This window comes from Coregonus clupeaformis, unplaced genomic scaffold, assembly GCF_020615455.1.
Source record: "Coregonus clupeaformis isolate EN_2021a unplaced genomic scaffold, ASM2061545v1 scaf0238, whole genome shotgun sequence".
Taxonomy (NCBI): Eukaryota; Metazoa; Chordata; class Actinopteri; order Salmoniformes; family Salmonidae; genus Coregonus; species Coregonus clupeaformis.
In genome coordinates this window covers 57317-129405 of record NW_025533693.1, presented here as the reverse complement: position 1 = coordinate 129405, position 72089 = coordinate 57317, and the positions used below count along the sequence as shown (strand labels likewise).

General features: G+C 43.1%; 1 protein-coding gene across 3 annotated transcripts; it reads left to right on the top strand.

The window, feature by feature from the left end:
- Positions 1–17694: 17694 nt before the first annotated feature.
- On the top strand, positions 17695–70475 carry LOC121557679 (anoctamin-1). Of its 3 annotated transcripts, none has more exons than XM_041871183.2 (26): positions 17695–17774; positions 21082–21254; positions 24219–24563; positions 27798–27896; positions 28358–28509; positions 33606–33660; positions 34067–34118; positions 34322–34377; positions 34468–34509; positions 38969–39033; positions 40770–40904; positions 50121–50281; positions 52177–52259; positions 52394–52402; positions 54040–54111; positions 55217–55291; positions 61810–62011; positions 62275–62386; positions 62578–62635; positions 63026–63126; positions 63323–63465; positions 65235–65387; positions 65939–65991; positions 66157–66341; positions 69477–69582; positions 69743–70475. In XM_041871183.2, the coding sequence occupies exons 2-26, from the start codon at positions 21147–21149 to the stop codon at positions 69953–69955; spliced, it is 2835 nt and encodes a 944-aa protein (XP_041727117.1). In that variant the 5' UTR covers positions 17695–17774; positions 21082–21146; the 3' UTR covers positions 69956–70475. The 3 variants fall into 3 exon arrangements, with proteins under 3 accessions (XP_041727117.1, XP_041727115.1, XP_041727116.1); XM_041871181.2 differs by lacking the exon at positions 17695–17774 and adding an exon at positions 18732–19179; XM_041871182.2 differs by lacking the exons at positions 17695–17774; positions 52394–52402 and adding an exon at positions 18733–19179.
- Positions 70476–72089: the final 1614 nt, after the last annotated feature.

Genomic DNA, 72089 nt, shown 5'->3' with positions numbered 1-72089 from the left:
ATTCCCAACCCACCAATACCTAATAGTATTTTTGCATTCATATTATTAAAATACATTACTTTCCTCTGTCGTCCATACAATTCACCGTTGAAATTCTAACTTCCCTATTAAATTGCTTTCCTTTGTTATCAATTCAAATCACGGCCTCAGCTCTATCGCAATTGCCAGTCCGCTATTCAATTTCTGTAACTGTCCTTTCTGATTACGCTCTAATTAATAAAACAAATACTTGCTATCGTTGACAAGCATACATTTAATTCACATCCATATTCAATTCACTATTCCAAATTCCAATTATATTCTCAGTAGTTTTCAAATTATCAAGTCATTCGGGCGGCAGGTAGTCTAGTGGTCAAGAGCGCCGTGCCAGCAATGGAAAGGTCGCCAGTTCCATTCAATTTTAAATCAGCAAGCTGCTAAATCGTCCAGTCTTCTAACACAAAATGAACACTGACTGTTCTATCAATCTAAGCAACCCTTAAACCTAATTGGACTTGTGATGTCACGAGAGGCTGTGTCCTGGAGGGACGTTACATCCCCCTGAGGTGGCTGCAAACCCAGACAGCTATGGCTCCATCTGCTGGTATGGTCGGGAACTCCACCCCTCTATGGCCAATCTTCCCACGCAGCTGAAACAAATGAGGAGCTGATGAGCTGAAGGTTTGGGAAGGGAAGAGACACAGTCTCCAACCTGGGCTCTCTGGAGGACAAGAGTGCTGCACGTCCACTTCCATGAGGAATATAAGGATTTGGAGATACTTACCTTTGGGAAATACTCACCTTTGGATATATGCACCTGTGGAAATACGTGAGAGACATTTGGAAGGACTCTTTGCTGGGTTGGCCACTAGCTGCAACGTGGACTACAGTAAGGCTGGGGGAAAAGTTATCTGAGCGAGTGAGAATTATGATTTTGGATGTGGAAGAGACATCCCTGAACTGTTAACCCTTAAAGAGCCACAAGAGAACAGAATTTTGTTATATTTTCGTTAATTTCCCAAGACCTATAATAAAATCCTTGTTTTGTTTGAACCTTGTCTCCTTGCACTACTTGAGCAATCCCGCTGTAAGCTGTGTAGCCTCTCGTGACGTCACAGATGGTGGAGAATACGGGCACGCTCAAGCGTTAATAGTGCATGTCAGAGGAGGATACCGAAGGTTTGATCACCCAGTTTTCCAAGTTGGCCGTAGGCTCCCCGCCGACTGAAATGGAGGACATATTGAAAGCCCTTGTTGCTGGCCAGCAAGCCCAGATGCAAGCAAACGTGGCTCTCTTGGAGGAGCAAAAGAAAGCCAACCTTCTGAAGGCAGAGGAATTGCAGTTGCAGAGACAGAGGGTGGTCCAAAATACCCGCCCAATAAAGGCAAGTGACTTTATATCTAAGATGGGAGCTACCGATGACATTGAGGCATACCTGCATGCATTTGAGGCCACGGCCACTAGGGAAGCCTGGCCCAAGCAACAGTGGGTTGGTCTGTTAGCCCCCTGTCTAACCGGGGAATCGCTGAATGCTGTCCGGGACCTGGGCCCTGACCAGGTTACTGACTATGATGCCCTGAAGTCTGAGATCCTCAGCAGATATGGACTCACAAAGTTTGGTATGGCCCAGCGCTTTCACAGCTGGACCTTCCAACCAGACCAACCTCCTCGGGCGCAGATGCATGAACTTGTCCGAATCGCAAGGAAATGGCTGGATCCGCAGAGGAATACAGCAGCGGCGGTGGTGGAGGCCGTTGTGGTGGATCGTTACCTCACGCGCCCTGCCTTATGAGGCAAAACGGTTCATCAGTCAACAGGCCTTGACCACGGCTGATCTGACCGTGGAAGCTGTGGAAAAGTACCAGGCCACAGCGGAGATGCTGAATGCTTCCCGAAAAAGACCCCAGGAGGGCGGCCCCACCACAAATGGGAAGAACCCGTCCAAAGGACCCCAAGGTCTCGAACCCAGCCACGTCAGGACTTATCCCGGCTCCAGGGGGAGCCAGAAACCAGGCGGGTCCAAGAAGAGTACACCAGGAGGGGGAAACTCGACAGTGTTACCGGTGTGGGGGAGATGGGACATATCTCCTGGCAGTGTGGGAAACCAGCCGATGAACCTATGCCCACTGCGGAGTCCTCCAGCTCAGCACCCACACACCGTTTTGCCTCGCTCTTGGGAGTCGTAGATGGCGGCCCAGATCGACCCCCCACCTGCCCGGTAACTGTGAATCACCATGATGTGGAGGCCTTACTGGATTCTGGTAGCCGGGCCACCCTGGTGCGTAAGGATTTGGTGGGCCCAACGTGTCTGACCCCGGGGAAAGTCCTCCCAGTTTCCTGTGTCCATGGGGACACCAGAGAATACCCCATTACTGAACTTACAATGACCAGCACACGGGGAACCATACACACGACGGCGGGGGTGGTTGATTCCCTCCCCGTCCCTGTCCTAATTGGACGAGACTGCCCAGCCTTTTACCCACTCTGGAGAGAGTCTCAGGAGAGGATAACCCGAGTACCTCGGAAACGGAGAGGCAAGACTCATCCTGGGAAGGCTCCGGTGCAATCCTCCGAGTTACTCACTCCCGCCCCGGGCTCTGATAGGGATGGCAGGTGCCCAGACCGACACAGAGACGGAGCTACAGAATCTGGACAAAGAACTGTCTGGTCTGAAGGGGACCGCTGAGAGGTATCGTTTGTTAAAGCAACAGTTAGACATGAAGACAGAAGAGTTAGATATCCTCCAGGCTAAACTCCAACAGAGCTCCTTCCATAAGCAACAGGAGGAGCTGGAGAGGCTGCGCAGGACCATCGAGGAGTGTGAGGAGACCCTGCGCAGTAGTAAGGAGGTCCAGAAGAAGGCAGAGGAGAAGTACAAGGTGTTGGAGAACAAGATGAAGAATGCGGAGGCAGAGAGAGAGAAGGAACTGAAAGCTGCTCAACAGAAGCTAAACTCTGCTAAAACCAAGGCTGATGCGTTCAGTAAGAAACTCAAGGAGAGACAACAGGAGGCTGAGTCCCTGGTCCTAGAGGTGGAGGAGTTGAAGAGAGAGCAGGCTGGCAAGCACCACGGCAATGCGGACGCCCTCTCCCGGCGTGATGCCTTCTTCGCTGCCTTTACCCGACGAGGACGTCGGTCCCGAGGAGGGGGATGTGTGATGTCACGAGAGGCTGTGTCCTGGAGGGACGTTACATCCCCCTGAGGTGGCTGCAAACCCAGACAGCTATGGCTCCATCTGCTGGTATGGTCGGGAACTCCACCCCTCTATGGCCAATCTTCCCACGCAGCTGAAACAAATGAGGAGCTGATGAGCTGAAGGTTTGGGAAGGGAAGAGACACAGTCTCCAACCTGGGCTCTCTGGAGGACAAGAGTGCTGCACGTCCACTTCCATGAGGAATATAAGGATTTGGAGATACTTACCTTTGGGAAATACTCACCTTTGGATATATGCACCTGTGGAAATACGTGAGAGACATTTGGAAGGACTCTTTGCTGGGTTGGCCACTAGCTGCAACGTGGACTACAGTAAGGCTGGGGAAAAGTTATCTGAGCGAGTGAGAATTATGATTTTGGATGTGGAAGAGACATCCCTGAACTGTTAACCCTTAAAGAGCCACAAGAGAACAGAATTTTGTTATATTTTCGTTAATTTCCCAAGACCTATAATAAAATCCTTGTTTTGTTTGAACCTTGTCTCCTTGCACTACTTGAGCAATCCCGCTGTAAGCTGTGTAGCCTCTCGTGACGTCACAGACTATAATCAGAACATTTAGATTTTAGTCAGTAATGCAGAATCTATGCTTTATTGGAATGACAAGTAAATCCTCCGTTATTCCAATTCTAAATGGTCTGTATTTCTAGTATCTTGCACATACCACATTTATCACAAAATAGCTTTGAAGGACACAGATCTCACACGCTCAACGTATAACTTAGCAGTCAATGAGTCAAACCCATATTCATTGACTTGGCAACAGATCTAACGACTTAACTAAATTAATTATATTTTCCCCCTAATATACTAAAATTCCTTGACTATATCACCTCTGCTTCTGAAATGATAGATAGCTATTATAATGCTGAACCTTTTCTACCACACGCTCTATGTACTGTCTCCCATCCCCCACGTACGTCTACGTGTTTGGGCGCGCAAGCCAGCACTTATATATTATTACACTTTTATCCACTCTCTATTAATCAATTACCCACACATAACATACATCATATGTCAATATTATTCATATCATCCACCGCATTCGTATTTCTAATGATTCTTTATTGCCACATGTTAATCTCCCCTAATCTAGTCCCAGCGGAACATCAATTTAACAACCTAGACCCCCGTCCCTCAGTCATAGCATCCTCTCAGAATCCTATAGACTGGTCACTGATCTTACACTATTCTATGCCAGGCCGCGTTGTACACCCCCCAAGATATTATTATATAAAAAAGCTTATTATCCACACACTCTATAACATTATCATACACACCTCTTTATCTCTTCATCATATCACATTCACACAACGTTGTTCTCAAACACGCTTCATCACTATTTGCATAACCTACCGGAATATTCCTTTACTATGGTCAATTTTACCATAATCCTATATCCCTTCTAAATTTCCCAACTTTAATTACCCCCTAAAAGCTTGACCGAAATTCTATGTGTCGACGTCATATGATCACCCCCGTACACGTGACCTGTTCCTTCAACAGGATTTCTCTCTCTCTCCTTTACGTTAGTAAATGAATATCCACTTACTATTAATGATTCTCTCCCTAATGCAAGATTGGGCTTTCCCTTTCTCCACCAGCCTTAGAAGCTTCAAACAACCTAAAATATAGTCCCTTTCCTTACACTTTCTCCACAAAGACAAGGCTATTATTTACAGGATTTCTTTTTGTTGTCCAATCACCCACACAGATAAGCCGCCACTCATGCTTAAATGAGTCAGACACAATGACAAGCAGGACGAACAATAGTGTCAGACGATTGAACGACGCTTACCAAATGACAACTTAATCACAATTGAATGAACCACAGCCGCTCAAACAAACCATTCCCCCGCACAAGATGAGCAGACCTACTCTATCTTATTATTTCTCTATACTTTGAAGCCCTGGTGGCTGTTCACAACCATTCACCTACTCAGGATGCCCGGCACTACTTCCAATTTATGGTGTCACCTTCTCAGGATGACTTACTTAATTTTAGCTGTCTAATTTGTGCATCACCTCAATCAGGATAATGCACACCTACCGGAGCAGTCCTCTAACGATGAACTCCATGTTAGAGCGGTACCGTAGGCCCTCTCAGTCTTATGTACAGTACAGTCTTATGTACAACTCTTGGCTAGCCACCTGCTCTTCCAGCCCTCTGGAGTGCTAACTTAGCTCTCCACAGCGGTACCACAGGATTTAACTTATTTACACTTTTCAACAATCACATTGCATGCATGTTTATTCCTGTCACGATCGTTCAAGTAAGTGACGGACCAAGGCGCAGCGTGGTAAGCGTACATTTTATTTAATTAACGTACTTAACTAACACAAACAAAAACAACAAACCAAACGATACGTGAAGTCCTAGGTTAACACCAAAACAAACCATACGGAACAAGATCCCACAATAAACAGTGCCAAACAGGCTGCCTAAGTATGGTCCCCAATCAGAGACAACAAGCTACAGCTGCCTCTGATTGGGAACCACCCTGGCCAACATAGAAATACACGAACTACAGGGCTGTGCACTCGTACTGACACTACAGCACGTGGCACTGGCGCAGGATATCCGGGACCGAGGAGGGGTACTGGAGGCCACGAGCATTGAGCCGGCACACTCCGTCCTGGCTGCATGCCCACCTTAGCACGACACGTGCGTGGTGCTAGCACAGGACATACAGGACTGTGCCGGAACACTCGCGGCACAGTACGTAGCTCCGCATAACTCGGAACCTGCCCAGTCTCACGCTGCCTAGCCTGAGTACGGGAAATTGGCTACCTCTAGGCTCCGCCAACCACCCTTCCAGCCCCCCAAACCTGGTGGCCTCCTCTCCTAAATCGCCGATGCGCCCTGTAGCTGCCTCCAGCAGCCCCGTCGTCCATGCCGTGTGCCCCCCCCCCACATTTTTTATTGGGGTTGCCTCTCGCGTGTCCGTCGTCGGCACGGTTGGTGCCGTTTCTCCTCTCTTGCCAGGGCCTGTACCTTTGCCCAGGGCCCTCTGCCCGCGAATATGTCCTCCCAAGACCACCATTCGCCCACCTGGGACATCGCCAACTCCTCCTGCTTGGCACGCTGCTTGGTCCTTTTATAGTGGGATCTTCTGTCACGATCGTTCAAGTAAGTGACGGACCAAGGCGCAGCGTGGTAAGCGTACATTTTATTTAATTAACGTACTTAACTAACACAAACAAAAACAACAAACCAAACGATACGTGAAGTCCTAGGTTAACACCAAAACAAACCATACGGAACAAGATCCCACAATAAACAGTGCCAAACAGGCTTCCTAAGTATGGTCCCCAATCAGACACAACAAGCTACAGCTGCCTCTGATTGGGAACCACCCTGGCCAACATAGAAATACACGAACTAGAACAAAACATAGAAAATAACACATAGAAAATCCACACCCTGGCTCAACATATAAGAGTCCCCAGAGCCAGGGCGTGACAATTCCTCATTCCAACAAAAACTCTGCTTCTTCTGCTAAATCTGGTCCTTTAATTTCTGGAGAGAACCCTTCCGTACCCCACCCTCAGATTCAGCTTGATCGAAACACACAGTTTAAGTAAGAACAAAGCTTACCTTTCAAACAGTGGCCACTGAGTCTGTCTGAGTCGCTCAAACTTCCTCAGACGGTAAAGCAATCAAAGATCTCTATAACCAGTCCCATCTGGGTCGCCAAATATGTTGTGGAAAATAACCACTATACTTTATTACAAATAAGGTCTTACAGAGTATTTGTTGCATCAAGAAATGACTTTATTAAAATTTCAACAAAGCCGATACCAGTCTGCAGAGTGGTACACCGTTCTTCCTCCCTCACGTCACATTATATACCATCATCCCCAACTCTTCTAGCTCTAAATCCCTCTTCAGTTTCCCGCTCTTTATCACTCCACACCCACTTCCTTTGTCCCTGAGGACGGCTGAACTATTACTCCAACCAATCACTCGCTCCCCTGTCTTGCACACACACTCATGTTTAGTTTAAACATGACAAGGCCCTAAATTCTTGAATCATACACAAACCTCACCCCCTCATGCTGTAATCAATCGAGAAGATACCAAGGAGACAAAGGTCTAGCCCAAACTCTATTCAACCCTGGTGCCACTGTGTTCACTGTGTTTGAAGAGAGAGACAAAAGGCCACAAACTAGTTTCAGTCTCTCATCAGATAAGACAGCCATGGATTTAAGTAAGAGCAAGCAATCTGACCCTAGGGCAGATTCCCTCTCTACTCACCCACACAGTGAAATTAAATGACCCAATACAATTCCTGGCCCAGTAACAAATAATTTTGTTCTACCTCATAGTCCATTAAACTCCACAGTTCATTAATAATAATTCACCACATGAACAGTTAAACAGGACAGTAGTGGTTCAAGTCATGCTGAGGAGAGATAGAGATCTTGCCTTTACCATAAGTAAGAACACGAATCATAAAGTAGAGGATGGGAGCGTGGCACCTTATAAGGAGTGGGGTTCTCTGACAGATGTTGTGTAATTGGAGCTTCCTGTGACTCTGCCTAGAAGGGTGTGGCCCCATAGCGAGAGACCAAAATGAGTATTTGAAAGAGGACCCACTTCCACCATACCAAACTGTTAGCTGAAGGCGAAACACACATTGATTGTTACACAGTTGATTAATACATAAAGTGAAGGAAGAAGAATGCCTGAGTAGTTGTACACTCTGCATGGATACCTTCATCTGGATTGTGGTTTGAGAAGACCACAGCCTCTATCAAAGGACTGACATCATGAAAAGGCTCCAGACTACTCATCAAATGAACAATACAAGGATACCAATGCTTGGATACATTTGAAGGGGAAATTATTTTTGTTTCACCCAGAATGACACCCCTATTATTCTATATTCCACTTGTGTAATAAACTGATGTAATTACTGTGTTTAATGCTAGTGGTTATCAATTGAGATAGGCCTGTAGGCTATGCACCAGGGCACTGCAGGAAACATTTTTACATATGTAAAGTCACTGTTGATGCAGAAGCATTTGGTAGGAAAACATGTTCAGATGGCCTTTCATTGTTCATAGATTTTTGCATAAAAGAAGTCCATCAGCTGAATATGATTATTTATTTGTAACCTAATTACATCCATCCCCTCAACAGGTACAGTTGAAGTCGGAAGTTTACATACACCTTAGCCAAATACATTTAAACTCAGTTTTTCACAATTCCTGACATTTAATCCTAGTAAAAATTCCCTGTTTTAGGTCAGTTAGGATCACCACTTTATTTTAAGAATGTGAAATGTCAGAATAATAGTAGAGAGAATGATTTATTTCAGCTTTTATTTATTTCACCACATTCCCAGTGGGTCAGAAGTTTACATACACTCAATTAGTATTTGGTGGCATTGCCTGTCACGGTTTACTACGCCAGAACCCAGAAGCAGACCAGGACAAGGTACTTTGAGACAAAGGTGAGTGTTTATTTAAGTGACTCCCGAGTGAGGCTGAATAATCCAGGGACAGAGCGGGTGGCGTGGATGGGTTGTTGAGGGTGCAGTGGTAGGTCCAGAAATGGCTCGGCAGCCGCCGACCATCAGGCAGAGGTTGGGTGAAGGTTCCGGGTGAGAGACTGCAGACAGAACAAAACGGAGGTGAGTACACAGCAAATCAACAAGGTGCAAAACAACAAAACTAACGCTAGAACTCAAAGGCTGATACGCTGACAAACATACTGTTCATGGCTAACGATCCGGCAGGAACTGGATGTTCGGCCAGAGCCTAAGAAGGGTGATGATCAGGACCAGGTGTGCAGATTGCTGATGGGATGCAGGTGCGGAAAACAAGAGAGCTCCCCGGAGCGTTCCCGAACCCTCGGGAAACTGGAGATCACGAACAGGAAAAACTAGTCACCAGACAGGACCCGACTCAGACTGCCGGGATCGTTACAGTACCCCCTCCGGCGAACGCCACCGGGCGGACTCCCGGAGCGCCAGGATGGAGGCGGTAGAAGTCACTGATGAGGTCAGCATCTAGAACCTGTCGCCGCGGAATCCAACTCCTCTCTTCAGGGCCATACCCCTCCCAGTCCACGAGATACTGGAAACCCCGGCCCCGCCGTCTGGAATCCATGATGCGACGCACCGTGTAGGCAGGACCACCTCCGATCATCCGAGGAGGAGGAGGAGGAGGCGGAGGAGGCAACAGAGGACTGAGGAAGACAGGCTTGAGGCAGGAGACATGAAAGGTGGGATGGACTCTGAGCGTCCTCGGTAGTTTGAGTCGAACTGCCACTGGATTGATCACCTTCTCCACCACAAACGGACCAATGAACTTCGGTAACAACTTCCTAGACTCAGTCCGTAACGGAAGATCCCGTGTGGCCAACCAAACCCTATCTCCGATGGTATAGGTGGGAGCGGGGATCCGGCGACGATTCGCCTGGAGCTGATACCGGTCCGAAACTCTAAGGAGTGCCTTTCTGGCCCGATGCCAGGTCCGGTGGCAACGACGAATATGGGCCTGAACCGAAGGCACTGAGAGCTCCTTCTCCTGAGAAGGGAACAGGGGAGGTTGGTAGCCATACAGGCACTGGAAGGGAGACATCCCAGTGGCAGATGTAGGGAGAGTATTGTGGGCATACTCAACCCACGGCAACTGAGAAACCCAGGAGGTGGGGTTGGAAGAGACCAGACAGCGTAGCGTGGATTCCATCTTCTGGTTGGCTCTCTCCGCCTGACCATTGGATTGGGGGTGAAAACCAGATGTGAGACTGACTGTAGCTCCAATGGCCAAACAGAAGGACTTCCAGACAGCAGAGGTAAACTGAGGGCCACGGTCGGAAACGATATCACTGGGCAAACCGTGGACCCTGAAAACCTCCCCTAACCAGGATCTCGGACGTCTCCGAGGCAGAGGGAAGCTTGGCAATTGGCACAAAGTGGGCGAACTTGCTGAATCTGTCCACGATAGTCAGAACGACCGTGTTCCCCTCAGAAGCGGGCAACCCAGTGACGAAGTCCAGGGCCAGATGCGACCATGGTCGCCGGGGAATAGGAAGGGGGTGAAGTAGTCCAGAGCTGGGCCGATTGGTACTCTTATTCTGCGCACACACTGGACAGGCAGCAACAAAACCCCGAGTATCCTCGGCCATGGCAGGCCACCAAAAACGTCTGCGAAGAAACGCCATTGTCCGAGCCACGCCAGGGTGACAAGCCATCTTGCTGGCGTGGGACCATTGGAGGACAGCAGGACGAACCGACTCAGGCACAAACAACCGACCGGGTGGACCGTTACCGGGACCGGGCTGAGTCCGAAGGGCCGCCAGCACCTCCTCCTCAATCTTCCACATAACTGCTCCCACGACGCAGTTCCGGGGAGAATTGTCTCGGTCTTGGACCCACTCTCCTCCGTCTTGGAGAACATCCGGGACAAGGCGTCCGCCTTGCCGTTCTTAGATCCAGGTCGGAACGTCAGGGAAAACTTGAATCGTCCGAAAAACAACGCCACCTGGCCTGACGGGAGTTGAGACGTTTAGCCGATTGCACGTAAGCAAGATTCTTGTGGTCAGTCCAGACAATAAACGGTTGCTCCGCCCCCTCCAACCAGTGGCGCCACTCCTCCAAGGCAAGTTTCACCGCGAGAAGCTCCCGGTTACCCACATCGTAATTCCTCTCCGCAGGCGAAAGGCGACGAGAGTAGTAGGCGCAGGGATGGAGTTTACTGTCCGTGGAGCATCGCTGCGACAGGATGGCGCCAACTCCCACATCAGACGCGTCCCACTTCAACGGCGAACTGACGGGCCGTGTCCGGTTGAGAGAGAATCGGTGCGTTGGTGAATCGCCTCTTCAAATCCAGAAACGCTCGATCCGCCTCCGGATTCCACTTGAAGGTCCTGATACTGGAAGTCAAGGCAGTTAACGGAGCGGCCACACGGCTGTAATCCCGGATGAATCTGCGGTAGAAATTCGCAAACCCCAAAAATCTCTGGAGCTGCAATCTCGTACCGGGCTGGGCCCATTCCAGAACCGCTCTAACCTTCTCCTGGTCCATCCTAATCTCTCCCCTGGAGATGATGTACCCGAGAAAGGATGTCGTGTGGGCGTGAAACTCGCACTTCTCGGCCTTCACGAACAGGCGATTCTCCAACAATCGCTGCAGAACCTGCCGGACATGCTGGACGTGGTCGGAAGGTTCCTTCGAGAAGATCAGAATGTCATCCAGGTAAACAAACACAAAGAGACCGATCATATCTCTCAGGACGTCGTTCACCATACTCTGGAATACCGCTGGAGCATTGGTCAGTCCAAACGGCATCACCTGATACTCGAAGTGACCCATCGGTGTATTGAACCCCGTCAACCACTCGTCCCCCTCTCTGATCCGGACCAGGTGATACGCATTGCGTAGGTCTAGCTTGGTGAACACCGTAGCACCCTGTAAGGAGTCGAAGGCAGAACTCATCAAGGGCAGGGGATACTTGTTCTTGACCGTGATGTCATTCAACCCCCGATAATCAATACATGGTCGAAGAGAGCCATCCTTCTTACCCACAAAGAAGAATCCTGCCCCCAGGGGTGATGACGAGGGACGAACGAGACCAGCAGCTAGGGACTCCTTGATGTAGGTCTCCAACGCCTCACGTTCAGGTCGGGAGATACTGTATAACCTTCCCTTGGGGTAGACAGCTCCAGGGACCAGGTTGATGGCACAATCATATGGTCGGTGGGGAGGGAGTGACAGAGCCTTCTGCTTACTGAAAACTTCCCCCAAATCGTGATATGTCTCGGGGAACCAGGGACAAATCTGGGGGGTTTAGCCTCAATCACCTGACTGGGAACCGAATGGGGGCAGGCAGTCTTGAGACAGTTAGCATGACAATCAAGGCTCCAACTCGTTACCTTGCCCGTCACCCAATCGAACGTGGGATTGTGTTCCTTCAGCCAGGGGTATCCAAGGACCAGAGGAACATGGGAAGACGGCAGAATGAAGAATGAAATCATCTCAGAGTGATTCCCCGACAACCGCATCTTAACCGGTTCAGTCCTCATCGTGATACGTGCCAGACTACTGCCGTTCAGAGTGGTCGCTTCCATGGCTTCCGGCAATTGCTCCTTGGAAAGCCCCAGCTGTTCCACCAACTCGGCATCAAGAAAGCTTCCATCGGCACCTGAATCGATAAAAGCGTTAAGCGCTAAGCTCTGATTCCTGTTCACAAGGGTAGCCGGGAAACGGGGTCTGACAGAGGTACTGAGAGGTTGAAACTGGCTCGCTAAAAGTCCTCCCAACTTTAGCGAGCCGGGCAGTTTGACGACCGCCGGGAACAAGTGGAGATGTAATGTCCCGAGCTACCACAGTAGAGGCAGCAGTTGGTCTGACGTCTATGTTGACGCTCCTCCTTGGTTAACCCGTGCCGCCCCACTTGCATGGGTTCAGAATCGGGAGAGAGGACCTCTCCACTAATCCATTGTGGTGGAGAATGATCGACGTGTTCTGGTCCACCACCCGACCCGACTGGGAACTGAGAAGCTGATCGATTGGACGGACCCCATTGCTTCTCCCTCCTTCGCTCTCGGACTCGATTATCCACCCGAATAGACAAGGCTACCAAGCTGTCCAGGTCACTAGGCTCCGGATAGGAGATCAACTCATCCTTGAGCTGCTCCGACAGACCCTGGTAAAAGGCCGCTTGCAGAGACTCCTCGTTCCACCCACTCTCCACAGCCAACGTCTTGAACTCGATCACGAAGTCGGCCACGCTGCGAGTTCCTTGGTGAAGCGAAAACAGGCGCCTAGCTGCGTCCCTCCCTCGGACGGAATGGTCGAAGAGCTTCCTCATCTCGGCCGTGAACCCCTGGTATGAAGCCATGCAGGGGTCTTGTCGTTCCCAAACGGCTGAAGCCCACTCCAGCGCTCGACCACGCAGCAACGCAATCACAAAGGCTATCCTAGCCTTGTCTGTGGCATAAGAGTAGGGCTGTAGATCGAACACTAATCCACACTGCATAAGGAAGGAACGGCATCTTCCCAGCTCCCCTCATATCTATCCGGCGTCGGAACCTCGGGCTCACGGAAGGACACAGCTCCAGAAGCGGCAGGCGAGATGGGTGAAACCGGTAGTGGATCCTCCACCGGAACTTTGCGTTGGTTCTGGACCTCCGTCAGACCGGTAGAAAGGTTCCGAACTGACAACGCGATCTCCTGTAGTACCGTGCTATGATGGCCCAACATCTTCTCCTGATGGGTAATGGCATGGCGAACAGAGTCCAGGTCCGCTGGGTTCATTACTGGCCGGATCGTTCTGTCACGGTTTACTACGCCAGAACCCAGAAGCAGACCAGGACAAGGTACTTTGAGACAAAGGTGAGTGTTTATTTAAGTGACTCCCGAGTGAGGCTGAATAATCCAGGGACAGAGCGGGTGGCGTGGATGGGTTGTTGAGGGTGCAGTGGTAGGTCCAGAAATGGCTCGGCAGCCGCCCGACCATCAGGCAGAGGTTGGGTGAAGGTTCCGGGTGAGAGACTGCAGACAGAACAAAACGGAGGTGAGTACACAGCAAATCAACAAGGTGCAAAACAACAAAACTAACGCTAGAACTCAAAGGCTGATACGCTGACAAACATACTGTTCATGGCTAACGATCCGGCAGGAACTGGATGTTCGGCCAGAGCCTAAGAAGGGTGATGATCAGGACCAGGTGTGCAGATTGCTGATGGGATGCAGGTGCGGAAAACAAGAGAGCTCCCCGGAGCGTTCCCGAACCCTCGGGAAACTGGAGATCACGAACAGGAAAAACTAGTCACCAGACAGGACCCGACTCAGACTGCCGGGATCGTTACATTGCCTTTAAATTGTTTAACTTGGGTCAAACGTTTCGGGTAGCCTTCCACAAGCTTCCCACAATAAATTGGGTGAATTTTGGCCCATTCCTCCTGACAGAGCTGGTGTAACTGAGTCAGGTTTGTAGACCTCCTTGCTTGCACACGCTTTTTCAGTTCTGCCCACATATTTTCTATAGGATTGAGGTCAGGGCTTTGTGATGGCCACTCCAATACTTTGACTTTGTTGTCCTTAAGCCATTTTGCCACAACTTTGGAAGTATGCTTGGGGTCATTGTCCATTTGGAAGACCCATTTGTAACCAAGCTTTAACTTCCTGACTGATGTCTTGAGATGTTGCTTCAATATATCCACATAATTTTCCTTCCTCATGATGCCATCTATTTTGCGAAGTGCACCAGTCCCTCCTGCAGCAAAGCACCCCCACAGCATGATGCTGCCACCCCCGTGCTTCACGGTTGGGATGGTGTTCTTCGGCTTGCAAGCAACCCCCTTTTTCCTCCTAACATAATGATGGTCATTATGGCAAAACAGTTATATTTTTTGTTTAATCAGAGCAGAGGACATTTCTCCAAAAAGTACGATCTTTGTCCCCATGTGCAGTTGCAAACCGTAGTCTGGCTTTTTTATGGCGGTTTTGGAGCAGTGGCTTCTTCCTTGCTGAGCGGCCTTTCAGGTTCTGTCAATAAAGGACTTCTTTTACTGTGGATATAGATACTTTTGTACCTGTTTCCTCCAGTATCTTCATTTACATTTACATTTACATCATTTAGCAGACGCTCTTATCCAGAGCTACTTACAAATTGGTGCATTCAACTTATGATAGCAAGTGGGACAACCACTTTTTTTCTTCTTTTTTTATGGGGGAGGGGGGGTAGAAGGATTACTTTATCCTATTACAGGTATTCTTTAAAGAGGTAGGGTTTCAAGTGTCTCCGGAAGGTGGTCAGTGACTCCGCTGTCCTGGCGTCGTGGGGGAGCTTGTTCCACCATTGGGGTGCCAGAGCAGCAAATAGCTTTGACTGGGTTGAGCGGGAACTGTGCTTCTGTAGTGGTAGGGGAGCTAGCAGGCCAGAGGTGGATGAACGTAGTGTCCTCGTTTGGGTGTAGGGTCTGATCAGAGCCTGAAGGTAAGGAGGTGCCGTTCCCCTCACAGCTCCGTAGGCTAGGACCATGGTCTTGTAGTAGATGCAAGCCTCAACTGGAAGCCAGTGGAGTGTGCGGAGGAGCGGGGTGACATGAGAGAACTTGGGAAGGTCGAACATCAGACGGGCTGCGGCGTTCTGGATAAGTTGTAGGGGTTTAATGGCACAGGCAGGGAGCCCAGCCAACAGCGAGTTGCAGTAATCCAGACGGGAGATGACAAGTGCCTGGATTAGGACCTGTGCCGCTTTCTGTGTAAGGTAGGGTCGTATTCTGCAAATGTTGTAGAGCATGAACCTGCAGGATCGGGTCACCGCTTTGATGTTAGCGGAGAACGACAGGGTGTTGTCCAGGGTCACGCCAAGGCTCTTTGCACTCTGGGAGGAGGACACAATGGAGTTGTCAACCGTGAGGGCGAGATCATGGAGCGGGCAGTCCTTCCCCGGGAGGAAGAGCAGCTCCGTCTTGCCGAGGTTCAGCTTGAGGTAGTGATCCGACATCCACACTGATATGTCTGCCAGACATGCAGTGATGCGATTCGCCACCTGGTTATCAGAAGGGGGAAAGTAGAAAATTAATTGTGTGTCGTCTGCGTAGCAATGATAGGAGAGACCATGTGAGGATATGACAGAGCCAAGTGACTTGGTGTATAGATAGAATAGGAGAGGGCCTAGAACTGAGCCCTGGGGGACACCAGTGGTGAGAGCACGTGGTGCGGAGACAGATTCTCGCCACGCCACCTGGTAGGAGCGACCTGTCAGGTAGGACGCAATCCAAGAGTGAGCAGCGCCGGAGATGCCCAACTCGGAGAGGGTGGAGAGGAGGATCTGATGGTTCACAGTATCAAAGGCAGTGGATAGGTCTAGAAGGTGAGCAGAGGAGAGAGAGTTAGCTTTAGCAGTGCGGAGAGCCTCCGTGACACAGAGAAGAGCAGTCTCAGTTGAATGACCAGTCTTGAAACCTGACTGGTTTGGATCAAGATCTTCACAAGGTCCTTTGCTGTTGTTCTGGGATTGATTTGCACTTTTCACACCAAAGTACGTTCATCTCTAGGAGACAGAACGCATCTCCTTCCTGAGCGGTATGATGGCTGCGTGGTCCCATGGTGTTTATACTTGTGTACTATTGTTTGTACAGATGAACGTGGTACCTTCAGGCGTTTGGAAATTGCTCCCAAGGATGAACCAGACTTGTGGAGGTCTACCATTTTTTTTCTGAGGTCTTGGCTGATTTCTTTTGATTTTCCCATGATGTCAAGCAAAGAGGCACTGCGTTTGAAGGTAGGACTTGAAATACATCCACAGGTACACCTCCAATTGACTCAAATGATGTCAATTAGCCTATCAGAAGCTTCTAAAGCCATGACATAATTTTCTGGAATTTTCCAAGCTGTTTAAAGGCACAGTCAACTTAGTGTATGTAAACTTCTGACCCACTGGAATTGTGATACAGTGAATTATAAGTGAAATAATCTGTCTGTAAACAATTGTTTGAAAAATTACTTGTGTCATGCACAAAGTAGATGTCTTAACTGACTTGCCAAAATTATAGTTTGTTAACAAGAAATTTGTGGAGTGGTTGAAAAACGAGTTTTTATGACTCCAACCTAAGTGTATATAAACTTCCGACTTCAACTGTATTTCTATTCCATTTCCCATCAGTTTTCAACATTTTAAACAAGACTGTATGCACAGACACAGGCTACCTTTTAAAGATGTTACAGAACAGGTGGTTAAATCCAGATGTGAATGATGCACAATATAATACTTTTTATGCATGTACTTTCACTTTCCTACTGTAGTTAGAAGTCTCAGGTTCTCTGGCTCTGATCTGATCTGAGAACAGATGGGAGTACCACATGTTGGATCTTATTCCCTGCTTCATACCAGTCCCTACACGTCCAGGCTGTAATGTGTGTGCAGAGATGAGGTCATTCGACAACATTCCTAATGTGTTGTATTGCGTTTCCTATTGTCATCCTAGGCTGACCTGATATTTATATATAACTATTCTGATTCACAGACTTGCAAGACTATTTGCTATCTTCAATGGTAATTCAATGCCAAACTCTGTAGGTTATTGTTTGTTGTGGCACTAAGAAGACGACAACAATTTAACATTTCCTGATTCATTCTCTAGGAGGGAGTTGTAGCATGGATGTGCGGAGCAGGTAGACAGGCAGAGAGGAAGAGGCGAAGGGAGAGGATTTACTCTGCCCAAAATCTGTCCGCGTGAGATGAGTCCTTTTTCGTATGGTGGTCTATAAGAGAGTGTCGAATTACGTAAGGCATATTTCATCAAATAGAAGTTTCATAATGTTTAGGCTGTTACAAGTGTACTGACATAAGTGGATGCAAGCTGCATTCCGGCACTGAGAAAAACGACTTAGTTGTGCCTGTTGTTCACACGCGTATCTGCCCTCTCATTGGCTAGAATGGTCCCACCTGATCTCGTTTGCCAATAAACATTGAGGACATGTATTTCCAGTCTTGTTATAACATATCATCTTTGACACAGGTGAGTCGCCGACAAAGGTGAGACTAGAACCATGTGGGAAAGTGCAGTTCTGTTGACTTGTGTGTCTGGACATTATTGCTTTATTGTGCTGAACTAAGGTAGGCCTAATTGCTGTCTAAATAAACATTGTTTCGTTTGACCAAGTTGGTTCAAAACCCAGGTGCGTCTCGTTGTCGCGGTGGGAGTTTCCCTATAAAATGCCAGTGTTTTCCAGTGGCATCCTGGACAGCCTAATCGTAAAGTGTAAAATTTCCAGAATGTTTCGAAAAACAGATTATCCACATGTAAATATAGTCTTACCATCATACACGGCTACAGGTTACCAGGTGTGTTTTTGATGACGACGAACTATTGCTAGATATAAAAACACGTTTTAAAATATTTTGTTATGGAGAATTACATTTGTACCATGATCATGCTCCTGACAAATTTTGTACAGAACGAAGCATTGTACAGAACGAAGTCGTTTCCTCGCCAGCTGCGTAAAATTTAAATTCTGCATGTATGCAGAATGTCCCGCATAAAAGTTAGATATAGTGGGCGATTGGGCATCTAAATTTGACATACTGTACACGTTCTAGGCTACATCTTACCTTTTTCTTGAACGCTTAATCTGTGACTGTCACTCTGGGTTCGTATTGAAGAGAGACTAGCCTAGATTCATTGGACATGCAAGCATTTCGTGGCGCACGGACTGTCGCCTCCAGGTATTGACGTGGTCGCCAGGCTCGAGGTAAATTAAATGCCCTCACTCGAACTCCTCTAGAATGGGTTCTTTCATAGAAAAAAATTAATCCAATGATTAATTCATTTGCTCATTTTGGGGGTTCACAAAGTCAGCAATCAAGGTTTTGATAAGAGTATGAAAAACTGAGTGCATGACAGTGCAGGTCAAATAAGGTGCAGGTCAAATCATTACATTATTAGAAATCATAGAACCATTATGCACTGTAAGATGTTGCCGCGTTGCTCAGTCAAATGAGTGTATCGTAATTCATGCATTTCAAGCATGAAACATCCCTTGCGTTTGACGGATAGCCTCACACCTACCCATGTTGGAGGATACATCAGATCGTGGGCGGCACCAGCTGTCTTTTCTGGTGTTTTCACCACCACATTGACCATCCTAGTGATGCACTGCACTGAAATATATTAAAGCTATTTGGCATGATGTGTTGTGGGAGGGCACATAATGCACATTATGTCATTCGTAACGCGTATGGATTAGATTTCTTGTTTAGAGAGAGCGAGAGAGCGAGCCTCTGTAGTAGGCTAGCCTTCGGTGGGGAGGCAGGGGGACGTTCTGTGGGAAACCCAACGTTTGCATGCCACATCAGTGCATTGAGCCCACGGGCGCAGTGAAGGCTTCGACTAGATGATTTTCAGAGCGTGGAGGACAGAGAGAAGAAATCTGTTGAGATAAATAGTCTGTTCAAATGGAGAGACATGGTGGTGGTGATGATGATCCAATGCAAACCATAAACAATCATGATAAAGTCTCTGGTAAGTTAATGCTGTTTGATTAAAGGCTGATTTGAAATTATTTTCTAAATGTACAAGCTCCAATAAAAAGAAGCGCACCACAGGTGCTATGGTTGTATAAGGTATAGAGCTACATTTGATGGATGAATATGCGGCAGGTTAGCGGTTAAGAGCGTTGGCCAGTAACTGAAAGGTCGCTGGTTAGAATCCCCGAGCCAAGCAGGTGAAAAATCTGTCCATGTGCCCTTGAGCAAGACACTTAATCCTAATTGATCCTTTAAGTCGCTCTTGATAACTGTCTGCTAAATGACTAAAGTAAATGTAAAATGTAGGAAGGCAGGCTTGTAGCCTAGTCTTTAATTATAATAAAGCCCACTCGATTTATTTTTAACACATTATTTTTTGCATGTTTATATTTGACACATTTTTGGGGGTTGGAAACGATTTATTACACATTTGTCATCATGACCATTCACTGTAAGGTTATAGCCGACTGTAATGTAGCATTGAGAGGTTTGTTTACCTGGCTGTCAGTGCTGATCAGTATTCCGAGACGAGTGTTCCACCGTGGAACCAGTTGGACTACTCTAGGCTACAGTAGCTGATAGAAGCACAGACTGAGATATTTATGTAAGCACGACTCCATTTAAGCATGCCTTATACTGTCATCCAAACCATTCTAACTTGAATTCATAAAAACAAACATGTTAAGAAATGTTTTTGACAGCTTTTGTTTTATACAGTATCTATCTATGACTACTATTGAATTATTCTAATGTTGAATGGTATGAGGAATGGAATTAGCATAGGAAGGTATTCTTTCTGATAAGCATGTAATTTCATTTTGCTTTAGCTACTCAATCACTACATATCATATTCCTTCAGCTCTCAATAAGTTCACATAGGTTTGTTTCATGTTGATATAACAAATCAAGCTTCTAAATCAGAAAAAAAATCACTTTACTATTTGCCAATTTTGATTCATATAGCATCTTTATGGAGAGATACAAAATAGTTTTTGTATCATTACTGAATTGTAAATTCTAACACACAATTCTGCAGTGCAAGACAACATCAGGTCACTAGTTTTGACTGAATGGAGCTGTCAGTGTAATTATATCATGTAATTCTTAAGCCTATTATGGTCCATATCAGGCTCCTGCTAATTTCAGCACACACTCCTTTTTTCTCCTAAAGAGCACCAAAGGGCCCTTATCTGTGAAATGTTATTACAAGGACTTGGCTTACAGTATATATGAGTCTTTGACTGTCAGAAGCTGTCCCTAGCATTGCCTAGGGTAAGGGAATCCTTGTGAGTCATTGCCCAAGAATAGGCAGATACTTGGTGGGGTTCCTTTGTATTCCTTCAAACGTTTTCTCAATGTAAAAGGCATCTCAATGTTTCCTAATCAAAGACCAGATCTGTACATTGTCTAGGTACGCTAAGATATTAAAATATTGATAGAAATATTGTCATACAGGCATGTGGGGTGACAAATGAACACAAATCAAAGCGGTAAACCGAGGCAACGTTAGCCTTTAGGCCATGAGAGATTCATGGACATGCTTACACAACCAGTGCTTTTACATTAGCTCTTTGAAAAAAACTAAAACATTTTTGCTCAACATTCACACAACATGCACGTAGATGTTGAGTGCAATGAAGATATGATCAGATTCTCAGTGATTATAGTCAACTATATGGGTACTTCCTCATCCACATGGTTGGTTTACCCTAGAAATTAATACCCAAAGCATGTTGGTTCTTTTTTGTGGCTGTCAAGAACGTCATCATACAATACACAATGGTGGGATGCTCATCTGGACAGTGCATTCTTAGCACCATTTGACCTGAAAGCACATATCAGAGTATCAAATACTTATATTGTTCCAACCTAATCATATCTCTTTCCTCCCCCACAGGTAAAACCTTTATAGTACACGACCTCTCTGGTAGTCTTCTCCCTGAGTTGGAAGAGCAAGGCGCCATGAGGAGGAATGACTATTATATCCCTGTATCCGTTGAGGAGAAGGCAGCTGACTTTGGGAACACTAAGGATGGTGGTGATGGCAAATACAACCAGTATGACTCCATCGTAAGTTGTCTTCTCTACATTGGGAATTTGTATTTGTATTTATTAGGGATCCCCATTAGCTGCTGCCTTGGCACTGCAGCCTTGACTCTTTCTGGGGTCCAAACACATTAAGGCACTTACATCACACATAAAACAAAATATAAAACAGTACATCATATAACATTATTACACCACTACATATCTGCAATACAAAATGTATAATACCACCATACAACAATATTACAATGTACGTGTGTATAGAGTGCGTGTGATAGCGTGTGTGCATATGCGTGTGTCTGTACCTGTGTGTATGTATCTCTTCACAGTCCCCGCTGTTCCATAAGGTGTATTTATATCTGTTTTCTAAATCTGATTCTACTGCTTGCATCAGTTACCTGATGTGGAATAGAGTTCCATGTACTCATGGCTCTATATAGTACTGTGTGCTTCCCATAGTCTGTTCTTGTGAAGAGACCTCTGGTGGCATGTCTTGTCGGGTATAATACAAAATAATTTGACATTTGTTCCTCAAGATCAAAGCATTTAATAAAGTAGTTCAAAGTGTGTAAACAACTGATGGGCATATCTAATCCTGGGTGGAATCTTTGTTTTAATCCTCATTCATCATATTTACCACACTAAAATGAACTTATGTGTATAATTAGTGTATGTTAATAACCTAAAACCATTCAAAATAATCTCTTCAGCACTGTTCAACTGGCTTTTGAAGAAAGAAATGGAGCAAATAAAGAATTCTCATAGGAAGTAGCCCCCATCTACTGCCCTGTATTAGCAGTTGTGTAGAAAGTCAGAGTTGGTGTTCCTCTCTTGATGAGGACTACTCTCCTATCACTGTGAAGATTGTATGAGGTCAAACTTGTGGACCTTTCATTTGGTCAGCGGGTCATTTGGACAGTAATTGCAGTCTTGGTCTATCTAATCACAGACACTGGGAATGATTAAGCGAGCTGAGATTAGCACCTAAAGCAGGCAAGAAAGGTCAAGTACATTGTTCGAAACGCAGTCAATTAAATCAGTGCGGAATGCGGATGTATTGTTATGTATCAAGTGACTGCTAAAACATACACTGACTGATTTTTTTTTGGGGTGAGGACCTATTTCCAGAATTAGCTTATGTATTCATTATGATATAAAAATTATGCAGTATTGTTGTTCAGCTATCCTATAGTGAACTTACGGGTGTTATGTTCAAACCTCTCCCACAGGACTCTGCTGATAGTGAATCGGCATGATAGTTAGATGGTTTAGCACCAATAGCAATACAGCTGTAAAGGTTGATATGTAAATGTGTAAGAAGATATGCATGCGTCTCTAGATTGGGGGGCCTGTGGCTGAGTAATAACACTTGATATGCATGCTAGTTTTGCTCACAGCACAGAAGTTAGGAGGTGGGTGGTTGAATTAAGGGTACTGGTTCTCTCCGTTCCTGTATCTGTAACATGCCGTAACCACATCCTTATTTTCCCTGTGAGGAGTGACCTTTGCTGTGACTTCCTGTTCTGAGGGGGCTGAGGCTTGTCGTCCAGTGGGATGCTTGTACTGAGATGTTTCTCCAACGAATAGGGCTTTTTTGTCTCTCGATTATCAAATAGGTTTGTTTTCCATGAGGAAACTACTGTTTGTTCTCAAGGCATGTTCCATATGTGATTGAAAAAGCAATGAATTTCAAGCAAATAATTGCAGAGCAAATATTGTGTTTGGGTGTGCCATACCAGTAGAGAGAACATACAGGTGAGGCCATTCAAACTAGAGTCCTTAAACAATATCTACACAAATGTACTTTGTGTTAATGCATACAATCCATTTTGAGTTATTTTAAGGTAAAAATACCTATATCCCTATTATATATCAATGTGTGTCACCATACCTAACAGTTATTTTGCAGTAACACATCTATATAGCACAAGGGGAAAATATGTGTGCTTAATATATAAATGTGTAAACATGACGGTATAGCATTGTATTCATGAACCCTTCCCCGCAGAGAAGGATTATTTCAGAGTCAAAGTTGTGGTGTTTGTTTATAACATACTATATGGCACACATTTAGCTTTTCACATATCAGCTGTAATAAGATGCAGTACATTTTATTTGACAAGGTCATGAGTTCAATGTGGACAAGTGCAGTCCATTTTTGAAAGATGAAAAACAATACATGCGTCATTTACACAATCCTCATCTGTAAAACAAACATTTTTGATTCTGTAAATGGGGACAATTTGAACTACAACATTTATCATTTATTATCCCCTTTGGCCAGGGTCGGGGGCCTCACTGGGCCGGTGGCTCGAGGTGGGAGGGGTGCTTTGACAGGGGTGCCTGTTTGTTTTGTTTGTTTGCATTTTTAGATATAATTTTTAGATGTGTGTTTTGATGTTTTTGTTTGTGATGCATATTATAAAAAAACGACAATATTCCATTTAATTTAAAGCCTTACTTCAATTTGCTGCCAAATCCCATTTCACACTATAACAAATCGTGAATTAAGCAATAATGTTTTTAGGTCACAGGCTAAGACAAACACCAGTCTCTTTGTTACCATATGTTCCTCTATGAGTCGTACTGTCAAATAGCGTATAATTGATTTGGTCACTGGTCTTCAGGTACAGTATGTCCTCATGAGTTGGATTAGGACATGTAGTATTATGAGAAAGTCTAACGTAATGTGTTGCAGGGTGCAAATACTATTTTGTCATCTTTTGAGGGGCATCATTTAATCTCTACAGAATGATTAAATTCCCCCTCCTTGAAGAAGGCAGTAGCAGAGATGGGGTTGAGTGCACAGATGCATCACGGTGGAGAGGGGGGATTTGACTAGCCACATGGCTTAAGCTTTTGCAATTTAAAAGATAAACAAATGTGCAAACAACAAATTCTCACAGGCTAGAATTCACATGCCTTGTCTTCATGATCTGCCAACATGTCTCCATTAAAAACTACAATCCCCTTTCTCTCTCTTCTCAGCACTTGAACTTCCTCAAGTCAGATGAAGCAGCCTCAGGCCCAAGGCAGGGGCCTACATTCCAGGATGGCCAGCGGCGGGTGGACTATGTTCTCACATATCATGTCCAGAAACCCCAGAGTGTTCACCGCAAGACATCCCGCTTTGCAGATTACCGCATCCTCAGGAGCCTACGCCGCTGTCTGAGCATGATGAGAAGTCGGGACACACCACCACCCAGAGAAGACCCTGAGATTGCTGCCTACAAGCATCGCCTTGACTACCATGAGGATGACAAGCGCTTCCGCCAGAATGAGTTTGAGGATAACCTTCGGGAGATGGGTCTGGAGCTAGAAAAGGATGAGGGGGTGAGTTAGTGGCCTTCGACTGTGTCTTTTCCCCACACTTTGGAAAACCTCAACAGTAGAACATCTCAAGAGGTCTTTTTGGAATAACCTAGCAATTAGACACCCTAACCTAACTGATACCAAAAATGTTGATCGAACTATTCTGTAGTAGACTCGGGTAGTATTCAAGCCCTGGTGTGGTGGTGCATTTAGCCTAGATGCTTGCTTGTTGTCTTTGAGGTCAGGTTGTTCCATTGAACACGACTGAATTCTCCATTCCTCCTAATATTGACTGGTTGACATTTGTCCATCTATTGTTCATGTAGCGATTGTATCATCTATCTTCATACTGGAACAAAGCACATTGACCTGCCTCTTGCAGTGAGGGTTTCCTGTGTTCAGTTATGATTTTTCAAATCTACAATAGCCCTGTATTCGTCAAGTTATTGATCTTTATCAAATGAACAGCTTTCACCAAATATACAGCACCAGTCAAAAGTTTGGACACACTTTTTGAATGTTTTTTTCTTTAGTTTGACTATTTTCTACATTGTAGAATAATAGTGACGACATCAAAACTATGAAATAACATATATGGAATCATGTAGTAACCAAAAAAGTGTTAACCAAATGAAAATATATTTTATATTTGAGATTCTTCAAAGTAGCCACCCTTTGCCTTGATGACAGCTTTGCACACGCTTGGCATTCTCTCGACCAGCTTCATGAGGTAGTCACCTGGAATGCATTTCAATTAACAGGTGTGCCTTGTTAATTTGTGGAATTTCTTTCCTTCTTAATGCGTTTGAGCCAATCAGATGTGTTGTGACAAGGTAGGGTTGGTATACAGAAGATAGCCCTATTTGGTAAAAGACCAAGGCCATATTATGGCAAGAACAGCTCAAATAAGCAAAGAGAAATGACAGTCCCTCATTACTTTAAGACATGAAGGTCAGTCAATCCGGAAAATTTCAATAACTTTTAAAGTTTCTTCAAGTGCAGTCGCAAAAACCATCAAGCGCTAGGATGAAACTGTCTCTCATGAGGAACACTACAGGAAAGGAAGACCCAGAGTTACCTCTGCTGCAGAGGATAAGTTCATTAGAGTTAACTGCACCTCAGGTTGCAGCCCAAATAAATGCTTCACAGAGTTCAAGTAACAGACACATCTCAACATCAACTGTTCAGAGGAGACTGCTTGAATCAGGCCTTCATGGTCAAATTGCTGCATAGAAACCACTACTAAAGGACAACAATAATAAGAAGAGACCTGCTTGGGCCAAGAAACACGAGCAATGGACATTAGACTGGTGGAGATCTGTCCTTTGGTCTGATGAGTCCAAATTTGAGATTTTTGGTTCCAACTGCCGTGTCTTTGTGAGACGCAGAGTAGGTGAACAGATGATCTCCGCATGTGTGGTTCCCACCATGAAGCATGGAGGAGGAGGTGTGATGGTATGGGAGTGCTTTGCTGGTGACACTGTCTGAGTTATTTAGAATTCAAGGCACACTTAACCAGCATGGCTACCACAGCATTCTGCAGCGATAAGCCATCCCATCTGGTTTGCACTTAGTGGGACTATATAATTTGTTTTTCAACAGGACAATGACCCTACACACCTACAGGCTGTGTAAGGGCTATTTGACCAAGAAGGAGAGTGATGGAGTGCTGCATCAGATGACCTGGCCTCCACAATCACTTGACCTCAACCCAATTGAGATGGTTTGGGATGAGTTGGACCACAGAGTGAAGGAAAAGCAGCCAATAAGTGCTCAGCATATGTGGGAACTCCTTCGAGACTGTTGGAAAAGCATTCCAGGTGAAGCTGGTTGAGAGAATGCCAAGAGTGTGCAAAGCTGTCATCAAGGCAAAGGGTGGTTACTTTGAAGAATCTCAAATAGAAAATATATTTTGATTTGTTTAACACGTTTTTGGTTACTACATGATTCCATATGTGTTATTTCATAGTTTTGATGTCTTCACTATTATTCTACAATGTAGAAAATAGTAAAAAAATTAATAAAAACCCTTGAATGAGTAGGTATGTCCAAACCTTTGACTGGTACTGTATATCTGATAAGAAAGGACAGCATGTGTAATAGATTTTCTCTACAATGGGAGTAATTATTTTCAGCCTTACATGCAAAAATAGGCCTAATGTCATAGCTTATTACATACACCATATAGAGTGGCTATTGACCTATTAATCATTACTCATTTATCATAAATCATTACATTGATCAAGACACAAGATACATTGTGTCTCCCATTCAGATTGAAATACCTTTACAGTATAAAACATGTTTGGGATTTAAAAACCATGGGAAACTGCCCTGTATGAAATACTAATGGTAAGGCCATAGTTCCTAATCACTCCATTTTGCTAACCAATACTGAAACCACTTAAGTAAAGATTTGACATGTGTTTCCTGTTCTATCTTTTATTGTTGATATGTGTTTGTTACGTGACATTTTGGCAGAAAAATGGTAGGAGGCATGTGGTTCTGTGGGAGTTGGGTTCCCATTGCATGCATGAAGAGGTCTCCTACCATTTAGTGATTGTTGCTCACAAGGGAGAAGTTTTGTTTTGAGTGATATTAAGGCAAATTCAAAATGATTTCATACTTGTTCACAACATCCTTATGCTTTGTTGAGTAAGTCTGTACATAGTTTATTCAACACTCCTTGTTTTCTTTTATTAACTTGTCCATGAATGAGGGTTGTTTGTGGATAATCGAACCAGAGCCCGAAAATAGAATTGGCAGGATCTGTTCTGCTTGATATTGCTGTGGAAAGTGTAGTCTGCCACAGTGTTCTCAACAGACAGGGCCAGGACCCTGAAGTGGGCTGGGAGGTGTGAGGAAGTGGGTCAGGAGCATATGAGAGGGACTTACATAACGACAGTTGTTTTTTATAGAGGAGATTGTGGAGAGAGAACATTTGTCCGGTATATTTGACTATGAGACATTGTTTTCTTTTCAAGTGGATACAGCCTTTGGCTGACTCTAACCGACAACAATCCTTTCTACTGTAGCATTGCGACTTTTTTGCAGTTGCCATGCTGCAGTAGCATTGCTGTGCTTTACCTTGGAGAGACTGATTAGTCCTTAGAGGTGTGAAGGTAGCTTTATTCTAGAGACGTATATATCACGCAGATAAAACAGGGGAAACTTATTTCAGCACACGTAAAATTTCCATGCAAACCTTTTGCCTTATTAAAAAAAAAATTCAACACAACATTCTCTGTTTTCTAGAACAAAATCCCGGGAATTGGCTTCCTGAAGATCCATGCTCCCTGGAATGTGCTCTGTCGGGAGGCAGAATTCATGAAGCTCAAGATGCCCACCAAAAAGGTATGATCTGCCTTTAGATGAATCACTGTGGATCACTGGTCAGTTTCTATGGGAGGCCTGCACCCCAACAAGCTTCCCCCTAAAGTCAGGACAACGAAGTCCCTGCCCAACTTCCGAAAACGTCTAAAACCCTATCTCTTTGAAGGGTCACTTAAATAACTCTCACAGTGCCCCGACGCCTCCCTCTCCCCCCAAAAAAAGAAAAAAATGCACTTCTCTTGTTCTACTAGCACTGATGTTGCTGATAAACACATTGTTGAGGGAACATGTTCTTGATAAGATTGTGATGAGTTGTTGTCTCACCTAGCTATCATAAGATGAATGCACTAATTGTATGTCGCTCTGGATAAGAGCATCTGCTAAATGACTAAAATGTAAAAGATATAAGAATTATGTAACTAAAAGCCTTTCATGCACTAATTTCTCAACATGTTTTCTTCCTGTTTTCCCTTTCTCTTCAGGTGTACGAGGTCAAACAGGGAAGTAATGTGGTGGAGAGGATCAATCTGTTCATCCACAAAGTGACTGCACCACTTCATCCTAAAGTGGAGCCGAATAGACCCCAAAATGTGAAGCATCTCTCCCACCCTTTCTCCAGGGAAAAGCAGCACCTGTGAGTATAGTAGTAGCACTGAGACATGTGGCATTGAACATTAAGCACATTCTGACGTGATCAACTTTACGGAGCTCAAAGGTTAATAGGTGTACTTCCTGTACTATGGATGTGAGAAATTCAATGTGGCTTGAAATGTGTGTCATGCAATAGGGAAGATATATATTTGCAATGCAAGACATGGGTACAATGCTACAGTATAGCTATTGCAATCATTACAGTAGGGGCCTCCTGAGTGGCGCAGCGGTCTAAGGCGCCACTACAGCCTGGGTTTCGATCCCAGGCTCTGTCACAGCCGGCCGTGACTGGGAGGCCCATAGGGCGGCGCACAATTGGCCCAGCATTGTCCGGATTAGGGGAGGGTTTGGCCAGGGGCTTTCCTTCGCTCATCGCACTCTAGCGACTCCTTGTGGCAGGCCGGGCATCTGCAAGCTGACTTCGGTCATCAGTTGTACAGTGTTTCCTCCGACACATTGGTGCGGCTGGCTTCAGGGTTAAGCGAGCATTGTGTTAAGAAGTGGCTTGGTGGATCACGTTTCGGAGGACACATGACTCGACCTTCGCCTATCCTGAGCCTGTTGGGGAGTTGCAGTGATAAGACAAGATCGTAACTACCAATTGGATATCACGAAATTGGGGAGAAAATGGCGTTATTAACACTAGAACCACTAAAGCAGTCATTTTGACTGCTCATGAATTTAAAACAATTATTACTCTGCCATTTTTAAAGTCTTGCCCCCCTCCGTCCTTGACTTTTCCTAAATAAGTCTATATAACACGCTAAATGACTAAAATGTAAATGTACCGTTAGAATCTTAATATGAAAAACAGAACTGGAGTTATAACCAGTTTTATGTTTTTCCCCCATTGTTCCTCCTTTTCACGATAGTAGAGCCTGCTCTGCTTCTTCTCCCAACAGTGAAACTTGCAGTGCCCAGTTTATAATTACCCCAATAATTGCCTCGAAACTATACCGAAACTAATTTCACACATATAACAACAGATGAAATAAATGAAGAAAGTATGACTGGGAGGATGGGTGTGTTGACGAGCGAAGGGAAGCGAACCATGCATAATTATGCAATCACCAATTATGAATGAAGAACAGGGTGGCCCATTCAATTTTATTAGTATGTTCTAATTATAAACTCAAAATGTTATGTACCCTATTTCACTCCACCAAATCTAAGCAGGTTTATCAGTCTACTCTGGCCTACTTGGAGTACACAGTGAGAGCGTGCGTAATTTACAATGGCAAGAAGACCAAGACGAATGGATGCACATGCTGCGTTAGCGATGCTACAAGATCCAAATGAAAATGACTGATGGCGGGGAAAAAATTGATCATGACATCTCTGATTATTCTTCTGATTCTGAGCTTCAGCCTGAATAACCTACACCTTCTAGGCTTAAGCACAAAAAAGCCAGAATGATAGGCACTGCGTAGGTGCCCCCGCCACTACCAAATGAAACAGTGAGACAGGAGAGAGGAAGGGATGGCACTGTTTAGATAGAACAAGTCGATGACAATTCTACATGGCGATTATCAGCACAAAATGTCATCACTGAGAGAGCAGGCCCTACTTCTCAAGCAAAAAACATCAGCAATGCAGTCACCAACTTTCGTTGTTTATGGGACTGTACTGTGGCTAAGGCACATACGGAGTAAGGAGACACTGCCTGGGATCTGTCTGTTGATGAGCTGGAAGCGTTCATTTTAATCCTGTATGTCTGTGGAGCATTCGTTGGAAAGAGTGTGTATATGGAGAGCTTCTGGTCAGACATGTATGGGATACTTTTCTTTGGAGAAAACATGTCACGGGATCGCTTCAGAGAGAACATACGTTACCTCCATTTTGATAACAAAGAAACAAACAAATTCACCATGGTATCCAAAGTTTAAATAATTGACTGTTTTTCAGTGGTGTCATATCGATGCTTCTTATAATGCCATTATTGCTTATGTGCTGATTTTCACTATTTATCAAGCACATTTGGCGCCTATAATGATGTTTAGGCTACTGAAGTTTTTTTTGTCATTATAAACAATAATCTGTTAGCGTGTTCAATGGGCATATTGTATGCTTTCTGTTTTCACAGTTGTAACAAAGGCACTCCACAAATAAAATTGATTGAACACTTTAATTTTTGTGTTTTTATTTTATACTTTTTTTTTTACATACTGTATAGCCTACAGTAACATAACCTAATGAAAATGCAATTGTTATTTTAAGTAAAATAAAGAGTATTCTGTTAGAATGTTGCAGTCAAAATGACAGCTCATTAGCTTGAAGAGGGGGTCCCACGAGGCACAGCGGTTTCAGTGTAAAATATTTTAATTAGAGAGCTGGATGCTTTTACAGTGGCTTGCGAAAGTATTCACCCCCCTTGGCATTTTTCCTATTTTGTTGCCTTACAACCTGGAATTAAAATTTATATTTTGGGGGTTTGTATCATTTGATTTACACAACATGCCTAAAACTTTGTGAAACAAACAAGAAATAAGACAAAAAAACAGAACTTGAGCATGCATAACTTTACCCTGATCCCACCAGATCTTATTTAGGGGCTTCATAGCAAAGGGGGTGAATACATATGCACGCACCACTTTTCCATTATTTATTTTTTAGAATTTATTTAAACAAGTAATTTTTTTTTCATTTCACTTCACCAATTTGGACTATTTTGTCCATTTAGATAAATCCAAATAAAATCCATTTAAATTACAGGTTGTAATGCAAAAAAATAAGAAAAACGCCAACGGGGATGAATACTTTTGCAAGGCACTGTATGTGCAGAAGATGTGATTATGTATGAATGATACAGGCTGCTACCTGTAATTATTAATCTCAGTAGGTGCATTTCCCCATAATGTGTTATGGCCCTCTTCTACCCCCGCAGTCTTTGCCAGTCTTGAGCTTTTTCTAATTTTTTCATGGCTAATGTCCCCACTGTGCCCTACGGTAATAATGTAGAGGTGCAGTCAACAGGCACAAAATGTGAACCAAGATGTTTGTAAGACATCCATACTACGATTCAATATTATTTTTAAACAGAGACTTATCCTCTGATGTTCAGGGAATAGTTAATCCGCATTTGGATGTTAGAATATTATGTATTGTGAAAAGCACAATATTTTAATGTGTTTTGAGCGAGGTTTTATTCAAGAGAGTGGGCATAGAGGTTACAGGCTATTTTGAGCTCCTGACTCTCAATGAACACTGTGTAGGCCAGGCTGCTGACTAACACTAGCTACCAAGACATGTTGCAACCATATTCTCCCTGTAACCACCTTGTATTGTATGTCTGGTCTAACTAATGACAATATGTGTATGACATCTTGGCCACAAAAAAAACATTGCTGTCCACGTACAGTACCTACAAAACTGATATGATACAGTGCCTTGCAAAAGTATTCCCCCCCTTGGCGTTTTTCTTATTTTGTTGCATTACAACCTGTAATTTAAATTGATTTTTATTTGGATTTCATGAAATGGACATACACAAAATAGTCAAAATTGGTGAAGTAAAATGAAAAAAGTGGTGGGTGCATATGTATTCACCCCCTTTGCTATGAAGCCCCTAAATAAGATCTGGTGTAACCAATTACCTTCAGAAGTCACATAATTAGTTGAATAAAGTCCACCTGTGTGCAATCTGTGTCACATGATCTGTCACATGATCTCAGTGTATATATACACCTGTTCTGAAAGGCCCCAGAGTCTGCAACACCACTAAGCAAGGGGCACCACCAAGCAAGCGGCACCATGAAGACCAAGGAGCTCTCCAAACAGGTCAGGGACAAAGTTGTGGAGAAGTACAGATCAGGGTTGGGTTCTAAAAAATATCTGAAACTTTGAACATCCCACGGAGCACCATTAAATCCATTATTAAAAAATTGAAAGAATATGGCACCACAACAAACCTGCCAAGAGAGGGCCGCCCACCAAAACTCACGGACCAGGCAAGCAGGGCATTAATCAGAGAGGCAACAGAGACCAAACATAACCCTGAAGGAGCTGCAAAGCTCCACAGCGGAGATTGGAGTATCTGTCCATAGGACCACTTTAAGCAATACACTCCACAGAGCTGGGCTTTATGGAAGAGTGACCAGAAAAAAGCCATTGCTTAAAGAAAAAATAAGCAAACACGTTTGGTGTTCGCTAAAACGCATGTGGGAGACTCCCCAAACATATGGAAGAAGGTACTCTGGTCAGATGAGACTAAAATTGAGCTTTTTGGCCATCAAGGAAAACGCTATGTCTGGCACAAACCCAACACCTCTCATCACCCCAAGAACACAATCCCCACAGTGAAGCATGGTGGTGGCAGCATCATGCTGTGGGGATATTTTTCATCGTCAGGGACTGGGAAACTGGTCCGAATTGAAGGAATGATGGATGGCGCTAAATACAGGGAAATTCTTGAGGGAAACCTGTTTCAGTCTTCCAGAGATTTGAGACTGGGACGGAGGTTCACCTTCCAGCAGGACAATGACCCTAAACATACTGCTAAAGCAACACTTGAGTGGTTTAAGTGGAAACATTTAAATGTCTTGGAATGGCCTAGTCAAAGCCCAGACCTCAATCCAATTGAGAATCTGTGGTATGACTTAAAGTACACCAGCGGAACCCATCCAACTTGAAGGAGCTGGAGCAGTTTTGCCTTGAAGAATGGGCAAAAATCCTAGTGGCTAGATGTGCCAAGCTTATAGAGACATACCCCAAGAGACTTGCAGCTGTAATTGCTGCAAAAGGTGGCTCTACAATGTATTGACTTTGGGGGGGGGGGTGAATAGTTATGCACGCTCAAGTTTTTTTTTGTTGGTCTTATTTCTTGTTTGTTTCACAATAAAAAATGTTTTGCTTCTTCAAAGTGGTAGGCATGTTGTGTAAATCAAATGATACAAACCCCCAAAAAATCAATTTTAATTCCAGGTTGTAAGGCAACAAAATAGGAAAAATGCCAAGGGGGATGAATACTTTCGCAAGCCACTGTATGTCTGCATGGAACACCAACATACTTTCTCCTGGTTGAGTACATTGCCCTTTAAATAAACCCCTGACAAAAGGCTCCTCTGTCTTCTGTATTAACAGGTTTGATCTCTCAGACAGAGAGTCTTTCTTCGACAGCAAAACCAGGGCCTCAATAGTAAGTACTATAGATTTGCTTGAATGATGGACAAGACAATAAAAAGCTCTTCACACCACAAGTAAATTTATGATTTGTAAATTTAATTCACTTTTCATTGGATTTTTTCTCAATCAGCATAGATTGCTCCCAGTGGAGATGGTGTGGAACTTTACCGCTTAACAGAAACATCAATACTGAGCTATAATGACTTTGGAGATCGCTGTGAAGCTTGAAAACAACTTGTCCATCAATGCATTTAGAGTTGTTCATTAATGGCCAGGAGTTGAATTTTAAGAGGTCAATTTCTTAACATTCATGGCACAAGACAGGATTTCTGCCCTATTTGGATGTGATGATTACCTGAGTTCATCTTAATACATTGCAGAGGTATTTTTTTTAATTTTCATGTTATTTACCCATTTAGGTATATGAAGTGTTGAAACGTACAAGATGCACTAAAGCCAAATACACCATGGGTAAGCCAAGCCATGTCCCCTCTCTCTTAGGGATATTATTATTCATTCTGATCCTTTAGGGGTGTAAATGACATCTGTCTTATTATCCCAGTAAAATACCTTTATAGACAGCACTATATGTAGGATGCTATAGTAGAATATTATTGCTATTGTGTGCCTTCTGTTTGATAATAAATTTGATCTCTTGAAAATGATGTTTACAGGAATCACCAGTCTCCTTGGCAATGGTGTTTACACTGCTGCGTACCCTCTTCACGATGTGAGTATATTACCACACATATCAATACCCATGCAAAGCCAGGCGCTTTGTGACCAGACAACACTCATTGTGTCATTACTTGTCTTGCAGGGGGATGTTGACGGCGTGGGGGCGGAGGCCAATGACAGAAAGGTGAGACGAGCAAATCATTGGTCATGTCAATAAGCAATCAATGAAACCACAAACTAATCCGTTATTTGTGTCACTGTTAGCGATTATCATAAACCATTTTATTTTTGTGAGGACAGGAATGTCTTGTCGATAGTGACAGAGCATATTGAAAAGGTTAAAGCACAGAATTCAAACGCTATCTAAACGCAAGCCCTTAGCAGCGATGGAGAGGAAAATCCCCTTTTGGCTTAGAGAATAATTATACTGTATGTATTGAAAGTGTCACCACGGCAACAGGCTTAATCCCTTTTCACCATCCTCAAGCATTGTATGACAATCAGTCTGGTCGAATCTAAGCGATTTAAGCCCAGAGCAAAGAAAATCCTAAAGCCTCAGAGAAATACTCAATATCCAAGCTGCCGTATGGCAGTGGTATGTTTTTTTCCCACCCATGTGCTGTAGTCCGGTGCACAGAGCAAATTGAATGCTCACAGAAATTACTTATGTTCTTGAGATGACGGCATGATCACATTTCAGAGTTGATGTCGTTATGAGTTGTACCATGGTTTGTTGTTTTTCCAGTCCTGTGTTCTTTTACGCTGGTCTATGATGAGTCACAGGCATCATTAATTTCTCTTGCAAAGTGGGCGCTCTGTTTGGGAACAGACAGGGCCATTGGGGCGGAGGATAGTAACCTACTGAAGCTCTGTTTGGTGCTGTGCCATTGGGACTACTGTTCAGTAAAAATATAATATTTGTGAGGCTCTGATGGCAGGACCCCTGGGTGCCCATTTCCCTGCCTGAGAGCGATGGCATTTTATTAGTGAAACCTCGTCTGACAGGCAGAGGAGTGCAACATGAGACCAACAGTGAAATTCACTTATATAATTTCATGTAGATGCACGTTAGCGACTAATGATGAGCAATATAAGAGTCGTCTAAATAACATTTGATGCTCAAGGATGACCTTGAGCTTGAACCGCCTACTGTCAGACGACACAGACCACAGAATCTGGGCCTGAAGTATGGAAGTCCAGAGAGGACATATTAATACAAATAATTCCCTCGTTATCGAGATCACAACTTATTTATATCATGATCACGACATAACAAAAGTTGTCTTGTCGAGATCACAAGATAAACTCTATAAATAGGAGTGGACGTAATGATGCTGGATTGTCAGTATGGCTGAGGCGGCAGAGCCCACAGTGGATCAGCGCGTACGTTTCTATTGATTTATACACTAAGGGATGGTACATTTCATGCTAACATCATGCTTTCATTTGTGTTTGGAGCTCATTATCAGTTTCTAAGTTAGAATGTTAGCAAGCTAAATGTCCCTTACCTTAAGCTAAGAGCTTCTGAACTCGTGGGGCATTTAAGCCCTGAACGATGCCTGAAAGGCAGCACTGTCTCCGAGGCTGTGCGCCACCCCAATGACCACAGCCAATCGCATGCAAGCAACAACGCAACTAACTTGCCTACTCTTGTGAGTGAGCGCGTGAGCTACCTAGGTAGTCTTGTTAGCTAGCTTGTTATCCATGCTGGTTGTTGCTTGCATAACTGATATGTGTATAATTGTAAGGGACACTTCATGTTATATGGATAATTTAAGTTTACAGAGTGGGTGAGCTCTATTCCTGACAGGCTGATCAGATTCGAAAGCAGCCTCAGAGGCTGATAAGTGAGGATGCTGCCTTGTATGCTGTCTGCAAGGAGCCTTACATATGAAACAGCCTACAAAGCAGCATCCTGGCTTATCGGCCTCTGACGCTGCTATTGAATGATCAGCCTGCCAGGAAAAGAGCTCAACCCCTGGATCAGATATGCATCTGCCTATAAAGCATTTTGACAGATAATCTGCCTAAAAGGAGCCTTACTTATGAAACAGCCTACAAGGCAGCATCCTGACTTACCAACCTCTGAAGCTGAAATTGAATGTGATCAGCCTGTCAGGAATGGAGCTCACTCACTGTACATTTTTTAATATTAACACAAAACATGTGTCCCTCATACACCTATCAGTAATGCAAGTTAACAACCAGCACAGATAACAAGCTAGCTTGCTAGCTAACAAGACTAGCCAAGTTAGCTGCGTTGTTCCTTGCATGCGACTGGCTGGGGTCTTGGGGGCGGCACACAGCCTGGGAGACAAGGCTACCTGTCAGGCATTGTTCAGGGCTTAAATGCCCTGCATTGCAATCAACGCAGCCACAGAGCTCCTTGATGAGGTGGTTATTGTGCATCTGAACAAATGAATGGATGATGCGGGGTACTTTTATCTCGTGATCTCGACAAAACAACTTTTGTTATGTAGTGATCATGAGATAAATAAGTTGTGATCTCCACATAGAGGGACATTTTTATTTTGTATTCATATATCCTCTCTGGACTTCCGTACTTAAGGGTTTACCTTAAGGAATAATTTTCCCTTACCTAAGGGAATTGTTTAACCTTTTACTGCAGTGGGCTAAATCAGGGTCACGGAGTGTTTCTTGGTAGTCTTAAACAAATATACTTTGAAACAAAGGTATGCACCTCACACACATGGTTATGGACTTTAAAAAAAGAAATGTTGAAATGTATTACATTTTTTGTTGGCGTCCCAATATTACACTTTATATACATCACAGAAGACTGAAATATAAGAACCAGTTGACATAGAAACACCGGATTTTCTGTGTTTAAAAAATAAATGTTTATTAATTATGAAATAGTGAAAAATATTTATATTATTAATAACATTCCACCCATGAGGCCACTTGGTCATTTGACTGCAGGAAAGGGTTTTAAGGACGTTGCATAGAGACCCTCAAATTTATCCTCATGTAAAGGCATACGTAAAACCTGTTAAACTCTTAGCGGTTGTTCCAATTCACTGTGCCATTTTGGGCTGAGAGGAGACTCACTACCCAAGCCAGACTCAACTAGTTTCAAGTGTCCAAGAGACGTCATGTGATCTCCTACTGCTTTCTAGTGGACGAACTGGGAATCAGACAAAGGATATATTTACATCAATGGATCGGTAGAGACTTCAGCTTTCTCCTCATATGTATAAAATGAAGGTATGGCACGTTACACAAGCCCTGCACTTTAAAAATGGCTGTGTTCCAATGGGGATTTGCACATGTTTAGAGTGCCACCATTACGTAAAAGATCTGTCCCAAAGAAATTCATACTTTTTTTACATTCCTTTTGGAACAGTAATTGGTGACATATTTTATCTCAAACCTAGACTTTCAAGCCTCTTATTCCCCAACATGGGGACAATTGGGGGGGACCCCCACCCTATGAAAAACAAATGTAAATGTGTTTTGTTTGGTCTGCTGTATCTTGGGCTCTGTAGTAGTCACATTGTTTCTGACACCTTTATCGGAGTCCCACAGTTCTTACCGTTCTACCAGTACTAAGAATGTGTTTGTAGGACTTATAGTTTTGAAACCGAAACGTAGTTAATGTAGGTAGTATACAATATTATGCGTAATTTAGAAAATGCCACCAGAGTGGGTCAGAGTTGAACAGGTTAAGGGGTTTTATGGTAGTTTGAAGGCATGTACTGAAGAAATAGTATCTGGTTACCATGGAGATGGCCTGATTCACTGACTAAACGTCTCATCAAAGAGATCACATTTATTTTGTGATCTAGCAAAATAGAACTTCTACAATCAAGACAGGATAGCCAAATTGCTTCAGAAGATAATACACCACGTTCCTTGTTGTTACTTCTTTCTCAACTTGTTTCTATTAGTTTTGAGCACTTCAAGCTAGCTTACAGAGTAGCTAGCTAACTAGCCAGCTAGCTTTGTAGCTATGGATTGTGCATCTTCCATTGTTTAGTTAAGTAGCTTAGCTGGATGATGTTTTCCTATTGTAACCAGGGCAGATGAAAGCAACATTCACCTCCACAAATGCTGTTTACATTGATATCCATACTGAATGAAGCAGTTAAGGGACTTCATAGGCACCCTTAACTTTTTTTACTTAATTTAGGGGGGGAATTCAACTTAACTTTAGTCAGTTGCACAAAACATTTTAAGGAAGCTTTAAGGGAAAAGATCAGGGGAAAATAACAAATGTTATGCAACCGGCCCCTGGGCCTTAATGGCATTGATTCTGTGTACAGATGTATTCAATCACACAGGTACTGTACTTTGAATTTGGCAAAACTAAGGCTGCAAATATAGCATTGAGATCACAGCACAGCTGTGACTAGTAACGGCCATGCAATATTTCATAAGGGCTTTGTGATGGGACTGACCGTTTCCTATCTGCATTTTTTAAATGCATAATCGGCATGATGAATTTCAATCATTTATGATCCCAAACCGACTTCTCCTCTGTTCTATAATGAGAGTCTCAGAGGTAAGATAATAAGCTCGATTAAATAGTCATTTAATTAAATTGTCTTCCATCATGGATTTGCCTCACTAAGTATTTTGTTTCATTAAAAATGTTGTTTTACCCGTTATTGTCTCGTCAGATCTTGTATGAAGAATGGGCAAGCTACAGTGTCTTCTACAAGTACCAACCAATTGGACTAATCAGGTGAGAGAATCCTGCTCTAAACTCTAGGACATGACAAAGCAGAGACTATATACTATACTGTCTTGGAGCAATCAAACAGACAATGCATTATATAATTGGCTTGAGTTAATGTTAGTTAACCACCATATCTGAACTGATTACTGATGTACACTACCAGTCAAAAGATTGGACACACCTACTATTTACTATATATATTTTTTTACATTGTAGAATAATAGTGAAGACATCAAAACTATGAAATAACGCATATGGAATCATGTAGTAAACAAAAAAGTGTTAAAACAAATCAAAATATATTTTACATTTGAGAATCTTCAAATAGCCACCCTTTGCCTTGATGACAGCTTTCACACTCTTGGCATTCTCTCAACCAGCTTCACCTGGAATGCTTTTCCAACAGTCTTGACGGCGTTCCCACATATACTGAGCACTTGTTGGCTGCTTTTCCTTCACTCTGTGGTCCGACTCATCCCAAACCATCTCAATTTGGTTAAGGTCGGGGAATTGTGGAGGCCAGGTCAACTGATGCAGCACTCCATCACTCTCCTTCTTGGTAAAATAGCCCTTACACACGCTGGAGGTGTGTTGGGTCATTGTCCTGTTGAAAAACAAATGATAGTCCCACTAAGCCCAAACCGGATAGGATGGCGTATCGCTGCAGAATGCTGTGGTAGCCATGCTGGTTAAGTGTGCCTTGAATTCTAAATAAATCACAGACAGTGTCACAAGCAAAGCACCCCCACAGCATAACACCTCCTCCTCCATGCTTTACGGTGGGAAATACACATGCGGAGATCATCAGTTTACCCACACCGCGTCTCACAAGACACGGCGGTTGGAACCAAAAATCTCCAGACCAAAGGACAAATTTCCACCGGTCTAATGTCCATTGCTCGTGTTTCTTGGCCCAAGCTGGTCTCTTCTTCTTATTGGTGTCCTTTAGTAGTGGTTTCTTTGCAGCAATTCGACCATGAAGGCCTGATTCACATAGTCCCCTTTGAACAGTTGATGTTGAGATGTGTCTGTTACTTGAACTCTGTGAAGCATTTATTTGGGCTGCAATTTCTGAGGCTGGTAACTCTAATGAACTTCTCCTCTGCAGCAGAGGTGACTAGGGGTATTCCATTCCTGTGGCGGTCTTGATGAGAGCCCGTTTCATCATAGCACTTGATGGTTTTTGCGACTGCACTTGAAGAAACTTTAAAAGTTCTTGAGATTTTCCGTATTGACTGACCTTCATGTCTTAAAGTAATGATGGACTGTCGTTTCTCTTTGCTTATTTGAGCTGTTCTTGCCATAAAATGGACTTGGTCTTTTACCAAATAGGGCCATCTTCTGTATACCCCCCTATCTTGTCACAACACAACTGATTGGCTCAAAGGCATTTAGGAAAGAAATTCCACAAATTAACTTTTAAGAAGGCACACCTGTTAATTGAAATGCATTCCAGGTGACTACCTCATGAAGCTGGTTGAGAGAATGCCAAGAGTGTGCAAAGCTGTCATCAAGGCAAAGGGTGGCTATTTGACGAATCTCAAATATAAATTGAGTTTTGTTGAACACTTTTGGTTACTACATGATTCCATATGTGTTATTTCATAGTTTTGATGTCTTCCTTATTATTCTACAATGTAGAAAATAGTAAAAATAAAGAAAAACCCTTGAATGAGTTGGCGTGTCCAAACGTTTGACTGGTACTGTATGTACTCAGTGCTGCTTTCCTTCTTCTCCTGCAGGAAGTACTTTGGGGAGAAGATTGGCCTGTACTTTGCCTGGCTGGGGGTTTACACCCAGATGCTGATCCCTGCTGCCATAGTGGGGGTCATAGTGTTCCTGTACGGCTGTGCCACTGTGGACAATGACATTCCCAGGTACACTGACCTCCCACAACTACAACTACAATTAAACCCACAACTATAAACAATTTCACCTACAACTTCACTTACACCTAGACCATAATTTAGATTTCTAATGGCTTGGAAGCACTAGTGATGGTTTATCAATAACCCATTGTTGTAAGAGTTGCTAAATACAGTGTTGTAATAGTTGCCTGGCACAGACATGCCGTGATGTTTTGTAATTGCTTTTCATTTTGAGTCTGTGCGTTCTTGGTATTTTATCTGTATGTACAGTGAGGGAAAAAAGTATTCGATCCCCTGCTGATTTTGTACGTTTGCCCACTGACAAAGAAATTATCAGTCTATAAGTTTAATGGTAGGTTTATTTGAACAGTGAGAGACAGAATAACAACAAAAAATCCAGAAAAACGCATGTCAAAAATGTTATAAATTGATTTGCATTTTAATGAGGGAAATAAGTATTTGACCCCTCTGCAAAACATGACTTAGTACTTGGTGGAAAACCTTTGTTGGCAATCACAGAGGTCAGACGTTTCTTGTAGTTGGCCACCAGGTTAGCCCACATCTCAGGAGGGATTTTGTCCTACTCCTCTTTGCAGATCTTGTCCAAGTCATTAAGGTTTCGAGGCTGACGTTTGGCAACTCGAACCTTCAGCTCCCTCCACAGATTTCCTATGGGATTAAGGTCTGGAGAATCTCTAGGCCACTCCAGGACCTTAATGTGCTTCTTCTTGAGCCACTCCTTTGTTGCCTTGGCCGTGTGTTTTGGGTCATTGTCATGCTGGAATACCCATCCACGACCCATTTTCAATGCCCTGGCTGAGGGAAGGAGGTTCTCACCCAAGATTTGACAGTACATGGCCCCGTCCATCATCCCTTTGATGCGGTGAAGATGTCCTGTTCCCTTAGCATAAAAACACCCCCAAAGCATAATGTTTCCACCTCCATGTTTGACGGTGGGGATGGTGTACTTGGGGTCATAGGCAGCATTCCTCCTCCTCCAAACACGGCGAGTTGAGTTGATGCCAAAGAGCTCGATTTTGGTCTTATCTGACCACAACACTTTCACCCAGTTCTCCTCTGAATCATTCAGATGTTCATTGGCAAACATCAGACAGGCATGTATATGTGCTTTCTTGAGCAGGGGGACCTTGTGGGCGCTGCAGGATTTCTTTTTTTTTTTTTTTTTTTTTTTTTTTTTTTTTAATTTTTTTATATACTTTGTTTATTGAATTTTCAGTACCAGCATTTAGTAAGTAATTACACTTGAAAGTTATTTGGTATGAATATGGAACAACAATTTGAAGACATCAATACAGCAAAACATGGAGAGACAGACATGAAAGAAAAAATAGACATTAAGTACATAAATAAAATAAAACACAAAAAAAAAAAAAAAAAAAAAAAAAAAAAAGGAAGAATATCTGTTTTGATCCAGTTGTTATAGGTCAGCTAGCACAGTTATTACCGTCCTTAACATCCGAGATGTCGTATATGCACATACCAGGCTTCTTACATCACCAATATATAAATATACATCACTCTGGAACTGCAGGGAAATGTATTCTTTTGACATAAGAAAAGAAGGGAGCCCACTTTGCATAAAATTTGTCTACAGACCCATTGAGTGTCTGTTTTATTTTCTCCAACTTTATGCAATTCAAAATAGATTTAATCCAAAGAGCATGAGAAGGGGCTGCAGAGGATTTCCATCTAAGTAAAATTAATCGTCTCGCTAACAACGTGACAAAGGCAATTACATCCTTATTCATTTTGGTCAATTGTATTGTGGGTAAGGAAACTCCAAATAATGCAATGAGAGGGTCTGGCTCGATCTGTGTGCCGCTTAATTCTGAGAGTGTGTTAAAGATGTCTTTCCAGAAACCAACAAGAGATGGGCAGCACCAAAACATGTGCACATGATTAGCAGGGGACTGGTTACATCGAACACAATTAGGGTTCACATCCTTGTAAATTTTTGATAGTCTTGCTTTGGTCCAGTGAGCCCTATGAATGAGTTTGCATTGGATGAGGCCGTGTCGAGCGCAAATAGAAGAGCTATGTACCCTTTTGAGTGCCTCTTCCCATAGTTCATCAGATATTTCCTCACCCAGTTCCTCCTCCCAAGAGGATTTGATATTGTTTAATGAGATGGCTTGTAGTGAGCAAATTTGACTATAGATTATTGACATTGTGCCTTTCTGATTAGGAAGAGGGGTGAGAAATGTGTCGAACTGTGTTCCACTAGAAAGGTTGGGGAATCCTGGATCTATGCTGCGGATGTAACTCCGGACTTGTAAGAATCTAAAAAAATGATGTCTGGGGAGACCAAATTTAGCTGATAGTTGTTGAAACGTACTAAATGTATTGTTAGTATACAGATCTCTGAATCTTTTAATACCGAGATTAGACCATGTTGAGAAAGCACCATCAATCATAGATGGGGGAAAAGCTGGGTTTGAGGCTACCGGAGCCAAGGAAGAGGTTGTTTGAAACCCAAAGTGGCGCCTAAATTGATTCCAGATCTTCAATGTTGTTTTGACACATGTATTGTTGGTGAAGGAGGAGTAAGGGCCTGTAATAGAGGAGTGAGCGAGGGAAGACAGTGATGCCGGTGTAGACGAGGCAGCCTCCATCTCCAGCCAAGTTGGGGGTGGGAATATTACTCTGCTCTGCAACCAGTACTGAATGATCCTAAGGTTAGCGGCCCAATAATAGAATCTGAAATCTGGTAGAGCTAGACCGCCGTCTGGTTTGGGCCTCTGCAAGAGCTGTTTTCGCATCCTAGGAGGCTTTTTGTCCCATATAAAGGGTAGAATTAGGCCGTCGATCTTTTTGAAAAATGTATTGGGTAGAAATATTGGAAGGCACTGATAGAGGTATAAGAATTTAGGGAGAGTATTCATTTTAATAGAGTTAATTCTAGCAACTAAGGAGAGGTGTAGCAAAGACCACCGTTCCAAATCGTCCTTAGTACGGGTTAAGAGAGGAGCAAAGTTGGCTTGAAAAAGGTTTTCAAACCTAATTGTGACATGTACCCCGAGATAAATAAAACTGCTGTGTGCTATTTTAAATGGCAAGTTATGTAAAGGGGATTTTTTTGCAGCCATGTTAAGTGGCATCAATTCACTTTTACTGAGATTTAGTTTATACCCTGATATGTGACCGAAGGATGCGAAAGTGGCAAGGGCAGCAGGGACAGAGACAGAAAGATTGGATGTGTATATTAATAAATCATCTGCATATAAAGACAGTTTGTGTTCGTGCCCGTATCTGACTATGCCTTTGATGAGGGGGTTGGAGCGAAGTGCTATTGCAAGTGGCTCTATGGCGAGGGCAAACAGTAAGGGACTTAAAGGGCAACCCTGACGTGTCGATCTTTGCAGAGGGAAGCGATCTGATTGAGTGTTATTAGTCCTGACAGAGGCTTGGGGGATGAGTACAGAAGTTTTATCCAGGTCATGAATTTGGAGCCAAAGCCAAATTTATTTAGAGTGTAAAAAGGTATTTCCATTCCACCCGATCAAACGCTTTCTCCGCGTCCAGGGATATAATGGCTTCAGAGGTATTGTTGACAGAAGGATTGTATATAATATTAAATAATCTTCGGAGATTGGAGAATGAGTGTCTATTTTTTATAAATCCTGTTTGATCCGGAGAGATAATTGATGGGAGGACTGTTTCTAGCCGCGTTGCCAGAATTTTGGCTAGAATTTTATAGTCCACATTTAGCAGGCTAATTGGACGGTATGATGCACAGTCAAGAGGGTCTTTGTTTTTTTTAAGAATAACACAAATGGTTGCTTGAGTGAGAGTATGTGGGAGAGCACCATTTACAAATGCATCATTGTACATTTCAATTAGAATAGGGGCTATTTTGGTGATAAACTTTTTATAAAACTCTGTCGGGTAGCCATCAGGCCCTGGGCTTCTCCCAGATTGAAGGGATTTGACAGCGTTAGACAGTTCTTCAACAGTGATCGGCTGCTCTAATTTTTTACCAAATCCCGGCCGACCGAAGGCACAGATAGTGAGTGGAAGAAATTATCCAATTCCAGTGTATCCGCTTTACTTTCAGAGGTATATAGAGACTGGTAAAATCTCTTGAACTCCTCATTGATCCCCCAGGATCTAATGATATCCCAGATGATGTACGAATTTTTGTAATCTGAGATGATGATGATTGTTGACGTAACTTGTGAGCTAATAATTTACTGGCTTTCTCTCCTTGTTCATAGTAAGTGCTCCTAGACTTGACAAGCATTTCAGTAACCTGGTCTGTTAATAGTGTGTCAAATTCTGCTTGCAGAGTTAAACGTTCCTTATAAATATCTGGGGATGGTGAAACGGCATAAATGTCATCTAATTGGGCAATACAGCGTGTTAGCATAGATAACCTATTCCTTTTCAATTTGTTCTCATGTGCGGTGTAGGAGATAATTTCACCTCTGATATAAGCTTTCAAAGTTTCCCAGAGAGTAGACGCAGAGATGTTTGGGGTTCTATTTGTAATCATGAAAAAGTCGATTTGACTCAAAACAAAGTTGACAAAGTGTTCATTACTGAGCAGTTGGGTTTTTAGTCGCCAAGGCGGTCGCTGATTGTCAACATTTTGAAATGCTACTTCCATAGTAACAGGGGCGTGGTCAGATACAACAATTGGGTTATATGAACATGAAGTTATGGAGTGGAGGAGCCGGTCATCAACAAGGAAGTAGTCTATGCGCGTAAAAGTGTGGTGAACCGATGAGAAAAAAGAGTATGCTTTCCCAGCTGGATTAACCATTCTCCAAGGATCTGAGACTGCGAATTCAGACATAAAGGTTCGAACAACTCTAGCTGAGGTTGATAGGGTGGTAGGTTTAGTGGAGGATCGATCCAATTGTGGGTCTAACCAACAGTTAAAGTCACCTCCTAAAATCAACATATGGGTGGACATATCTGGGAGTGTAGAGAAAACCGATTTGAAAAAATCACCGTTGTCCCAATTAGGAGCATAGATATTAACAAGAAGAACCTTTGTATTGAGCAGCCTACCACTGACAATTATATATCTACCATGGGGATCTGCGATCACCTTAGAACATGTAAAAGGTACCGATCTGTGAAGTAAAATAGCCACCCCTCTCGCCTTACTCTGAAATGAGGAATGGAACACCTGACCCACCCATCTGCACCTAAGACTTGAGTGTTGTGATACCTTCAGATGAGTTTCTTGGAGAAAGATGATGTGAGCTTTCAAATGATGAAGATGGTGTAGCACCTTACTACGTTTAACTGGGTTATTTATGCCCCTGCAGTTCCAAGTAATAAAATTAAAGCCATTCCCTCCAGCAGTATGGGCTACACTAGGCTGAGTCATATCTTAAGAGAGAGAGAGGATGTGTAAAGGACAAGGTACAATGTAAACTGAAGATCTTAGTTGAACCTAAAAGCGCAAATGTAAAAAACAAAGACAAACGAAGAGGCACAAAAACATATACAAACTATATACATGAACAAACCCTTCCCTCACACCCGCCCTTGCCGAAGCATCTCCCCAAATGAGATGCAAGCAAAACCCTAAATACGAAGAAAGTTTAGAGCTAAGCATGATAACTCTTACTCTGTGCTACCTAAGATTAGTGACCATTTAACTAGAGTAAGCCAAACATGAATAGAATGGTCCCCAATAGAGTCTAAGGAAAACTATCCTCAATTAAGAGAGGTTTAACCTCGACGCAGATGGTAAATGATCAGACTGAAACAGCCATGCAGACCCCCAGATATTGGCATTAGAGGCGGCAAACCTGGGCTGGAAATAAAAAGATAAAGAAGAGAATGACATTCATATGTCGATGAACCCAGCAGAGATGGCTTCGTTAGTCACCCATTCGGCCTGCTAACTAGCCTGCTAGGAAGACCAGCTAGCCAACCATTTGTTACAAACCATGCGGTACAACAGCCGCTTTCACGTTCTTGTTGATGAAATCTGCCGCTATAGCCGGGTCCTCGAATCTATGCATGGAACCGTCCGGTAAAGTCAGTCTCAAAACCGCAGGGTAGATGAGGCCGAACTTCACGCCCGGGCAGGTGTGTAGTTGGCGTTTCACAGCTCCAAAGCTAGCCCGCCTCTTAGCCACAGCTGTTGTGTAGTCCGCAAATATCGAGACTCTTTTACCCTTATGTAGAAGAGGGGATGCTTCTCCCGATCTTCTCAGTATGTCGTTGCGGACGTGAAAGAAATGCACCCTGATGACAAATGGTCGTGGGGGTTCTCCATCCCTGGGTCGGCTACGCAGAGTGCGGTGAGCCCGGTCTAGCAATGGCTTCTCCTCTAGCCCGAGCAGCTCCTGAAGTAGCTGGGCCATGTACTCCGTGGGTCTTGGGCCCTCCACTCCCTCCGGTATTCCCAATAGACGAATGTTGTTCCTCCGCATTCTACTTTCCATATCTTCGCATCTATTATCGAGGAATGCCACCCTAGTTGTCAATGAGCCGACGCTAGCCTCTAGCTCGCTAATGCGAGTGCCGTGGTCTGTAGCCCCTCGCTCCAAATCCGATAAAGTCACCCCATGTGCGTCGAGCTTATTCTGTATACTCTCGATAGATTTTTAAGCTCGTCTTTGATCGTTGATATCTCTGACCTGAGGTTGGTAGAGAGACAGTCAATTTTTCCGAAAATGTCGGCTTTGAGGGTGCCTATCACGGATTGTAGCATCTCCACAGTCAGTGTTTCCGTGGGGCCGGCATTGGTAGCGTTCGATGGCGGGGGTGAGTCGGGAGAAGTTGCAGGCTTGTTGCGGCCTGCTCTTGCAGACTCTGTTTTTGGTCGGGTTGATGTCATTACGAATTTAAATTTATTAAACTTGAACTGAGTTGTTTATGGGTCTCTTCAGACGCCTGGGCAAACAGAAATGTATGCAGTTTTGCAAAGTTAAATATATAAATTTGGTCACTAACTCAGGAGCGATAGGGAGACGCGTGCTACATCCTTGGCTTCCAACAGCGCCCCCGGCGCTGCAGGATTTCAGTCCTTCACGGCGTAGTGTGTTACCAATTGTTTTCTTGGTGACTATGGTCCCAGCTGCCTTGAGATCATTGACAAGATCCTCCGGTGTAGTTTTGGGCTGATTCCTCACCATTCTCATGATCATTGCAACTCCACGAGGTGAGATCTTGCATGGAGCCCCAGGCCGAGGGAGATTGACAGTTATTTTGTGTTTCTTCCATTTGCGAATAATCGCACCAACTGTTGTCACCTTCTCACCAAGCTGCTTGGCGATGGTCTTGTAGCCCATTCCAGTCTTGTGTAGGTCTACAATCTTGTCCCTGACATCCTTGGAGAGCTCTTTGGTCTTGGCCATGGTGGAGAGTTTGGAATCTGATTGATTGATTGCTTCTGTGGACAGGTATCTTTTATCCAGGTAACAAGCTGAGATTAGGAGCACTCCCTTTAAGAGTGTGCTCCTAATCTCAGCTCATTACCTGTATAAAAGACACCTGGGAGCTAGAAATCTTTCTGATTGAGAGGGGGTCAAATACTTATTTCCCTCATTAAAATGCAAATCAATTTATAACATTTTTGACATGCGTTTTTCTGGATTTTTTTGTTGTTATTCTGTCTCTCACTGTTCAAATAAACCTATCATTAAAATTATAGACTGATCATTTCTTTGTCAGTGGGCAAACGTACAAAATCAGCAGGGGATCAAATACTTTTTTCCCTCACTGTATCTATAAGCGTCCCTACCTGCCTTTTATCTTCTCAGTCTGCTGGCCTGAGTTAAGAGACTCTACCAGTTAGGACAGTGTGTCATCTTGGCCCTAAACCAATGCTCCTGTGGTTATTGCCACAACACAAACAGTCTATCTAGAGCAGAACGAGTGGGTGGCAGACCAATTTTATGATCACATATCCCTTCAGGACATTCCCTGGAGAGCTATCATCCTGTAGGTTTTTGCTCCAACCGCAGTTGTAACGAACCTGATTCAGCTTATCAACCAGCTAATTATTAGAATCCGGTGCGCTAGATTAGGGTTGGAGTGAACCTACAGTACGGTAGCTCTCCAGGGGCCTCATTTGTCAACCGTGCATACATTTCTCACTAGATTCTGGCGTCTGTGGAGTCTAGGATTTGCATGCTCAACAAACTGTTGTATGCAACATATACGCATGTTTTCATTGATAAATCAGAGCCATACTGTATTTCTGCGCTCGTTAACGAGCGTTACAACCCCGCCTAGAAAACGCCCTCTATTCACCTTTTATGGTACCAAAAATGCCCTGATTTGCTGGAGATGTTGGAACTGGACCATGACAGTTTATAAAAGAAAGTGCAATGGCAAATTTGATGACATTTCTGTAGAGGTGTGGGCAGTATGTTTTTGCAGTAACTTTTTTAAACAAAAAATGAATGCTGCCTATACCGAGTGCAAAACACTGGCATTCTACAAGATTGATTGTCTATTGAACAATTTAAAAGGAAATGCTGCCTACAGCCAACACTTCTATACAAAATACATATTGTTGTTCAGTATTTTGTTTATCAATACATGATTGTGTTTCTATCTCCCGTTCATATCTCCTGCCTTGGTATAGGCTCTGAGATGAAATAGGCCATTATGTCGTGCTCCTATCGCACAGCAATACTGTAGCCTACCCATACCGTCATAGGCTACCATTCTATTTACTTTCGAGCATGGTTGGCTATTGAATGAGCGATGGATAAATTGTAGGCTAATATTTGTTGTGTAGCGGTAAATAAATGCTGCTATGCGATCTTCTTACCAACGGCAAATACATCCGTTTTATCAGTAGACCTATGTTTTTATTAGCTTACCATCATTATAATTACTGTTCATCAACCACCTCCATTTCCCCCAAAATGACAACATTTGCTTGCAATACAGTTGATCAACCACTAGAAGTTGTGCATATGCATGGTCTGAGATTTGTGTGGAGATATGCACACTTTCCTGTCAAGTTCAACATTTGATAAATAACAACCTTTGCGGGAAGTGGCGCAGGCAAGATTTAGTATTTGTGTGCGCACGCACCTTTGATAAACAAGGCCCCTGGAACAGGGTTGGAGAGCCCTGCCCTAGAATATTTCACTATTACATTATTGCATTCCTCGTTTGCTGTTGGACTCTATAACCTCTAAAACTGGTAACTGAGTTGATGCTGATCATTATGGTTAGATCTCTTTTACTGAGGCGTTCCACTAATGTTTTTCTCCCACGCAGCATGGAGATTTGTGATCCGAGAAACAACATCACCATGTGCCCACTGTGTGACCGCGCTTGCAGCTACTGGAAGCTGAAGACCGCATGTGGCACGGCCAGGGCCAGCCATCTTTTTGACAACCCGGCCACCGTCTTCTTCTCCATCTTCATGGCCCTCTGGGGTGAGCCGTCCCTCCCATGTTCTCTCCCATCTTCTGCCAATAAAACAATCCCATCTGCTACAGACCACAGGACCAGGCAGAGTCCTGCAGGGCAACCAGGTCTCAGCCAGGTCCCACCCTGCTTTCATTTTTGCCTTAAAAAACCATCTGTCTTATGTAACCATACCAAACGTAGCATATCATACTAATTTGAGTGTCCCGGATTTACATTTACTATGTTATGTCTAGTCTATGAGACCAGGCTGTGCAGAGTCACAGGGAGACCAGTGTCAGTTGCCATTATAAGACCGTCTTTTGAGTTAAAATTGTAGTAATGGTTTGGATTTTAGCTTCCTATTTTAGGAGGAGATAAGATCATAACCTGTTTGCGTTTTAGAGATGTTTATCTTTTTTAATATACTGCATTTGAAGTATAAACCCTGGTCCATTCACTTTGCTATGTCTTTCTCGTACTGTAGTCATTAAGCAGTCACTCCAGGATTTCGTGGTGATAAAAAAAATTATACTTGTGGGCAGAAATGCTTGATTTTACTGCTGCAATTCTGATATTGTTCATTGCAATATGCAAAAACGTTGTCCAATTTGTCACACGTGCGCTGATGAGGGAAACATTTTGACGTGACTTGATTGAACCATATTATGCGGTAAATGTGTCGTGATTGGTTGAAATTGCGAGTCCTCTTTGTAGTGCGGTGATCCGTCAGTTTTAATGGGATAATATTGCAGTGATTTGACTGTTTTATGTGGTAATAGTGCAGTAATTGGTCAAATTTGCAAGCCCTTGCATAGTAGTCTCGAAAACCAGACCCTAGGCAGTGACTAGGGTCTGGTTTCAATGTTGGACTCTTTTGGCATAGAGCAGGGGTATTCAACCAGGAGTCTGCGAAAGTACTGCAGGGGGTCTGCAATTTTTCCCCAATGTATCGCTAGCAACAACAGAATAAATGATTTTTTTTTATTACATGCCTACAGCAGAAAGGAGGAGAATATCTTATTTCTAATTATGTCAACTTTATGGCTCAACTCCTAAAATTGAGCAAATTACACTAATTGGAGCCAATTACACTCACTGGAGTATCTGACATAGGCTTTAAAAAAACACCCGTGAATAGGCTACCAGTGTGGCAAGTGCAACTGGCTGCTAGGAAGCTTTCTTGACTTAGACATACATTTTTGCCAACACATTGCTAACCTTTGTTTAAACAGCTGCTCTTAGGAGTTTCGAGATACCTTTCTAGCTTATGGGCTATGTTAGTTTACGCTTTCTCTTCCAATTATGTGGGGAGGTCAAAATAATGAAAAACTATTTTTAAATGTTGATTACTTCTCCTTGCCATATTCTTTTATTTTTTGCTAACGTATGATTGGGATCCCTGGGCCGCCGGTTTGCCTGGGAGGGGATCCCTGGGCAAGAAAAGGTTGAATACCCCTGGCATAGAGGAACTTCAACACTGCCGACATCAGTCAGTACTCTATCCACTTGAATAAAATACAAAATAGTAGCTAGCAAGATGGAGATCAGAAGTTACTTTTAATGAGTGCATTTCGCAAGTGGCTAGTTTGCATTAACTACCTTTACTAAAACCACTGCAAAGGTTTGCCTTCAAACTTTGGTTTTGAATCGCGACGTTCTGGCATGTCTGCCTTGTGATTTGTTGGGAGAGTTTCTGTCTGAAGAGGACCCACCCCGGATAGAGTAGTGACATAGGCAGTGACGTAGTTCCTCTATGCCAAAAGAGTCCATCGTTGAAACCAGACCCTAGACACTGTTGCCTAGTGTCTGGTTTTCGAGACTACGCATAATATGCAGGAAATTGTTGATTTTGCTAAACAAATTTTGATCCCAAAATCCTGGAGGGACTGATTTTAAGGATGGGTTGTGTTTTATTTCCCAGCTGCCATGTTCATGGAGCACTGGAAGAGAAGGCAAATGAGACTCAATTACATCTGGGATTTGACTGGCTTTGAAGAGGAAGAGGTGAGCCTATGCCCTTGCTTTGGAACCTGTTTGGCCAATTTGGACATGAATATCTGATACAATAAACAATGAAAAATGATTTATTCTCTTAATCATGTTTTTTATGTTTTATATTATGGTGGTTCCTGAAGCAGGCGCACAAGGTTTGAAATATATTTTATTTATTTATTAACTTAATTTTCTAGCAGCTTCCTCTGCAGCTGCTGTTACTCAATACTAACCAACTTCCCCGGACAAGGTTTATAACACTCTCCCTCACTCTGACACTTATCTATTTCAGACAGAATTCATGGTATGTTATCTCTAAAATAGAATAAGTCAATGTTTATATGACCCCCCTTTCAAACAGTCCCTTATTTGCCACTTTGAGGGGTGGGAGTAGGCTAGTGGTGATCTGGCCATCATTTCAAGTTTCAACGTTTATTTGCCACGTGATACAACGGATGTAAAACAGTACAGTGAAATGCTTACTTGTGAGCTCTTTCCCAACAGTGTAGTGATGAAAGTAACAATATAGACAACATCAAATCACAAATAAAAACACAAGAAATACGAGATAAAATAAAGAAAATACCGCAACGATGACTAGGTCTTGAGGCAGAATTTAATGTAGCACGTTTTTTACCCACACCCTTTTTTAGATATAAAGAAGAGGCAGTATAAAGAAGGTGTTTTTTTGTCTAGATATAAAAGGAATATCTGTTCTCTCTCTTACCATCTGTCTGTCGTCTGCGTCTCTCCCTCTCTATCGCGCTCTCTCTCTTTCTTTGTCTCTTTCTCTCTCTCTCTCTCTCTTTCTCTCTCACTAAAGTGCTTCTTAACATCCCCTGTCCTCAGCATTATATATATTTTTTCGTTTAGGCACTAGGCAGCACCTACTGATGGTAGCAGAGTTGACAGTTGCTTACCTCATACCTGCCTTACCACCAGGGTGTCTGGTAAACTGTTCTTCATGACTGACTGCTGTGGTTCTCCATCGGCTCTTTGCATGTCAGAGATGGTTAAAAGACACTTGCTTTACCTCCTCTGTTTCTGTCTGCTCGCACAGTTATGGGCTGTCTTCTGTTTAATATAAAGTGACATGCAGTGGTTTCTGTTTACTGGTAGATGGGGTTAAGGTTGTTAAGAAGACCGGCAAGATAATTAATGTCACCTGTAGAGGTATTCTAATAGGTGTCTTTATCAGAATGAGGGTAAAGTAAATATTTCCAAATGCATGAATGCCAAACTCATATTTGAAAGCCTGCATCCCCTCTTACTGATACTGTACCCACATTGTTCTGTCACACATTTCCTCCTGTATGCTAGAAATGTTGGTGTACCCCGCCGCGCTGAGCTGAAACACTTAGCTGTACCCCGCCGCGCTGAGCTGAAACACTTAGCTGTACCCCGCCGCGCTGAGCTGAAACACTTAGCTGTACCCCGCCGCGCTGAGCTGAAACACTTAGCTGTACCCCGCCGCGCTGAGCTGAAACACTTAGCTGTACCCGCCGCGCTGAGCTGAAACACTTAGCTGTACCCCGCCGCGCTGAGCTGAAACACTTAGCTGTACCCCGCCGCGCTGAGCTGAAACACTTAGCTGTACCCCGCCGCGCTGAGCTGAAACACTTAGCAACACCCACACTAAAAACTCTGTCATCTGCTATGTACTTGACAACTGGTAAAAACGCCATTTGACCTGGATGATGTCAGTTCCTCCATCTTGAGGAAAATGTGTTGATACCGCTAAGGTGATACCGCTGGACGAGCATGTTTATTAATGTGTATCTGTCCCCCCTAGGGCCACCATAGGGCTGAGTATGAGATCAAAGTCATGCAGAAGACCCTGAAGAAACAGGATATGTCTCCCAAGGTAGGCCTTTTCCGATCCCTCATGTGCCTCTTGGTGGGCTGTCAAAAACACCATAAATAATATTCAATTATTTATTTATTCTATGTATGCTTCCATGCATAGAATAAATTAATTATTGAAGATTATTTATGTTGTGTTGTCCATCTCTTTCAATATGGACTTTTCCTTTGGATAATTAATGTGTTCAGTGTTACTCTGTCTATTATTTTTCTGCATCAATTGTCTGTTTCGCTGGTGCGAAGATGGGGGCTGGAATCATCCTAATGGAAGCACACAGACTGCTTCTCCCCTCTCTCTATTCTCTGGGCGACATTTCCCTTTCGCAAACACGCATGCACTATGAGTAAAGGCACTGTAACGTAACACATGGAATTTGTCGCCTCACGTGAACTCCACTATTGTAAAGTTAAACATATTAGCCACAGTCCAGAACTTTAATGTCACCTAAGAATTCCAATCTGAAGTTGGACTCCTATATAGATGACCTAAATTCTACTGTCACTGTATCCACATGCACATCTCATCTTCTCCTCTAAAATGTAACGTATCCTGGAGTTGTCCACAACCCATACCCCCACCCTCAGATACTCCTATCAACTCTTTTATTAGTCTTAGATGCTCTGCAGTCTATAAGCTGAACAACCTTCACTGTCTCTATTTACTGCTGTATAACAACAGTTAGCACAGGTTGGATATCAGCACATGCCAGGGTGGTTGTTTCTGTCTGGCTTCCTCTGTTCAGCAGCAAAACTGCAGTTCATGCATGTCAGCTCCTTTGTCATCAGACCACGAAGGGGTCATTACATTGTCTTGCTCATCTGGAAACACTGTCTGAAGTCGCTGACCCTCTTAAAAAAAAAAAAAAACGTATACACATTGAAATGCGATTTGACCGCACGGTTTCGCTCCCATTATGTGTGCTTGGTTGGAGCGGCGTCAGTCTGCTCGGGGCGAGAGTCACTCTGGCTTGTTTGGAAATGGCCGTGTCAGCATAAGCAATCACTGCTGAGGTCACGATCGCCGTCAGATGGATACTACTGCTTGTTTGCTTCTTTATGTTTGCTCTTATTTCTCACCTGATTGTGTATTAATTACTCTGTTTCAGGATGAAAAAGTGAAACTGACATGTACAGACCGTGCACCAGCATATTTGACTGGCCTTTTCATTATGCTTTTTATGGTAAGTTGATGTGCCCAGGGCCCACATATCTTGTTAGTCTGTGGTATTAGATCCAGGGACGTCACTAGGACCGGGATTTCAGGGCTTTAGCCCTGAATGACTTTGGGTAAGCCCCAAATGTTTTGCGCTGCTGTGATGGTGTAAAAAAAAAATGTAGTCAACTGAACGCGTCGCTTAGTTCATAGAGCCGTGGTTACGTGAAATTCCCAAAGTCATCCAACCGTTATAATAAATGTAAAGCAGTTGCCGTGTGTGGTCAACTAGATGGTAATTTCAGCACTGTTTTGATTGGGACCACGGCATTGTGCTGCCTTGAGACAAGCACGGGAACTCGTCTTGATAAACTATTCAATGTCTGATTTTTGTTTTCACTGAATCTCTGTTTGAATATTTGGTTACACAATTAGGCTGGGAAATGTTAGCTAAGTTGAGGTGAGTGCTCATGATCATCGGTCTAGCAATTGAAAGCAATGCAGATCTTCTGTGCACACGCACAATTAGGCCTACAGGTAAATTAGGGAGTAAATGAGGGACACAAAGTATATTGAAAGCAGGTGCTTCCACACAGGTGTGATTCCTGATTGAATTAAGCAATTAACATTCCATCATGCTTAGGGTCACGTATAAAAATGCTGGGCAGGCCATTATTTTGGCTACCATGGCTGTGCCCCCTTAGGATGACAATGCCCCCATCCACAGGGCACAAGTGGTCACTCAATGGTTTGCTGAGTATGAAAACGATGTAAACCATATGCCATATGGACGTCTCCGTCACCAGATCTCAACCCAATTGAACACATGGGAGATTCTGGAGCAGCACCTGTGACAGGGTTTTCCACCACAATCAACAAATCACCAAATGATGGAAATGATCATGGAAGAATGGTGTCGCATCCCTCCAATGGAGTTTCAGACACTTGTAGAATCTATGCCAGGGTGCACTGTTCTGGCTCGTGGTGGGCCAACGCCCTATTAAGACACTTTATGTTGGTGTTTTCATCATTTTTGCAGTTACCTGTATATAGCCTACCGGATGAGCTTTCCTGACGTTTTCCTGAATTTTCCAATACTTTTCTGATGCATTTCAGTCACTTAGCCTACTGATGCTAATACAAATTTTTACACTTTTCCCATAGGCTATTCAAGAATTTTGACATATTTTCTTATTATCCTTATGAACATAGAAACTGTGCTACAATGGTTAAAAAGGTCATAAGGCATACATCGTTTCTATAAAAATATAGCTAAAACCACTATCCAACTCATTTTCAAACGCTTTTAAAACATGGAAGCCAAACACGGAAACTATGGATACAACTTCCTCTCCGCTCGTGCATTATCATAATTCATGTTTTCCACTAGAAATCCCTGCATTAGCATGATTCTGTTAGCTGATACATACTGACAAAATACACCATATTACTGGCCTGCTAATGTGCCTGGACCATGTAGGCTAAACTGCTGAGAAAAAACCCATATCTAATCCAAATGGTTTCCCAATCAAGCATCCAAAACGCCAGGCTTTGGAGCGGTTATTCAAATGACCTAGGCTATTCACTGCAGTTTACAGCCTAGACTGGAGTTGTGTACTCACTTGAAAAAAATTATAATATTCTTCATTACATTGTGTTGTTGTAGCCTAGGTAGCATACATTTCTTGTCCCTAAAAAACTGAAACAAAAGGGTAGCTTTTCGAGCTGCATACCTGGGGACTGGGAGGGAGGGCAAACGCAGCCTCGGGAGTGCACATAGTGTAGGCTACGATTTCGTTATCTGAAAAAATAATACATAATTAATTGTGGAAATTGACGGTTATATTCACTGACTGGTAATACAGACATGCTTCTGTTGGTCACAGATACCTTAATAAAAAGGTAGGGGCGTGGATCAGAAAACCAGTCAGTATCGGGATTGACCAACATTTGCCTCATGCAGCGTGACACATCTCCTTTGCATAGAGTTGATCAGGCCGTTGATTGTGGCCTGTGGAATGTTGTCCCACTCCTCTTCAATGGCTGTGCGAAGTTGCTGGATATTGGTGGGAACTGGAACACGCTGTCTTACACGTCAATCCAGAGCATCCCAAACGTGCTCAATGGGAGACATGTCTGGTGAGTATGCAGGCCATGTAAGAATTCAAACATTTTCAGCTTCCAGGAATTGTGTACAGATCCTTGCGACGTGGGGCCGTGCATTATCATGCTGCAACATGAGGTGATGGCGGCAAATGAATGGCACTACAATGGGCCTCATGATCTCGTCACGGTATCTCTGTGCATTCAAATTGCCATAGATATAATGCAATTGTGTTCGTTGTCCGTAGCTTATGCCTGCCCATACCATAACCCCACTGCCACCATAGGGTTACTCTGTTCACAATGTTGACATCAGCAAACCGCTCGCCCACATGACACCATACATGTGGTCTGCGGTTGTGAGGCTGGTTGGACATACTGCCAAATTCTCTAAAAGAGATTTGAGGTGGCTTATGGTAGAGAAATTAACATTCAATTATCTGGCAACAGCTCTGGTGGATATTCCTGCAGTCATCATGCCAATTGCATGCTCCCTCAAAACTTGAGACATCTGTGGCATTGTGTTGTGTGACAAAACTGCACATTTTAGAATGGCCTTTTTATTGTCCACAGCACAAGGTGCACCTGTGTAATAATCATACTGTTTAATCAGCTTCTTGATATGCCACACCTGTCAGGTGGATGGATTATCTTGGCAGAGGAGAAATGCTCATTAACAGGGATGTAAACAAATTTGTGCACAACATTTCAGAGAAATAAGCTTTTTGTGCATATGGAACATTTCTGGGGATCTTTTATTTCAGCTCATGAAACATGGGACCAACATTTTACATGTTGCGTTTATATTTTTGTTCAGTGTATTTCAACTGATTTTCTTTAGCCTACTAATAGCCTATTGGAGGACAGATGCATGCTTGCTCTTGCTTGCTGAATGTAAAATAGGCTAAAGCATTAAGAACGGGCGGGGAGTTGGAAAGGAGAAGCCCATATTTTCCTATAGTAGGCCTAACACGATAGGCTACATCCTGACAAAATACACCATATGATTGGCCGGCTAACGTACCTTTCTGGACCTTTCTGGAGAATAGACCCAAACTGATCCAAATGGTTGCATAATCAGGCCTAGGGTGTAGACCTATGCAGTTATTTTGGCATGAAAGAAAACAGGATGTTTGAGCGGTTATTCAAATTTACAGCCTAGGGCCAATAATTGTGGACTCACTTGATAACAATAATTGTCACGCCCTGACTCAGAGGACGCTTGTATGTTGAGTCAGGGTGTGTATTTTCCTTGCTGTGTTTGTTCATGTTGTACAGTCTAGTATGTATAGATCTATGTTGGCCTGTGTGGTTCCCAATCAGAGGCAGCTGTCGCTCGTTGTCTCTGATTGGGGACCATACTTAGGCAGCCTATTGGCACTAGTGGGTTGTGGGATCTTGTTCCGTGTGAGGTATGTTGTTTGTGTACCTTGGACTTCACATTTCGTTTCTTGTTTTGTCGAGTGTTTATTAAGTTTAAATAAACATGTATGTATATCACGCTGCGCCTTGGTCTGACCCGTCCTTCAACGAACGTGACAATAATAAATTCCTCATTGCACTGTGTTGTAGCCCAGGTATAATAATTATCTTGTTTAAAGACGGAAGCCTAGGCCTAATCAATAGTGGAGCTTTGAGTGCCTGACAACCACAGAGCGCAGCCTGAAGGAACGCACTACAGATCTGCCATTTCATCATGTTTTTTCTTGCTCTTCAATATTTAGCTAATGAATGGCCTAATATCTAGATAATATTTAGCTTCTTACTCTACACATCAATAGCCTCTCTCTTCCATCTGTTCCTGTGCGCAATAGGCTATATGCCACAGGTTTGGTCAGAGTAACCCTTTGTAAGGCAACGGGTTCTCCCTAGAACCTTTAACATCCTAAGAACCATTTTTGGAAGACAGGTGTCTTAGATGATTCTTTGGAAGGTAAGAAGGATTCTTTGGAAGGCAAGAAGGGTTCTACATAGAACCATATATAATATTTCCCAGCATGCTCTATTGCAGGGATATTTTCAGAATTGTTTGTTTTACTGTAATATTTGTGTTTTTGCATGTACATTAATAATACTAATACTAATAATAATAACATTTAGCAGACGCTTTTATCCAAAGTGACTTACAGTCATGTGTGCATACATTTTTTCTTATGGGTGGTCCTGGGGATCGAACCCACTACCCTGGCGTTACAAGTGCCATGCTCTACCAATTGAGCTACAGAGGACCACATTGATTGGTTTATTTAATTGTATGCTACACAAAAATAAATATAGTTTTCTAAACTAATCCAAACTGTTAGTATTTGTATTTATTGTACCCCTTACTGAGTTGTTTGTTCCAGTTTAGATGATTGAGGTAGTCTGTGTTCAATCTCCCTTATCCTGGCAGTTATTCTGAATGTAGGTTGTGGGTTATTAACAATTCCACTAGTTGGATATCCTAACGCTGGCTGAACTCCAATAGGAATTACACATCACTTTGTAAGCCATCATAATGTGGCTTGCATGCCTGATGTGGCCTGTAAACCAGGAGATTCCTAACACCACTGTGTTAGGGTATAACTAGGCCCTCAAAGAAAGGCCTTATGATATACTGTATGTAATGTACTGTCATAAATAATGACATTTTAAATGCTAATAAGGCTGGTGGAACCGTTCATAGAGGGTTCTAGGAAGAACCCTCCAAAGATAAAAGCCGAGAACCCTTTATAGAGGGTTCTATGTAGAACCATATACAGGGGGTTCTTTAAAGAATCCTGCATAGACAGTTCTAGATAGAACCCTCTGCAAAGGGTTCTACCTAGCACCAAAAAGGGTTCCCCTATTGGGACAAACCGAAGAACCCTGTATGGTTCTACTTTTTTCTAAGAGTGTACAGCATAGAAAATGCATGTCGGGGAAAGTTGAAGAGCGAAAGTGCATTGGTGTGATCACTTTTGGCCAGTTATGATAACATTGTTGCACTGATGCATTGCAAATAGTTGTACAGGACAGAGAGATGATCACTGAAAAAGAAGACCCAAAGGACTTGACAACCGTTAGAAAAATTGAAATCACTTGAAAACCACTTGAGCAACGAGGCAATGACATACTGTAAAAGAGGCGCAGGCTAAACAGCGTTTGTTGTTGAATTGCTACATTTAAATACAAGTTACTAAATTTTTCATTGTACATTGAAGTATTATTTGCAGTTGTCACTGTGACAATGAACACACCCTGAAAGCACTGAATGGTCTTGTTTTACCAACTTAATAGGCAGTGTGCAGTAGGATGCGTTGATCAGTTGATTGACAGGTGTAGGACTGTAGAATGATAAACTTCCTCTGGAGTGGATGCTCACCAACGTTTTATAGTTAGCCTATAGTTTATCATTATAGTTATCATTATTGGCTTGGTAACTGGCCGTTAACTCTGACACAACACAACTAACGTTAACACAACAGAACTAGTAGGTCTAGCTAACGTTAGCGAACTTGAACAAAATAAATATAAAATTACACTTAATACACTTACGCTTATACTTTTATGCTGTATAAATTGATTCCTTCAAATAATTTACACTGGCAAGTTTGCCACCTGCGCACTGCAGTAGGGAAGTAAAGCAGAAGTCGGAATCCATCACTTCCTTTGTTTGGCTGTACCCATAGCAATGTTCGAAAATGAGGTGGATAGGTTATTTTCAATAAAAAGTCACTAAGTGGGGAGACCCAGCTCTGCTAAAATCATTGACAACTACTTGCCGATTTTAAGGGATTGTTAAATAAATGTTAGCCTATAACTATTTGGTTTTAATATCATCACCTATTGAGCATAGTCAGAACTACAAATGTCCGATTATTCCATGCAAAACAATTGCGCACATTTAGCTCTATCATCAGAGTTATACAGCAAGTAATCTTAATTCAGTGTACTTGTCTTTAACTGCCATTTCCGGAAAGTCCGACTCTTCCCACACATCAACATATTTTTCTCAGCTTCAGAAGCATCTGCATTCACCAAATGTGGTGTGGTTATCCTTAGATATATTCTCCAGACTTGCCCAGAGGGAATTGTTGCTATGCTGTCTTTAGTATTTTACAGATTGAATGATGAAAAGCGTATTTATCCACAATCTGCTCTGGACAAGTCCGCTCCTGGAGTGTCTTGACAAAATGAAACAAAAATATTTAGGCTGACTTCATCCAGTGTCCAGAAAAAATAATTAGCATTATATGAAAATATGTGCATATTTAATGAGATATATATAGCCTAATTTGCATATTTTAAGACTATTTCAGAAACATTTTAATACAAAAAAGCATTTTATTTGTGTTTACATTCAACTGGTAAAAGTTGATTTGTGATATGATTAAGAGAAACAAATTATCCCTATTAGGGTGTGGAGCCTGGCCATAAACAGCTCATGAAGTCGAAGGTTGTCTTCTCTTGCCTCCTCTGCAGGTTGGTGTGACCTTTGCCATAGTGTTCGGGGTCATCCTGTACAGAATCTCCATCAGGGCTGCCTTACACATGAGCTCCAATCTCACGGCTCGCTCCAACATCCGGGCAACTGTCAAGGGCACCGCTGCTGTCATCAACCTAGTGATGATCATCATCATGGATGAGGTCTACGGTGCCTTAGCTCGCTGGCTCACTCTTCTTGGTTAGTCCCTTAAATATGAAAAGGATGCTGTGATCACACAACTGTATCATATTAGCCAAGCTCACCCTGTATTAGGCCCTGCAGTCTATCCGCGAGTGCTACCTGTATTGACTGTATTTCAAATTGTTTTATTACATTTTTAACTACCTTCCTCAACTACTTTTCGGTGTCGGCTACAAAAGCTACAGATTATAACCCCCTTGATCACTGAAACCTCTCCAGTTTTTTATCAATCAGGTGACTCATTGTGTTTGTATTCTCAGAGGTGCCAAAGACTGACAAGAGTTTTGAGGAGAGGCTGATTTTCAAGACCTTTGTTCTGAAGTTTGCCAACGCCTTCACCCCCATCGTCTACCTGGCCTTCTTCAGGGGCAGGTTAAACTCTCCTCTACTCTATTTGACTAATAAGCCTCTTCACAACTCAAATATCTAAACAGATATTTGCCATAGATACTTTCACCATAAAACCCAAGTATGTTTAATCATTTGTATTGTAGTGTGATTTACACTTCTTACAGATACAGTGGCCAATGAATGTTACCTTTTTTCAACCTGAATGTCCACAGAATGGTTGGGCGTCCTGGGGACTATGTGTATGTTATCGGGTCATACAGGATGGAGGAGGTAATCAACTGTGTTCATCTTTATTATTTATTTTTAAACATTGACCAGAATGCTGACCAAAAAATTATAAATCCTTCATGACGCAATGCTGGATAATCAATGAAAATATTACCATATGCTGTAATGGTTATAACCCTCCCTTGTTTACAAAATAACAGGGGAAAGATCCGTTATAGGTATCCCAGGGCAGTCATATAGGTTCCAGGCCTGGTGCCCTTGAGCCCTATCCTAAAGACAGTTGGCATTGTAGATAACATCAAAGCTAACCAACCTATCAGAGAAAACAGAAGTATAACAATTATAGGCTAGCCCTTCCAACCTGTTAGATTGAGATTACCTCTGTTATCTGTGTGTCTGACTGGTTTGACTGCTGTCTCGTCTGCACACCAGTGTGCCCACGCAGGTTGCCTGATGGAGCTGTGTATTCAGCTCTGCATCACCATGCTGGGCAAACAGCTCATCCAGAACAACCTGTTTGAAATCGGCATCCCGTAAGTACAGTACAGAACAGGCGCCAAACTGTCTGGATGAAACTAGGACATAATCACACACGCACCCACTCACTCTCACACACACACACACATGCATGCAGGCACACACACACACACGCAAGCACACAAGCATTAAAATAAAGATGCTCAGGGCTAGACTCATATTAATACCATTTATTTTCTCTGCTCACTACAGTAAAATAAAGAAGCTGATCAGGCGTCGGAGGTCTGAAATGGACTCTCAGCAGCAGGAGGACTATAACATGACCCTACAGCGCCATGAGAAGGACCACTTCCTGGGTCCCTTTGTGGGCCTCAGCCCAGAGTACATGGAGATGAGTGAGTCATATGTCAGTCTGTCTCTCTGCACATCATGTAAAGCTCCTGACAGCTTACTGAGGATCAGCCGCCCTCAGCCCACCCTATTCCAAATGCTCCTTATCACATGAGACAGAAGGAAAATGAACTACTGCAGTGTGCCGTCAGTAGAGATTTGGAGCAAAGGATCATAGAGATCTTATTCCATTCTAGGGATGTGATAAGCATTGGCATTTCCCTTTTTAAGGTCAACTAATTACTGCCAATTAATTACTTCAAATGTACTGTGCACCACATACTGACCAGTAGTGTGTACATTAGTTGACAAATTATTGGTTTTAAGCTCTTGCTATTGAGGTCAGGTCTTTGTGGGTTTTTTGTGCAGGGATGACAACCATGTTTGTATGAAATTGGCAACTTTGTTAAATGTTATTGATTACTGGAAATAGCAAGCAATAAAATGTTATCCTCAGTAACCACTGCTCTTTACGCAGTAATCCCTTTATCGACAGCATAGCATGACATTTGATTTAATGATAAGAAATGTTATTTCATGCCACTCACAGTATTAGATCCTGATTAGTTGTAAAACCTCTGATGTGGAACCCTTTCTGAAATGCATATTCTCTGCATGAGATAATATTCAGTGGAGAAGCAGAGAACCGTTCCGTCTATAATGCCCATGTAATCAGCATAAGTGGATTCAGTTGACCTGATTTTACTTTAGTCCTTATATGTCTTTATCAGTGGCTTCTTTCATAATTGCAGCATCAGACTGAATAACTGGACAATCTCTAAAGCATGTTCATTGAAAAGACACATTGTGTAAGATGGAGATGGGGGAAACCTCAAACATCTGTACATCTGTGCCATAACATACTGATACTACTACAATCTTACTGCTCCCTCTCACTATCTGTGCAGTGGATAAACCTTGAATAATTACTGTATGGAATTCAGTCACAGTGTTTTGAGCTAAAGTGTTTATAATGCAGTTCCATGACCATACCCTGGCACACCACACCATACCGTGATGCATAGACGCCATAAAGAAGGATTGAGGTGATGATTCCAGGGTTAGTTCAATCTGTCTAGTTATTAGTTATACTAGTTATACTGTACAACTTTATCAACTAGAAATGGTTAATCTCCGGGTAGCAGCTATAGAAGCACTGTTAAATTGCTGTGGCATACAGTCCCATCTACACTGACTCAAAGATTCAGTCCATCTTTAGGTTGGTAGGCATGCCTGTTTAAGTGGCTTTTTCAAGGGTACTCAACTGAAAACCAGCTAGAATTAATATATGGATGCAGCAGACATGAAACCTGCACACAGGCACAAAAGGCCAGAGTGTTTGAACCCATTCAGACTGTGAAGTGGGCCTTTTTTTTGTTGTTGCTTGAATCTCTGCAAGTTTTACCCAGTACATTTCAGTAAGGTTTCTGACTGTGGCCATCTGAAAGCAAGTGCAGAAACATGGTGTGTCCTCATTCCACCATCTGATTCATTTTTGCTAAGACATGTTCATCTCTCATGTGTTCTCTTTGTAGTATGTACTGTGAATTTAAATGTAAAAAATGTAAAAGGTTATCTAGCATAGTCTGGTATTAGAAGGAGATGATTATAGGCTTCATTTCAGACATGCTCTGTGCTCCTCTTTACAACTTCCCTCTATACCCGTGCTCCAGTTATCTAATTTGAGATCTAGTCTACCCAGCATGCTTTGTGTTGATCTCCTTGTGGTTATAATGTCCATTTGAATATATCAGTTTTGTTTTTTAACTCGCAGTCATCCAGTTTGGGATGGTGACCCTGTTTGTGGCCTCCTTTCCCTTGGCGCCACTCTTTGCTCTGCTCAATAACATCATCGAGATCCGTCTGGATGCTAAGAAGTTTGTCACAGAGGTCAGGAGGCCCATCGCAGCCAGAGCAAAAGACATTGGTAAGTTTCCATCTACACACTTTAACAGCACTGGTCTATTGATGCTATAATAAAAGGGACTTTTTTTACCTAATTTCTTCGACTTTTCAAATTGAATTTGACTTAATTGGAGATTCCCAGGATTGACCCTACATGATAGATACTAAATTGAAATAGGTAGCAGGAGTTTCCCATCTGAAAACACAGGTCCCTCACAAATGTTTTGGTCTTGTTTGTGTGATTACGTCATTGAGTCAGTCTCTGACATTGACCAAATACTGTGGCTATTTGGTTTGAATGCAATACATTTTTATCATAAAATAATGCAGTAAAATCTAATGATCCTTAAACCCCTTATCATTATATCCATTCAGTGGGATATACATTTATTTTTGTTTATGTTTTTCTGGCGGTGCACATTTATGGTGTGACCATTGTACATTTCTTTTAACCAATGAATCAACCATTGCATCTACCATTTTTTATTAAAGTAGGTACATGTTATAAAGCCCACTTGTCTACCCAGTTATTGGTGTTTTGGGCATATCTCCATATCTTATTTTTTCTCTCAGGCATCTGGTATAATCTTCTGAGAGGGCTCAGCAAAGTAGCAGTCATTGTAAATGTAAGTGCATACCTTCACATTAATAAAAACATTTAAAGTGCTCATTATTTCCAGGTCTGTCATCAAGATTATACTATGTTGACATTTTGTAATTTGCATTAGTGGACATTTTAAGATAATTTTGCTCATAACACCTCTCCCCTCTCCTCTGTCTGCTCTCTCCAGGCGTTTGTGATTTCCTTTACGTCTGACTTCATCCCTCGACTAGTCTACCAGTACATGTACAGCCCTGATGGCTCCATGCATGGCTTTGTCAACCACACTCTGTCCTACTTCAACGTCAGTGACTTCCAGCCTGGCACTGCTCCTCTGCAGCCAATGCACCTGGGGTATGAAGTGCAGATATGCAGGTAAGACAATCCAAATATTATTGCCCCCCACGATGAAATCGGGAAGGGGACTATGAATCTGTCTCCGTCCATACGTGTGTGCGTACGTACATACGTCACACACGATATCTCAGACACCACTGGCCCAATTTTGACGAAACTTGGGTGAATGATGTCTTGCCATAGAGGTCCGACATTTACACAATTACACTGATTGGCCAGATGGTGGCGCTATAATAAGCGATTGAAAATGACAGCTTTGAAAGGTCACGCTCCTCACTCTGTTTGACATAATGTCATGAAATTCGCTACATAGGTCCCCCTCTTCACAAGGAACAATTTTGCCTCAGCGACCTGTAAGATCCACCATGATGGATTCTCCGCCATTTTGAATGAAAAACACTAAAAACGCTACTCCTCTGGCACTGTATGATCGATCTGCATGAAACTTGCATGAAAGATCTCAACGCAATATTTTCCAGACTTAGTAATTAAAACAACATGGCCGCTATTGACCAAAGCTAACGGTAATTTACCAAAGTAACCGGAGTCTTCAATAATTTGGGCAATTTAACAGAATCTATGGCAATCTATGGTAACTTTTGTCATTTCTACTTGAATAACTTTATTATTTTTATATGTGTCCATATTGTCAATGAGTTTCTATTAGATAAACCATATGGTTCAAGAGAAAAATTGCCTAATTAATCTCAAAAGCATCTAATCAACAATGGCATTATTTTCAATGAACTCTGCAACTCTTCCAACTATTGACTTTTTTCACAACTGTCACCAGTTTGTCGACAAAACATTGACAACAAATGCACTACATGACCAAAATGTCGAACATCTCATTCCAAGATCATGGGCATTAATATGGAGTTGGTCCCCGCTTTGCTGCTATAACAGCCTCCACTCTTCTGGGAAGGCTTTCCACTAGATGTTGGAACATTGCTGCGGGCACTTGCTTCCATTCAGCCACAAGCGCATTAGTGAGGTCGGGCACTGGTGTTGGGCGATTAGGCCTGGCTCGCAGTCGGCATTCCAATTCATCCCAAAGGTGTTCGATGGGGTTGAGGTCAGGGCTCTGTGCAGGCCAGTCAAGTTCTTCCACAGCGCTCGACAAACAATTTCTGTATGGACCGCGCTTTCATGCTGAAACAGGAAAGGGCCTTCCCCAAACTGTTGCCACAAAGTTGGAAGCACAGAATCGTCTATAATGTAATTGTATGCTGTAGCGTTAAGATTTCCCTTCACTGGAACTAAGGGGCATAGCCTGAACCATGAAAAACAGCCCCAGACCATTATTCCTCATCCACTAAACTTTACAGTTTCGGGCAGGTAGCGTTCTCCTGGCATCCGCCAAACCCAGATTTGTCAGTCGGACTGCCAGATGGTGATGCGTGATTCATCACTCCAGAGAACGCGTTTCCACTGCTCCAGAGTCCAATGACGGCGAGGTTTACACCACTCCAGCCGATGCTTGGCATTGCACATGGTGATCTTAGGCTTGTGTGCGGCTGCTCGGCCATGGAAACCCATTTCATGAAGCTCCGATGAACAGTTATTGTGCTGACATTGCTTCCAGAGGCAGTTTGAAACTTGGAAAGTGAGTGTTGCAACCGAGGACAGACAATTTTTACGCGCTTCAGCACACGGCGGTCCCGTTCTGTGAGCTTGTGAGACCTACCACTTTGTGGCTGAGCCGTTGTTGCTCCTAGACGTTTCCACTTCACAATAACACCACTTACAGTTGACCGGGGCAGCTCTAGCAGGGCAGAAATTTGACAAACTGACTTGTTGGAACGGTTGCATCCTATGACGGTGCCACGTTGAAAGTCACTGAGCTCTTCAGTAAGGCCATTCTACTGCCAATGTTTGTCTATGGAGATTGCATGGCTGTGTGCTCGATTTTATACACCTGTCAGCAACAGGTGTGGCTGAAGTAGCCGAATCCACTAATTTGAAGGTGTCCACATAAGTTTGTATATATAGTGTACATATTGACATAGTAAAATAAATAAAATGTATAATAAAAAGGGATCATGCTGAAACCCTCATATTAAACACCAATGGTATTCACTAAGTTGATGGTTTAGGATAATGTTTTACAGCTTTGTCATTCTATTATTGTTTTTCATTATTTCAAATATTTTACATGTGATAAGGCCCCACAGAGGGCCAAATGTAATTACAGACACCTGTAATAATCTGTCTTGTGATGGATTACATAAATTCCTTGAAAGATACAACAATTCAAAGATACAACAATCCTTGAAAGATACAACAAAAGAAACCGTCTCAGGGAAGCTCATTTGCGTGCTCGTAGTCCTCGCCAGGGCCTTGACCTGACTGCAGTTCAGCGTCGTAACCGACTTCAGTGGGCAAATGCTCACCTTCGATGGCCACTGGCACGCTGCAGAAGTGTGCTCTTCACGGATGAATCCCAGTTTCAACTGTACCGGGCAGATGGCAGACAGTGTGTATGGCGTCGTGTGGGCGAGCGGTTTGCTGATGTCAACGTTGTGAGCAGAGTGCCCCATGGTGGCGGTGGGGTTATGGTATGGGCAGGCATAAGCTACGGACAATGAACACAATTGCATTTTATCTATGGCAATTTGAATGCACAGAGAGACCGTGACGAGATCCTGAGGCCCATTGTTGTGCCATTCATCCGCCGCCATCAACTCATGTTTCAGCATGATAATACACGGCCCCATGTCGCAAGGACCTGTACACCATTCCTGGAAGATGAAAATGTCCCAGTTCTTCCATGGCCTGCATACTCACCAGACATGTCACCCATTGAGCTTGTTTGGGATGCTCTGGACCGACGTGTACGACAGCGTGTTTACAGTTCCCGCCAATATCCAGCAACTTCACTGACTCAACCGAATCCATTCGTCTCCACTCGACTCTCAGTTGCGCGACATACATCATCAATTTGGGCACCAGGTGTGTCCGAATAGCCTCTCCCGTTTGAATTGTTGCCACTAATTGGCCCAAGTGGGAGCGCTGCATCTTTGGTGGGGGACGACACTGTGCCTTGTTTCAAATAGGTGTTACATCATGAGAATGTGTGTGAAGTCTATCATACTGGTTGGATGCGTTGTCATTTTATATTAAATAATTTAGCCAATTCTATCCCCACTCCAGATACAAGGACTACAGAGAGACACCATGGTCCAACACCCCCTATGACCTCTCCAAGGAGTTCTGGGCTATACTGGCTTGCCGGCTGGCCTTTGTCATTGTATTTCAGGTCAGATGCCTACACAAAAACAAACATATGAGTCATTGAGGGTTCAATCTTTTTATGCTGAAAGCATTTTGTCATATCCTTTTGAATGACTGTTTTTGGAATTTTATTGAAGGTATTGTGAAAGAAATGCCTCAATCTATACCATCTTTTCTCCTTCTAGAATGTGGTGATGCTGATGAGTGACTTTGTTGACTGGCTGATCCCAGACATCCCCAAGGACATCAGTCTGCAGATCCACAAGGAGAAGCTCCTCATGGTGGAGCTCTTCATGAAGGAGGAAGAGGGCAAGAAGCTCCTCCGAGACAACCACACCAACCAAAGTCCTCTTCAGCCCCGCTCTCGCCCTGCTTCGCATACACCTTCTAACTGCTAGTGCCCTGGTGGGTGGCTCCATCTGCCCATTCATCTGGTCTGGTCAAAAACCTTCAGCCCCTCTGTCTGGACTTGGACACTCCACACACACAGCGGCCTACTCAAGAAAAGAGGGAGGCAGTTATTGGCAGGCTTCTGCACCTGCACCCCTTCTGACTTGTAGCAAGTCATTGCCCATCTTTTTGGTGAACCAGGTATCAGGCAGAAGGCTCAGAGGGCTTTTTTTCTCTTTTGCACAAGAATAATACAATGCAGGAAAACATGTAGATCTTTTATGAATATGCAATTTTGCTAGCTAATGTTTTTATTTTGTAACTTTTGCCTTTTTAAGACACTGAGATCAGGTAAAGGAGCTTGCCATTCTGCCTGTTTACCATGCCAATTTTCCCTTATGTCATGTTTTTTATGTCCTGTTTGTTATTATACTAATTCATATCTATCATGAGCTAGGTTTCCATCCAATTCGCTTAGATTTTCATGTGAATATTCTAAAATCTGCATAAAAACAATATGCACATTTTCCCACCAGAGATGTTTCCATCAAATTGACATGTTGCAGATAAAAGTATGCGCATGATGACATAGTGCACATAAAAATACCTTTTGCGGTTAAATTCCCACCTACCGAAAACATTTTTTTTGCCTACAAGTTAAAGGTTTCCATCACATTTTCAACTCTACTGATGGTTTTCTCACAAAAAAAAGTTGTGTTATATCAGAGGCGCAACTTTGGTTTTAGAAGTGGGGGGGACATGATTTTTTTTTAATCCAGTCGGATAAACACTCCAAACAGCCTACCCGACCGCTCGGAGGCGTCCGCATGATCATAAAGCACACCGTTGTCTAGTTTTGGATCACATTACAATGATAAAACTGGGGGGGACAAAAATGCAGTTTCAGAATGTGGGGGGGACATCACCTTGCACTTTCACTACCATATAAAGTTCATCATAATTGATTTAATCTGTAGCCTAATAAACTGCATGCTTTCCCGACGAGTCGTAGTGGCAGGACCACACAACATTTCATCGCGTGACTCCAAGTTTACTTCGATATGATGGTTATTCCACCAATACTTTACACAAAAAGAACCCACCTTGTCTATCGTATTCTGTTTCCATTAGGCCTGTCATGACATTTTTTGACATGTACTTTACTGGCATAAAAAGGTTGGATGGAAGCCTGGTTACAGAGACTTTATAATAGTAACGTTGTGAATAAAATTCGAACAATGCTCTGTCAAACATTTAGACAGGGGGACAGTGGCCTACATTTTTGTTTCATAAGAACAAAGCACAAATTCTTTTTAAGGAGTTTATTTTCTGATTAACTGAAACTTGAATGGATCCCAAGCACATACAACTATTTCAAGGAGAGGAAGAAGGTATTTTGTCAGCTCATTTTGTATATCATTTGTAAGTAAACTATATACTTTAATGCATATCCAGTCAATAGTGAATCCTATCAATATACACAGTCTACAAAACATTAGGAACACCGTCCTAAAGTTGCACCCCCTTTTGCCCTCAGAATAGCCTCAATTCATCAGGATATGGACTCTACAAGGTGTCGAAAGCGTTCCACAGGGTTGCTGGCCCATGTTGATTCCAATGCTTCCCAAAGTTGTGTCAAATTGGCTGGATGTCCTTTGGGTGGTGGACCATTCTTGATTCACACGGGAAACTTTGAGCGTGAAAAAACCCAGCAGCGTTGCAGTTCTTGACACACTCAAACTGGTGCGCCTGGCACTTACTACCATACCCCGTTCAAAGGCACTTAAATCTATTGTTTTGCCCGTTCACCCTCTGAATGGCACACATAAACAATCCATGTCTCAATTGTCTCAAGTCAAATTATTTAACCTGTCTACTCCCATTCATCTACACTGATTGAAGTGGATTTAACAGGTAACATCAATAAGGGATCATAGCTTTCACCTGGATTCACCTGGTCAGTCTAGGAGAAACTTTCATAAAACATTTCTTGACACAAGTAAAACAACATAATTAAAAGTATTTTTACAGAAACTGTTTTATTTTTATTTTTGATCAAACCAAGGCCATATTTACAAATGAAGCACAAAAATATATATATATATCCTTTGTGGTACCATGTCCTGTTTTGCTTGTTTGTGA

What these genes read in the sequence shown, in the direction of transcription:
- LOC121557679 (XM_041871181.2), top strand. Translation starts at nt 19,113, where the DNA reads ATGGAGAGACATGGTGGTGGTGATGATGATCCAATGCAAACCATAAAC. An exon ending in TTTTCATTATGCTTTTTATG is followed by an intron (nt 55,292 to 61,809) that starts GTAAGTTGATGT and finishes CCTCCTCTGCAG; the next exon opens with GTTGGTGTGACCTTTGCCAT. An exon ending in CCCAGAGTACATGGAGATGA is followed by an intron (nt 63,466 to 65,234) that starts GTGAGTCATATG and finishes TTTAACTCGCAG; the next exon opens with TCATCCAGTTTGGGATGGTG.